This window comes from Primulina huaijiensis, chromosome 11, assembly GCF_012295235.1.
Source record: "Primulina huaijiensis isolate GDHJ02 chromosome 11, ASM1229523v2, whole genome shotgun sequence".
NCBI classification, from domain to species: Eukaryota; Viridiplantae; Streptophyta; class Magnoliopsida; order Lamiales; family Gesneriaceae; genus Primulina; species Primulina huaijiensis.
The window spans coordinates 14794320-14866408 of record NC_133316.1 but is presented as its reverse complement, the minus strand read 5'-3'; the positions used below and the strand labels follow the sequence as shown (position 1 = coordinate 14866408).

Below are 72089 nucleotides of genomic sequence, written 5' to 3'. Positions count from 1 at the left end.
TTATTATGACGCTTATATTGGCGTGTAAGAATATTCGGTGAATGTTGTTTGCTATTACGTGCCTTGAATGTTTATTCTGATGCATTCATGCGTAAATTATATTGACATAACATATTGAGCCTTGACTCCTTTGACGGCGATTTATGTTGATTCAGTTGAGATATATTGAGTCATCAGAGGGACGAGTGGGTTAGGATTAGTCACATTCCCAGATGACAGCTAGGGACGAGCTACTTAGCTACTCGCCTTTCTGATGCTACGTGCATGGACGAGCGGCGATTTGATGCTGCATTCCTGGCACGGGTGGCCACTGTTACTGTTGATGGTGCTATTCGTTTGGACTCCATTTGGTATCCGTTATTCCATTGTTACCATTCATGCATCGCATATCATTGCATTTACTTGGTATTATTACATGTCTTTTATATACGTCGTGATTTTACTGGTTTGTCGTATTGGGGTCTGACCCCTGTTTTCTTTTTATGTTGTGGGTGTTTTTTATGCCATAGTAGGTCATTCCAGGGGATTTGACGCGTCTGGTGGAGCGTCAGCGAGTGGTACCCAGTAGTCAGTCGGTTTGTGTCAGAGTTCCCATATATTTATATATATTATGCTGGTTTGATACGTTTGCCAGGGAGATGCCCTGTGTAGCTGTATGGTGATATTTTTTATGTTGTTTGAGATTTTATTTGTGATATGTTGTGTCTAGTCCTGGCCAGTGCGGCTGTAGGATATGTGTTTGGTTGTTTGTGAACTTGATGTTATTTTCAAGCGTATAATGTTATTGTTGTGTTTTGAAATTTTTGAGATGTCCTACTTACGGGGAGGTCATGTCGAAATTTCTGTAGGCCCAAATGAACGTTTTAAACTCGTTTTCGCTGTTTACACCATTTAATCCTTGTTGTTTGGTAATTAAATATTAATTAAGAGCACGGGCCCTCACAATTTAATTGCAATTTTCTTAATTTAGATTCTTCATCTAGATTAATATTAAATGCTTTAATTGTCCAACATGCTTTATGTTCAAGTTCAACTGGTAAATGACAATGCTTATCAAAAACTAACATATATGGTGACATCCCTGGTAATGTTTTAAATGCAGTTCTATATGCACATAATGCATCAGTTAATCTTAAATACCAATCTTTTCGAGTTGGATTAACTGTTTTTTCTAAAATTTATTTTATTTATCTATTTGCAAGTTCAACTTGACTATTACTTTGAGGATTATATGAAGTAGAAACTTTATGTGTAATGTCATATTTTCTTAACAAAGAAGAAAATGATTTATTTATAAAATGACTTCTCCCATCACTAATTATTGCTATATGTATTCCAAATCGACGAAAAATATTTTCTTTTAAAAATTTTATAACAACTTTATGATCATTACTTCTACATGCAATTGCTTCAATCCATTTTGAAAAATAATCAATAGCGACTAAAATGTAGATAAATCCAAAAGATAATGAAAATGGACCCTTAAAATCTATCCCCCAACTATCAAATATTTCAATAATTATGATTAGATTTAAAGGCATCATGTTTCGTTTTGAAATTGATCTCATCTTCTGATAGTTTTCACAAGATTTGCAAAATAAATGAGTATCTGTGAATAAAGACGGTCAATAAAATCCACATTGTAAAATTTTTGTAGTTGTTTTATTGGATGAAAAATGACCTCCACATGGTTCAGAATGACAAAATTTAATAACATTACTTACTTCGTTGTCGGGTATGCATCATCGAAAAATTTGGTCAGGACAATATTTAAACAAGTAAGGATCATCCTAATAAAATTTTTTAACTTCTATCAAGAATGTATTCTTATCCTGTGAATTCCAATGAGAAGGCATTTTATTTGTAACAAGAAAATTTACAATGTTAGCAAACCATGGCATAATAGTAGCATAAAACAACTGATCATCTAAAAAATTTTCATTTATTGGTATTTCATTATGAGATGATTCAGTCATTATTCTAGATAAATGATCGGCTACGACATTTTTTTCCTTTTTTTTATCTTTAATCATAATATCAAATTCTTGTAACAATAAAATCCACCGTATTAATCTTGGCTTAGCATTTTGTTTATTTAATAAATATTTTACGGCAGAATGATCAGTGTAAACAATAATAGTAGAACCAATTATATAAGATCGAAACTTATCTAATGCAAATACTACTGAAAGTAATCCTTTTTCAGTAGTTGAATAATTTATTTGAGCATTATTTAATGTTCTACTAGCATAATAAATTGCATAAGGTTTTTCTTTTTTCTTTGTCCTAACACAGCTCCTATAGCATAATCACTTGCATCACACGTTAATTCAAATAGTAAAGACTAATCTGGAGGTTGTAAAATATGTGATGTAATTAAAAGATTAATTATTTTTTTAAAAGCATTTTCACATTTATGAGTCCATTCAAATTGTGTATCTTTTGTTAAAAGATTTGAAATTGGTTTAGATATTATACTGAAATTTTTTATAAACCTTCTATAAAATCCTGCGTGACCCAAGAATGATCGAACTTCTTTAACCGTTTTTGGAGATGTTAAATTAGCAATAACATCAACTTTGGCTTTATCAACTTCAATTTCTTTTTCAGAAATCACATGTCCTAAAACAATCTCAGATTTAACCATATAATGACATTTTTCTCAATTTAAAACAAGATTTTTATCTTCACATCGTTTTAATATTCTTCTAAGTTTTTAAGACAATTTTCAAATGAGTTTCCAAAAATAGTTATATCATCCATAAAAACTTCTACAAATTTTTTCAATCATATCACTGAAAATACTTAACATCCATATTTGAAAAGTAGCCGGAGTATTACATAAACCAAATGACATTCTTTTAAATGCAAAAGTTCCAAAAGGGCAAGTGAAAGTAGTTTTTTTCTGATCTTCCAATGATATAGGTATTTGATAATACTCCGAATACCTATCAAGAAAACAGTAATAAGAATTACCTGCTACTTTTTCTAGAATTTGATCTAAAAATGGTAGTGAGAAATGATCTTGTAACGATCATGGGCCATTAAGCTGAACCAACATGGACCTCGGTCCATACCCATGCACCACTACTGGTAATGGGTCGGTAGGATGGTCCAGGCCCATGCCCATGCACCGTTACTCATAGAATATCCCACTCTTGGAAAGTGGTTTCTTTCGTCTCCCCTAACACTTGAACCCAGGAGCTCCAAGCATAAGTACTTAGATTCTTCAAGAGTTGGTACCAGTTGAGCTACTACTGAGATTGATGCAGGTGATTACGATTATGGGGGTCTTCATGGTTGATCTGACTGGACTGAAGGTGCACATAACCCGAGGACCGACGCTAGTTTTCCGCACTAGTGTATGATTTATGATTTTAAGTTATGTTAAAGATATTTTATGACTTTTTAATTATGGTTATGAGAGGTTTTTGAGAGGTTATAGTATGTGTCATATTTTTCAAGTAATGTTTTTAGGTTGGATAAAACGTTTGACGATTTTTACGATTTGAACTATTTTCCCTCGATTTTTAAATATTAGTTGATTGTTTATTTTTAAAATGCTACAAGGTATTTTTAAAGTATTTATATATATGTATATTCCGAATTATGGAGTTTAAGGAGGGGAAAAAAATTCTAGCACGTTTTAAGAAAACGAATAGCAGACGTTTGAGTTGGTATCAAAGCAATGGTTCCTATAAAGGGTTGTGCCACCATCAGTGCCGAGAAGCTCAGTCGTCAAGCCTCAATCTGTAAGTTTACATGCTTTATATGATTTATATGTTGTTACCTGCATGACTACATGAATTATATGTTTACGTCACATGTTTAATAACTTTATAAGGATATATATTTTTTTAATATGCTTTAGAATTTCTATACGTGATACGATATGAAATAAGAAATTATTTGATTTCAACGCATTTTGGCTTTGTGGTGGAATTGGACTATGTTGATTTTTGGGTTTTAGTATTGACGTTCTACTTTTTGGGCCATAAGTTAATCGTGAATATTATGGATTTCTTTGGGACACGTAGATTTTTTAAGAAAATATTTATGATTCATGGTTACTAGTTGAATTAATTTTTGGGAATTACTCATAAGTAATAACGATTGAAGACTGCAATGATATTTGGAAGTAAGAAAATGTATAATTTGGGATGTTAGGTTTCGATGGTACCATATTGGGTATGGGAATTGATTTTGAGTAAATAAGTTTAAAATTTTCGAAATTATGTTATGGGAAACCCGTAGAAGAGAATTAAGAATGCCAAAAACTTATAGGTTAATAGTGAAAATTTTCGAAATTAAGGACCAAATGGATTATTTTGAGGAAATTAAGAATTTATTTTGCAATTATTTCGGAATTTTGGGACTAGTTTAACAATAAGTGAGAATTGAATGGTTTAAATGATAAGAATTTTTGATGATTTAAACTTTTAAGAATATTTAGAACGTGGAGATATCTTGGTTATAATGTTATAAGAACTGTTAATCAAGGGTTTTTAAGGATGAATCGATATCAGGCTTGAAAATCTAAGCGTTAGCGGATGGGTTTGGGATTTTAATGTCGAAATATGATAAGTTGATGAATATTTTGGATATAAAATAAAGAAATTAACATACGATAAGTATGGTCATCCATCTTTTAATATTGGGAATGGTAAGAAAAGTTGAAATTCGAGGTTATAATGATATATCATTAAGTCATCATGGGTCTTTTAAAGTTGCGAATCGCAAAATAAAGATTTAGAAGGTAAATTTAATGGGATCAAGGAGACGTAAGGACATTCTAGAACTTAATTTTTATCAGAATGGCGCAGCGGAAGCGTGAATTTTTGGAATATTAGAACTAAGGTTAAACTTTAGATTATCGAGGATTAGCGAATTTCGAGGACGAAATTCAATTTAAGGGGGAAAGATTGTAACGCCCCGAAAATTTGAAAGTCCACGCGAACCACATGCATATAAATTATTAAATTCCTTGTGTATTTCAACTAATTATTTTAATTGCATAAATTAATTATATTGTGCATATTGACATGTTTAAAATATATTTTTCTACATGGTTGCATTAAAATATATTTTTAAAAATTATTCGAGTTGCGATCGAGGAACGGAGGCCGAGGGCTGAAAAATAGAAAATATTTTTATTAAATAATTGTTTTTAATTATTTAAAATATGATTGTTGCTTTTTCTTATTTTTGAAAATATGAGGTTTTGAGGTGATTTTATACGCCGGGACGTAATTTTTATCGGTGTTGGTTTTTCAACAAAAATACGAACGTTTTTGCAACCCGGCTAATAGATTCACAAAATTTATTTAAAAAATAATTTTTATATTTTAATTAAGCACTAATGGGCCTACTTAACTTGTTAATGGGTCAAGGCTTTTGTTAGTGTGTTAATTAATATTTAAAGTGCAAAACCCCACAATTCACAACACAATTACACGTCTCACTTCTCCCAACAAATCAAACTCTTCCCTTCACACAAGCAAACTCACGGCACCCACACATAAAATCAAGGGAAAAAGCATCAAACTTCTTCAAGGTTTTTAAGGGTTCCTCGTGCCATCGTTCGTCAATTCGTCAACGTAAAATTGTGCGTTTAAAATGCAAAGGCACGCCATATTCTTTCCTTCAAACATCTATCTCACCATAGTATTTGTGCTAACATGTTTTGCATGAAAAACAAGGAACACTTGTTAGATTTTCGTATATGCATCTTTTATGATTTTTAAAACATGTATTTTGATCCAAAAATTATGTTTACTATGTGTTAAGGGGCTGCCATGGCTAGGGTATTGATCAAGGATGATTTACACAAGTTTTAGGGTCATAGAAATCACCACAACGTTGCACAACCTTAATAGAAAACAAGCTGAACCACTTTTCTGTCGGGGGTTTTGAGAGGGGCTCGGCTTTTTGGTTGGGACCAGGGCTTGGCTAGGGTCCGTGAGGGGTCAAGGGAAGAGTCCTAGCCACGCTAGGACTCGAGGCAAGAGGTTGGGAAGGAGTCCTAGCCAACCCGTGAGCATCAAGGAGAAAGCTGTGCAGGTACAGCAGCTTTTGCAGGGGAGAGATGGCTCGGCCTGTGGGCTTTGGACTTGGCTAGGTCATGTCATTAGGGTCCTAGGAGGGTGCCTGAGGAGCTGGTTCAAGGGCTTGGTCGTTGGGTAAGTGGTTAAGCTAGGAAACAAGAGCCCATGCCAAGTAGGAGTTCTCGGCCAGTTTAAGTTGCTGGGATGTATGGCTTCGGTTTTCAACTAGGGCTTGAGTCCTATGGGTTCCAAGGGTCCAGGAGGGTTCCTAGGTAGGCTGGTCATGAGTTGGTGCAGGTTGGCTCAACGTGGCTCGAGCCAAGCACAGAAAACGTGAAGGAGGCACTTTGGAGGCAGCAGGTCGCAGGTTGTGCTTCTGATTTCAAGTGGCTCGCTGCTGCGTCCAGGGGTTTGGGATGGTATGTGCTAGGTTTAGGTGTGGTCCAGGGTTGGTTATGGTCAGGTTGGGTCGATGGTTAACCAGCTGGAAGGGTCCTAGTTGGGTTAGGAATCCTAGAAGTGCATGGTGACACACACACACACATATGCAAAAACGTGGTTCAAGTTTCAGGAGGTTTTGAGCGGGCCAAGGCTGGTTCTTTGGGCTGGGCTTAGTCAGTAGGGTCCCTAGGTGGGTTGGATGGGGTTTGGCTCAAGGTGGCTCGGGCGTGGCTCGAGTATTTTGGGAATTGGCTCGGGGTGTTCGATAAAGTGTCAAAAACAAAAATTTAAGGAAGAAATTTCGAACCATGGATCCACGGGGATGGCTCATGATTTGGAAGGGTAGAATAAATAATAAAAATGTTATTTTTAAAATTTGGAATCAAAATAACGAGTTTTGGATTTATCCGAAATTTAATCGCCGCACGAAACGTTAATTAAAGAATTATTTGAAAAGCCTAGATTTAAGCTTTATAAAATTATGAAAAATTATATTTAAGCTCAAATAATTATTAAAAGTCTAAGTTTTTAATTTGGGAATTTTATATTAAGGTTTGGTTTAATTCGAGATTAAAACGCATTAATATGTTATATTTAAAAAATAATTGAAAAGTCATCGATTTAAACTAAATAAAAATATGAGAAAATTCATGTAAGCTTAAATAATTAGGACATATTAGAGTCAATGAAAGTAAGGAAAAGTCAAAAACGTGAAATTTTACGTCTAGGTGTAAAACGGTAATTTTACACTCGAAAATTAGTAAACGTCATGGCAGTGCCCTGGATGCTGTTTTATGTGCTAATATAATTATTTTCAATGGTTATGGATGGTTATGGAATTTTATATGTTTAGATATTTTTATGTCAAATGTTTATTTTAAATGTTTATGATTTAAAATGTCAAAATGTTATTTTAAATATTTATGATGTTGAAATGTTGTTTTAAAATGTTTATGGATTTTAATATGTTAAAATGTTTATTTTAAACGATTATGGATTTTATGATTTAATATGTTATGATTTATTATTTTAAATGTTTATGGGTTTTTTGATTAAACGAAAACGTTAAAAGACATGTTGCATGCTTGGTTTAAAAGAAAAACGTTATACGCATGTTTAAATTTTATAAAGTAATGAGAATATGAAATGTTGAAGGAAGTGAAGTAATTGTGACTAATACGATGATATGTTGGAGTTATCGTGAGGGTGACTGTCCCAGTGGGAGCCCGACGATCGTATTTCCGTGGATACAAATATGTATATGATGATATGTTAATACGTAAAGCCAGTTGACTGGTGAGAGTGTTGCTGATGTCCTTGCCGCCCAGTACTGTGGTTACATGTAGATGGATCCATCGCCCAACACGTAGACGTAGATGAACACGAAAGTCACAATTAACGATCTGAATTCAACGAAAAGGAAAAAGAAATGCGTATATGTTGATGATAATATGTATATGAATATGTTGATGATGATATGAAAATGAATACGAATATGTTTATGATGGATATGAATATGTTTGTGATGATATGAAAATGTTTACGAAAAAGATTATGAAAAGCTGATGGAAATGTTTATGTTTAAAGTTTATGCATCATGAAAATGTTTATGAAAAATGGTTATGTTTAAATTTTATGCATCTTCATGAAAACGATATTTTAAGTACAAGTATTTTTACGGTGCATGTGTTCTGTATATGTAGTACTTGTTATCAAGATTATGGTGTGTTGAGTCTTTAGACTCACTAGGTGTGATTGATGCAGGTGATTATGATTATGGGGGTCTTGATGGTTGATCTGACTGGACTGAAGGTGCACATAACCCGAAGACCGACGCCAGTTTTCCGCACTAGTTTATGATTTATGATTTTAAGTTATGTTAAAAATATTTTATGACTTTTTAATTATGGTTATGAGAGGTTTTTGAGAGGTTATAGTATGGGCTATACTTTTCAAGTAATATTTTTAGGTTGGGTAAAACGTTTGACGATTTTTACGATTTGAACTATTTTCCCTCGATTNCTAACACGTTTTAAGAAAACGAATAGCAGACGTTTAAGATCTTTTTTAGTTGCATTATTTAATTTTCTATAATCAATGCACATACGCCAAATAGATGGAATCCTAGCTTGTAATAACTCTCCCTTTTTATTTTTTATAACAGTGATGCCTGACTTTTTAGGTACTACTTGTGTTGGACTTACCCATTTATTATATGAGATTGGATATATAATTCCAGCATCTAATAATTTTAATACTTCATTCTTAACAACTTCCTTCATATATGGATTTAACATTCTTTGTGGTTGTTGATATGTTTTAGCATTTTATTCCAAGTGAATTCTATGTCTGCAAATTAAAGGATTTATACCTTTTATATCTTTCAAAGTCCATCCAATTGCATTTTATATTTTTTAAGTAATTTAATTAATTCTTCTTCTTGATTTGGTAGAAGAGTGGAAGAAAGTACAACAGGGAATGTTTTATTTTCACCAAGAAATACATATTTCAATTCTAATGGTAAAACTTTTAATTCAAGTTTTTTATTATCATCTTCTTTAAAATTATTTTCAGACTCAAAACTTTCAATTGAAAAAACTTCAGATTATTGATTTTCTTCTTGTATATTTTCTTCCACAATTGTTTCTATTTCATTATCATATTCATTTTCATTAATACTTGGTTGTTTACATAAATTGAACACATTAAGTTCTAGAGTCATATTTCCAAAAGATAATTTCATTATTCCATTTCGACAATTAATTAAAGCATTTGAAGTTGCTAGAAATGGTCATCCCAATATTGCTGGAATTTTATAATGTATTTTTATTGGTTGTGTATCCAAAACAATAAAATCTACAGGATATATGGATTTATCAACTTGAACCAACACATCTTCTACAATACCTCGAGGTATTTTGATTGACCTATCCGTCAGTAATAGAGTAACAGAAGTGGGTTTTAATTCTGCTAAATTAAGTTTTTCATAAACTGAATAAGGAAGTAAATTCACACTTGCTCCCAAATCTAACAATGCTTTTTTTATTTTATTTTCTCCAATAATACATGAAATTGTTGGACAACCAGGATCTTTATATTTTAAACTGGAATTATTTTGTAGAATAGAATTTACTTGTTCAGCCAAGAATGCTTTCTTCTTCACATGCAATTTTCTCTTCACAGTACATAAGTCTTTTAAAAATTTTGCATATGAAGGTACTTGTTTAATAGCATCTAATAATGGAATATTTATCTTTACTTGTTTAAAAATTTCATAGATATCAGAATCACTTTTTTGTTTTTTATGATTTGTTAATGCATGAGGAAACGGGGGAGGTTTATTTGACTCATTTACTATTTCAGATGATTTATCATTCACCATCTTATTTCTAGAATTTAAGGTATCATCATTTTCAGAAGTATCAGGATTAACATCCTTACTCTTTGAATTTAAATTATCCTTGTTTTCATTCCTATATGGATCATTAACTATTTTACCACTTCTAAGAGTAATAACATATTTTATTTGATCAGATTTATTATTATTTAATTCTTGATTTTGATTTTTAGGATTAGGTTGTGCTTGAGATGGAAATTTTCTTTTTTCATGAATATTAAGTGCATATGCAAATTTTGCAAGAGTTTCTTTCAAATCACTCATAGATTGACTGTTTTGAATATTGATAGATTCTTGCTTTTGGATAAATGCATGAATTACGTCTTCAAAGTTTTTTCTTGGAGGTGTAACATAAAAAATATAACCTTGATGATTTTGGTTATTTTAAAAATATTGTTGTGAAGGTTGTGCATTATTATCATTCCTCAAACTAAAATTATGATGATTTTTCCATCCAAGATTATATGATTGTGAAAAAAGATCTAACATTGGTTTTTTATAATTGTTAACATAATTTGCTTGTTCATGGAAACATTCTTTACATGAAGGTAATGTTTGACAATCTTTTGTAGAATGGTCATGTGTATCACATATATGACAAACAATTACTTGAATACTTTTTAATTGACCACTCTTTTTCATTTCAAATTACTCAATTTTTCTTGCTAAAGATGCAAGTTTAGCTTGAATATCTATATCATCTTTAAGATTATAGATACCACCCTCATTTGTTGAATTATTGATTTTAGTCGTTGGTGGTTCTATTGTGCCTATATTATCCCAATTTTGAGCATTTTCTGTAAATGAATCCAAATATTCCATAGCTTCGTTTGAGTTTTTATCATCAAAAGTTCCATTACACATAAATTCTATCATTTTCCTATATTTAGGTATTAGACCTTCATAAAAGTGAGAAACTATTTTCCATGTTTCAAAACCATGATGTGGGCATGTATTAAGTAATTCTTTATATCTATCACAATATTGATAAAATGTTTCTCTTTGTTTTTGAGAAAAAATTGTAATTTGTCTTTTAAAAGAGTTTGTTCTATGGGAAGGGAAAAACTTTTTGAGAAATTGTTGTTGCATTTCTTCCTATTATCTTATTGATCTTGATCTCAAATTTTGTAGCCATGTTTTAGCTTTATCTTTTAAAGAAAAAGAGAAAAGCTTTAATCGAACTATATCCATGCTATAATTTTGATCATTATAAGTGTTATAAACTTCCTCAAATTCTCTTAGATGTAAATATTGATTTTCATAATCTAAGCCATGAAAATTTAGTAAAAGTTGAATAATTTGAGGTTTAAATTTAAAATTAGATGCATCAGGAGGAAAAACTAAACAAGATGGAGCACTAGTTCTAGTAGAGTTCATATGGTGCCTAAGTGTTCTTAATTGATCATGTTCTTGATTATTATTATTATTATTATTATTATTATTATTATTATTATTATTATTATTATTATTATTATTATTATCATTATCTTGATTATTAGAATTATTATCCATGTTTAAATTATTTTCAGATACTCGAATAAGTCTACCATTTTTTTTACGACTCCAAACACTCATACAAGTAAAAATAACACAATACTTATAAATAAAACATAAATGACAAATGTAAACTTAATTTATACTTCCCCGGAAACGGCGCCAAAAACTTGCTACTACTTAAATTTTAATTCACCCAAGTGTAGGTTGTCAGCAAGTAATATGTTTCATAAGTACGAGATCGATCCACAGAGAGGTTATTTTAAGTTTAAATTTATTAATTTATAAATTATCAAATGTAAGAATGAAGTTTACAAATTATAAATTTGTCAAGGCTCAAAGATTTATTCTTGGTTTATGTAATATTGTTTAACCAAAAACAAAAGAAACCACCATAAATAATGGTTTCAAGAAAATTAAATATTTAAACACACACATAATATAATATAGTTTCCACTATAGAAAATACCGAATTCACCGATATTTTATGTATGGTACCTATGATTATATATATAACTATATAAATATATAATTGCATAAAGTAAATGTTAAATTAAATCATTATATTTTATTTAGAACAACCGGCAGAGCCACGCTATTGCCTAAATGAAATATATGATTTAATAAATTAGTTGCGGTAAAGTAAAAGTTAGTTGCAGTAAATTAAAAGTTAGATGCGAAAAATAAAAGTTAGTTGCGGGAAAGTAAAAGTTAATTGCGGGAAAGTAAAAGTTAGATGCGAAAAATAAAAGTTAGTTGCGATAAAGTAAATGTTAGATGTTAGTATTAAATCATAATATTGCATTTAGAACAACCGGCAGAACCACCCTATCGTCTAAATGAAATATATGATATAATTATATNAAACAATCTTACTTCACCAAGAATTTATCCTCTTCACTTTGACATAATAGATTTAGCTTTCCATGAGCTTACTTTTGATCAACACTAAAATCATCACTCATAGTTGGGAAAATGAAAAATATATTGGAACTTAGAACTTTTATATACACACACTATATTTTACAATGGGATAGAATGATTCTCAAACTAGCACAAGGCCTCTATTTATAGGCCAAATGAGAGAAATTGTCAAAAATTTTATTAATGTCATGTAGTTATAATAGTAGTTTTTGTCTCCTCCAACTTCAATTTCATGTCCTTCTTTCAATGCTATGTTCCACGACTTTAATCTTCGAATTTGACTTTGCTCAAAACAGAAAACATGTAGGGCATTGTCTATAGATGAATTTGGCTATTTGGTTCACCTCATTTGATTAAATATTGAATTATTTATATTTTTTTTACTATAAGCTGGTCATAGTAAAAGTAAATCTGTCATCCTTTTGATATTTGCACAATTTGATCATCTTAATAAACTTTTTAGGCATTCATGTCTTCTGCAAAGTTGTAGATAATGGATTCCAAACATATTTGAATCACCTCCATTTGAATTTTGTAGCTTGAGTTATTATTATTTTACCAACACATAGAAAACCTGAAAATAAAATATATTTAGTAAGACATTTAAATATAAACAAACAATACTAAAATAACATAATTTTATAATTTTAATGAAACTTAAATTTTAAAATACAGGTTTTAACATATAATAAATTATTAATTTTAAGTTTCATCACGCTATTGACAGTGTTGTATTGATCTTGATGAATCACAAACGCACACAACTCGTCAACTTTATCAATAATTGCCCGCCGTCTGGGCTGTGGGGGTAGCGGTGGGCGGTTTGCTGCGGCTTCATCCTCGGCCAACTCTAGGAAGTCTAGCACGCGCTTACCCCGTTTTGTCTTCATCCATGAGTCGTCAATGGGCTTCATCGGATGCAACCATTCATCATCCACATTGACGACGACTGCGGCTCGCACACACAGCTCTGTAATGACAGTGGGGAAAAATAAGGCAATGCTGGAGCTGTGTATGGACTGCTGAATTTGAGAGAAGATGAGTCGGCCCACATTTATCGGAATACCCACCATCAGTGCATAGACCATTGTGGCTCGGTCTTTTTGAACGTCACTGGTGTGGGACACCGGCATCAACCTCTTGGAAAGAAAAGCATACCACATCGTGGGCCTAAGCAGCAAATATTTTTTGAGAAAACAACTCGAAGTCTTCCAAATAGCCACCGGGTAACAGATTGTTCGCATAATTAACTCAAAATCCGGGTTGGCTATTAAATCCTCTAAATCCGATTCATCAACCACATGATTACCCAACAATTCATTCAAGGTGGCAGAGTCAAAAGATATTAACTTACCCCGAACCATAGCCATTCCATCAGTCCGCTCGACGACGTTGGCATAAAATTCACGCACGATTGGAATCACCGCAGCCTTGGGTGTAGCACAAAAAGATTCTCATCCTCGTTCCTCAATATCGTGTAGCAGATGTAACGATCTAGCGGAGAATCAAACCCACCGCTTGGGAATGGGGGCCTATGCACTTTGGCGTGTTCTTACCAATTTCGTGCCTCGTCATTCACAAATTTACCTCTATTATCGGACGAAGAGGATGAAGAGGCATGTGTTACCTTAGATTTATTGGGAGCCCTGGAGGAATGTGGATGTGGGAGAGATGGACTAGTCACCACAGGTGTCTTACAGATGTTGAAAGGGGAGCGGACTCACCAACGTGCTTGAGTGTTGCGGGAACGTAGGAAATCGAGTACCTGCAAATCGAGAGGGAGAGATGGAAAGTGAGGGGCGATTTTTGCAAAAAATTTCGAAGGCCGAGGGGAAGGTTTGTGCGCAGAGTGAGAGAAAGAAAGGAAAGGGATGCTTTGTATAACGCGGCGCGCTGGGGCGGTCAAGAAATACCGCCCTAGCGCGACGCCTTCTGTTTTACAATATCTGTGTAACGCGCTGGGGCGGTTCAATAATACCGCCCCAGCTCAAAGCTCTCTGTCCCCAAAGTGCCCGTGAGGTGCGCTGGGGCGATCCAATAATACCGCCCTAGCGCGAACTCCTCTGCTTTTGAGTTCTCAAATTTTTCATTTTTTTTAATTTTTTTTTTAAAAAATCAAGAAATACTAAATAAAAACAACCAAAATCTAATTTAAAACTCAACTAAATAAAAAGAAAAAACGAGTAGGAAGGGAAAGAAATTAGTTCTCAATTTATAATCTAGAGCTAGACTGTAGGTTCCTCGCAGCTCTGATTGTTTTGGAATCGAGCGACTCCAATTTGTGGGTCCACTGTGCCACCCAAATAGTGTTTCAGTCGTTGAGCATTGACTGTGAACGGCTCATTCTTCCCATCTCGCAAAGTTATTGCTCCCGAAGAGAACACCTTGGTTATCATGTATGGGCTCGTCCACCTTGACTTGAGCTTGCCAGGAAATAAGCGTAACTTAGAGTTGCACAGTAGCATCGCTTCGCCTTCTTTGAATTCCCTCGGCAATATGCGTTTGTCATGTGCTTGCTTTGAGGTCATAGGCTTGACATCTGAATTCGTCCAATTGGTCCAATTGCAGCAACCTGTGTTCACCTAAGTACACGTACCTTCGGTGTGGAGGCAACTGTTGGAGCTCAAGTGTCGGTGGTTCCCCAATGCTTGACTTCTGAGGAGTCAAGTCTCTTCGATCCCCCGAATCCTCCAATTTCATCCTTACTGGCTTCTTCCATGGATGGTCGCCATTGAGGTATGCCATGTTAGAGTAGATGCCCTGTAAGCCAACTGTTGGCTGGGGAATTTATTGACTCAAGTGTAATAAACAATCTTTATTTTAATATAATTTACTTTTTAATGGTTTCGTTATACTTTATCTGTATACACATGCAAGCAGCATAGATAAAGTCCTTGATTATGCTTTAATACAAATGAATCGTAATTCGATGTTGGAACTCATTTGTAAACACTGCATATTCTAAATTCGTTCCTAGTCGATTCAGCCGCCTAAAACATGGATAAAGGTCGCTTGAGCTCGAGACCAGCATCTGTGATGTTGTGTAATGCGTTTCTTGGTAAGGACATAGAGATGTCCAAACATACAGATGGGGAGTCATATGATGATTATACCGAACAACCCTCCCTCGGACTTCCAAGTGGTTATCATTCATCGAGAGGATAAGTCCGTGGTTATGATTGTACACCATTAGTCCTTACGACCAGGGACAACACTGAGGCTCTATAAGCTAGGGTTGTGCTTTGACTCGTTTACCGGCTCTAGGAGAGTCATCAGGTGACGAGGTTGGGTACAGTTGCGACACATATAGAAGCCAGTGCATTGTAGTCGGGGATTCACCGCTCACCTGCGGGTGTGGATATCCTATGTGATCTGATGAAATTATAGTGCGTGGAATCTCTGGCCAAAGTATGAGATGTACGTCAGAGAAGGAGTTCTTGGACGGTACATGCGATGTCACTATTTATATTTATCACATAGTTATCGAATTATTATGCAACCCTCGATGAACCAATGGTTGTAGATTCGATCGGGATATATGAGATGAAGGGACCGTACTGTACGATAATCATAATCGACTGGTTCTTGCAGGCACTATCAGTGATACCTAGGGGATCATGGGGCGATGCTACTAGACGCTCTTACCATGATCCGATGGGTGCAATCATAAATGAGTTCTGACATTCTTGATCAAGGTGTTGATGAAAAGAATGGGGCTAACTAGGGTAAGCCCGAATAAAAGATTATGTCCTGAATCACAAAGAGTTGTGAACCCACGGCTAGCTGTGTCCCTGAATCATTGAGGGTCACACAAGCACTGGATAGTTTGTTCCCGTTGAGAGAATAAATTCAAGAAGTTGAATTTATATTATGATATAGTAAATTCAAGGAGTTGAATTTATGATAATTAAATTTTGGGAGAATAAATTCAAGGAGTTGAATTTATAAAATTTGAGAATTTAATTTATTAAACTCAAAAGTTGAGTTTATTAAATATTAAATTTTGGAGGTGATAAAATTCAAGGAGTTGAATTTATAATTTAAATAATAAATTCAAATGTTGAATTTATAATCGATTTAATTTATTAAGCTCAAAAGTTGAGTTTATTAAATATTAATTTAAATGTAGTGGGAAGTATGTTTAATGGGCTTGTAGGAGTACAAGTCCAGCATACTAAATAATTAAAGTTTTAATGGAACTTGATTAATTGATTAAACTAGTTGGACTAGCCCAATTAATTAATAAAGCCCGTTAATGTTAATTAAAAGGCCCAAATATAATATTATGATAATTAGGTCATAGAGGCTTGGTTTAAGTAGGTGACAAAAACCCTAGCCTCCACAATATACTAATTTTCAATGTGAGTGATTTTCGAAAGTCACAACCATGATTCCTCCAAATATTTAGTTTACTTAATTAATTAGATTAATTAAGTAAATGATGATAAAAGAAATAATTAAGGATTTTTATTCTGAATTGTACAAGATTCATTCGAAAAATTCTTCTTGGAATTTTGCAAGAAATTTCGGCTCTCCCCAAATTGCTCTAAAATGGGTTTTTTGAACCATTTTGTATTTTTGATCTCAAACGTAAAACTTCTTCTAATTTTCTAGTGCAAATTAGAAGAGGAACAAATCATCTAGTCGTGGACCTGATTAGAGGGATTGAAGGAAACAAGTTTTTGAAGAAAGTTCGTAGGGATTACAACAAGAGCTATTACCGCTAACCCCGGAATAGTTGGAGCCAAGTGATTTAATTCACCAAAGGTATAATATTCTAGCTCCCTATGAATGTTTATGATAAAACCATACGAGCGTCCAAATCATATATATTTTGATTGTCAAAATAAAATAAAAATTTTAAAACTTCTGCTACGATTGGACGCGTAGAAAACCGGAGATCCAACATGCCACTATGTCAGATTCTTCTTCATATAGTTCATCCTCCTTAAATTCAGTGGTGAGAGTGGCCTTTAATGGATCCTTCATAGCCTCTTGCACAAAATTGCACACAAGTGAATCCAAAGAATCAACTTTAAAACAATCATTAGTGTGTAGTGTGTGCTTAAGAGTGTTAAAAACATTAAAATGATTTCCTCCTCTCTCACTCTCAATCTCAACTTCCCTTCTTGCACATCAATCACGGCCTTGCCAGTTGCAAGAAACAGTCTCCCTAAAATCAAAGGCATCTCCCTATCCTCCTCCATGTCAAGCACCACAAAATCTGTAGGAAAAATAAACTTTCCCACTTTCACTAATACATCCTCTATGACTCCTCGTGGATATTTGACATATCTATCTGCTAGCTGCAAAGACATCTTCGTTAGCTTAGGCTCTCCCAATCCAAGTTTCCTACATACAGACAAAGACATAAGGTTAATACTTGCACCAAGATCACACAAAGCTTTATGAAAAACAATATCACCAATCATGCAAGGAATAGAAAAACTCTCTGGATCCTTGAGTTTTGGTGGGATCTTGTTTTGCACCATTGCAGAGAAGTTTTCAGTTAAGTTTACTGTCATATGGTCTTTATACTTCCTCTTATTTGCTAAGATGTCCTTCAGAAATTTAGCATAACTTGGCATTTGCATCAAAGCATCAACAAAAAGAATATTAATGTGCAATTTCTTAAATACTTCAAGGAACTTACCGAATTGCGCATCAATTTTAGCTTTTTTCAATGCTGTCGAAAAAGGCAGAGGAATAACAATTCTAGATTGTGTAGTGGGTGCAGGTGGAGAGTTAGAGGACTTACCCTAGGGTGTGTCTATCTGTTCCTCTTGCGAGGGTCTTTTTGCGTCCTCCTCTGACTCTAAAGTCTTCCCTTTCCTTAGCTCAATGGCGTTCACTTGTTCTTTAGGATTAGTCTCGGTGTTGTTTGGCAAGGTGCCCTGATTTCTGCTCAAAATTATCTTGGCCAGGTGTCCTATCTAAGTTTCCAAGCCTTTGAGAGCTGCATCTTGATTTTGTAGTCTAGTTTCCGTTGCAGACATAATTTGAGTCATCATCTCCTCCAAATTAGATTTCTCCTCTCGAGGCTCAAATCTATACATTGGTTGCTTCCCATACTGTTGGCCTCCTTGTGGCCGACCCTGACTGTTTTGACCACCCCATGAGAAATTTGGGTGTTGCCTCCATCCAGCATTAAATTTGTTGGAATATGGGTCATTCCTAGGACGGTTCTGAGTCCCCACATGGTTCACTGATGCCTGATTTTGCACATAATTAGGATTCCTAGTCTGGCAATCCTTCGTGAAGTGCTCACTTCCACAACCATCACAGAAGATCTCTTGCAGTCTCATGACCGTACCACCAACATTCATATTATCTATTTTCCTACTCAAAGTCTAATTGTGCAACAACCGTAGAAAAATCACTTACCTGGTGAACTCCTGCACTTCTTCTCTGATTGTTCCTCTCAGATTGAGGATGATAACTGCTGGCAACCATCTCTTCCAACAATTCATATCCTTCTTCGGTGGTTTTTCTCAACAAATTCCTACAGGCAGCAGCATCTATCATAGTACGATTGGCAGTGATCAAGCCATAATAAAAAGTTTGAACTACTAACCCAAGAGGCAATTCGTGATGTGGGCATCTCTGCAGTAAATCTTTGTAGCACTCACATGCCTCATATAAGGACTCTTGCTCGAATTGGACGAAAGTAGTGATGTCTGCTCGCAACTTCATGGTCTTAGAGGGAGGGAAATATTTGATGAGAAAGGTTCTAGCCATTTTCTCCCAAGTAGTGATGGAACATACATGCAAACAATTTAACCATCCTTTAGCTTTGTCACATAAAGAGAAAGGAAACAAACGCAATCTAGCAGCATCATCAGACACTCCATTGAATTTAAAAGTATCACAAATTTCAAAAAAGTCTGCGATGTGAGTGTTTGGGTCATCTAGCACAGTTCTCCCAAATTGGACAGTATTCTGAATTATCTGAATAATGGCTGGCTTGATCTCAAACTGGTTTGTCTTGATGGTTGGTTGCACTATGCTCAGACATGCTCCATCAAGAGAAGGTTGTGTGTATTCCAGCATGGGTATGCCTTTGCTTCTCGACACGTAGGTCTTCATGATGCTCTACCTCATGCTCGTTCATGTTCATCATGTCTTTAAGCCTCTGTTGTTGTCTTCTCCTGCGGAGGATTCTTTCAATCTCGGGATCGAATACCTCAAGTTCAGATTCAAGAGACTTTGGCATGCACCGAAAGAGATATCAACAAAGAAATTGAAGGTGTCAACTCAAATAAATAAGAATGCTAAAGTAAATAACTGAAAATAAACTGTGGATTAACATTCCAACGGCACCAAAAACTTGATCGAGCAAAACTTGCACTGTAAAATCCTTGGTAAAAATTAATAATATTCCAGCTCGAAATAATCTCAAGTGCACGATGTCAAGTAATAATATAGTGTATAAGAGTATGAGTATCGATCCTCTAGAAACTGTATTTCGCAATTGTTATTCCCAGTTATTAAACCTTTAGCAACGATAATTCAGATGATTGTTTACTACTACGATGATTAAATAAAAGCTCAACGAAATGATTCACAAATTAAATGATGACATAAATAAGCTAAATGATTGATTAAATATTCAATGATAAATGAATTTGTTGGGAATCTCGGTTCACCTATCCCTCGTTCATTTACTTAATTCGTTCGACAATGATCTACGCTTTCGACGGGATTTCCTATCCAATTGAGCACGCCCTCAAGCTATGCTAAACTAATTCAACGCAGTGAAGTAATTAAATGTCTTTAATTATTTATCAAGGGTGAATTGCATGTCGTTATATGAAATCCCCTAGCTTTCGACCTACTGTACTATGACTATCGACGTGTATCCAACTTCATATTTCTATGTAAATTGTAAATTCACGGATTATACTACTCGTTCCTATCACGGGCTATTCTTTCGAACTCACTCGCAATATGAAACTGTTATTAAAGTTAGCTACACTTCAACAACGCAATGAAAGTAATAGCACAATCAAGAATAAATCAAAAGTCGATAGATAAATTAACTAAACACGGTTTCAGGGTAGGATCCCCTTAAATTCCAACAAATAATGAAATTTAGCTACTCAAATTCATGATCAAAATAAGTAAAACAAGATTTAAACAATAAGTTTTAAGCTAGAAATACTAGACGTGACGAAAACGCAAAGAACGTTGTCCGGAAATCTTGAAATCTTCAACTCCAAGCTTTCTCCAAGCCTTTTTCTCTTCTTCAAACTCTTTGGCTGCTAAAAAGTGTTTGTATTTTCGTCCCTGGGTTCCTTTGTGCAGCCTCCCACCTTCTAAGTTAGAAACAAGCCAATAATGAAAATTTCTTTGTTTACTCGCGCTGGGGCGATCAAGAATTACCGCCCGAGCGCGAGGTCTTCTGTAATTTCTTCTCATGCATCTCGCTCTGGGGAGGTAAAAAATTACCGCCCTAGCGCAAGGTCTCTTGCCCAAAATCGTATTTTTGTTGTGCTCGCGCTGGGGAAGTCAAGAATTACCGCCCTAGCGCGAGGTGCCATGTCCAAGCTTCATTTCCGATTGAATTATTTTCTTTTGCGTCGTTCTCCTGCACATTCGTACAAATCAGTGAGCGGTGATCATATGCAATAATTTAATGTAAAATAAACAAAATGCAGATTTCATGCAAACAAAATGATGCAAACTACGACTCACACGATGCACTAAAATACGTAAATACGACCTCTATCAAGTAGTCACTACTACTAGTAACATCATTTAATTAGTAAATTTAAAATTCGCTAAATAAATAATTGTGAACTCATTATAGCCCCAATCGATGATCCGATAGCGTCGTTGTCTCAAATATACAAGTCTTGTTTATATAATGAAAAGTGAAAATTTCGATCAAACTATAGTCGTCAAATTCAACTCCTTGAATTTTGACTTTCTCAATGAGGATACATAATCCGATACTTGTGTGACCCTCAATGATTCAGATATACAGCTAGCCGTGGATTAACATCTCCATGTGATTCATAATAACATTTATTCTATTCGGGTTTATCTTAATTAGCCTCATTCATTTCATCAACTCCTTGATCAAGAATGTCAAAATTCATTTCTGATTGCATCTATCGGATCATGGTAAAAGTATCTAGTAACATCGCCCCATGATCCCATAGATATCACTGATAGTATCTAGAAGAAACTTAAGTTATGGTTAGCGTACAGTACGATCTTTTCAACACATATATCTCGATCGAATCTGCAACCATTGGTATATCGAGAGTTGCATATGAACTCGATAACGATGTGATTTATCTTTGAGTACTAATAGTGGCATGGTATCTGCAACTAGAAAAATGTCTTTCCCTAAAGCACATTTCTTACTTTGGCCAGAGACTCCTTGCAGTATTAACTCATCAGATCACATAGGATATCTTCACCCGTAGGCAAACAGTGAATCTCAGACTACAATGTATTTGCTCCTACGTATTTTGAAACTACACCCAACCTCGCCACCTGATGACCCTCAATGGAGTCGGTAAACGGATCAAAGTGCGTGCTAGTACTCATAGCCCTTACATTGTCCTGGTTCAAAGGACTAATGGTTTACAACCATAGCTGCGGACTATTCCACTCGATAAATGAGAACCACTTAGATATTCCTATGGAGGGTTGTTCAGTGTATCATCATATAATCATCCATCTGTATGAATGGATATCTCCATGCTCTTGCTAATGAAACATGTCGTTTATATCACAGATGCTACTCTCGACCTCAAGCGACCTTTATCCTTATTTTGAGCAGCTGATTTGACTTGTAACATGTTTAGAATATATGGTACAGTTCCTGATGAGTTTTATGATCTTACGTTGTGATGCAGACCTCATAGTACTTATTGTATATTCAAGAACTTTATCTATGCAGTTTGCATGAGTATAAAGATAAAACATAATTCCACAATTGAATAAAATCGTAAAATATTATTAAAATAAAGATCGTTTTACATTAGAGTCAATAAAAGCTCAAACCACAAGTTGGCTTATTAGGCACGTACTCTAACAATTTGTCCTTATTTTATGCAGATGAATCGACTAGGAATATATTTAGAATATACAGTACACGCATGATAAATTTTACGATCAACCTTGCAAAATTTGACCTCATTGTACTAAAATAAATTCAAGTTCTTTATCTATATAGCTTGAATACGTATACAAATAAAGTAAATATCATAATTTGATAAAATCTTTAAAATATTATTAAAACAAAGATCTTTTTTACATTAGAATTAATAAAAGTCAAGTCACAAATTGACTTGCTGAACAACTAAAATTTAAAATATTATTAAAACAAAGATCTTTTTTACATTAGAATTAATAAAAGTCAAGTCACAAATTGACTTGATGAACAACTATTTTAACAAGATTTTGTGGCATTGGAGAGGCTGGTGACACATGTCTCATAATAATGAGTTTTCTGGCAAAGTTCTTGAATTGCCTTATGTAAGGCACTTAAGGAATCATCATTATCCGGGATTAGACAAATCTTTACCGTTCTTTTGCACGAGAATCATAGCCGCAGCCACCGTGCCCGCCATCACGACAGCTGCCCACAAGCCAATGATGGCTAATTTGCTTGAAATCTTCATGAAAATGTTTAGGGTTTTAATGGGTTTCCTTAGCAGAACCCTCAAAAGATCCTGATGTGGAAGAGAATGACAGGTTTTTAAGGACAGGGGGTGGGGTGGGGGTACAAAGACAGTGTAGAATCCGTTTGATGGTGAGCCTAAATATAGAGAACAGGTATGTCAGCAGCTCTTGGCACAAAGAGGGGTTGAAAAGTTAACTAACATCAACTAATATATGACCTTTAGTATCTTTAAAATAAAGCTAATATCTCTCATTAATTTCTTTTACTTTGATATGCAACTCTTCTTCCATAAACACACTTTTACATTCGTCTTCCCCTATGAGTTGGCGATTGCGGATGGAGGGGGACTATGCATCATGTTTTTTGTTTTCTATTATTTTTTCGATTTGATGGTACGTACGAAATTCTTCTCCTCTCCAAAATCAGTTGTTCAATGGTGATCATCCCCAGTGAACAACTCAAGACAAGAAAAGCAAAAAGACATGCTATAGGGCGCCGAAGTTGTTCATGGTCTAGTCCTTGCGATGTTCCAAGAGTATTTGGACATTGTCTAAAATATGATGTTTGTGAATGAAAAACAAATGATTTATTACATTTAGAGTAGACGTAGGTACAAACAGGACGATTAAAGTTGAATCAGAAGAAGAGTTGGCAACTCAAAATTAAACTTTTTCCCGTGTTTTGCAATTCTCGAGTCATAAAAATGGAAGGGGCTGAAATAGGAAGGGGGTAAATTTTACAGCTCCTCACACTCTAAACAATGCTGCATCTATACCGTTTATTTAATGCATGTAAACGCGTAGTTATTGTTACATCTTACAAGGGCAAGACAGGATTTCATTTATTTATTTTTCTTCTACATTATTAAATGTCCAAAACCACCCATCCCCCCCAAATAAAAACAGATTGAAACTTTGGATAATATACAAATTTTGTCAAAGCTTGGCTCTTCTAAGTTCTAATTTTGCAATAGTTCCCAAGTGGACTTCATCAGGACCATCGGCAATTCTCAAAGTTCTAGAAGTAGCCCAGAGATGAGCTAGAACTGTGTCTCCTGATAAACCAGCAGCACCATGAACTTGCATCGCCATGTCAAGAACCTTCAGTGCCATATTGGGAGCCGCAACCTGTTTAATGACATATATATAAAGTGAAAAGAAAAATTAAGAAAAATTGTTCAATCCTCAACTCCAAAAGTAGAATGACCAGAAATACCTTGGCCATGGCAATTGTGCCGCGAGCCTTTCTGTTTCCAAGACGATCGAGTTGGTCTGCAGCTTCCAAAACCAGTAACCTGGTTCTCTCTAAATCTATACGGCACTGCACATACATTAAATATTTAACAGGTCGGGGTTAAACTTCGACAACAGAGATGGAATACCAGGCCCATACTTGGGCACTATAGGTGCTGTTGGTTTGACTGGTCATATCACACCAACCTTGGCAATATCTGAAAGAAAAGATCCATGCTCAGCAATAAATTTTTCGAAAGCTTTTCTCTGAAGTGCCCTCTCAATCATCAACTGCATGCCTCGCTCAGCAGCACCAATCAACCTCATGCAATGGTGTAATCTTCCAGGCCCCAGCCTACCCTGTTATTGAAGAGTAAAAACAAAGCAAAGAACAGCTGATAAGCCATCTCCTACAATCTGATAAGTAACTCATATAGACCATTTTACCTGAGCAATTTCAAATCCACGCCCCTCTCCAAGTAGGATATTATTGGCTGGGACACATACATTTTCAAACGATATTTCTGCATGCCCATGAGGTGCGTCATCAAATCCAAACACCGTCAATGACCGCTTAATGTGCACACCAGGGGTATTAATGTCCACTAAGATCATAGACTGTTGTCTATGTTTCGGGGCATTGAAGTCAGTTTTCCCCTGTATTTCTAAAATTAGCCCCCACTAATCCAAACATCAACTTCAAACAACAAAGTGGATATGGATAATCATGACTGACCATGAGAATAAGGATTTTACACCTAGGATCCATGGCTCCACTGGTCCACCACTTTCTGCCATTGATAATGTACGAGTCTCCACGTCTGTTCAGGACATCGACAATTTTAGAACAATATTTTTTGTTGAAGTTAATCAAACAAAATCTTGTGGCACAGAGATATTCATTTGCTAAGATATTTGGGATCAAAAGGGGAACAAAGGCAAAAACAAAACACAGTTTTCGGACAATTTGAAATGCATCACTATCCAATGCGGAAAAAGGTCAAAATATTGGCCAATCAATTTGAACTTCAATGGTTCCCACAGTTCCAAAATAAGTTCAGTGGATTTGTGTATGATTTCAAATTCTCCATTTTACTATCCATCTGAATAAATGTTCATTTCTAAAGGATAAATATCTTTCATCAGCGCATATATTGGATCATATTTGAATTGAATAACCTGATATATGAGGCTATAGAGGATCATTATGCATTTTGCTATCCATCTGAATAAATATTCGGTTCTAAAGGAAAAATATCTATAATCAGCACATGTATTGGATCATATTTGAATTGAATCACCTGATTTATGAGCCTATAAGGATCATTATGCATTTTACTATCCATCTGAATAAACGTTGATTCCAAAGGATAAATATCTTTCAATTTTTTCCAACCAAATCAATGATGGCATTTAAGATAATTTTTCCAAGTTGCAGTCACTGTACCTTGCAATAGAACACTCTATATTTGTTGCATCAGATGATGCAACTTGCGGTTCGGTCATTGCAAATCCAGATCGGATAGTTCCTTCAAGCAAGGGTACAAGCCATTGTCGGAGTTGTTCAGCATTCCCATAGCGCATTAGCACCTAGAAGAAGAAGGGATGACATAATAGAAAGGAAATCAGGATAAGAGAGTATGATATCATTCTTTAACACATAATATATACCCAAGTGGGACATACTTGGATTTATTATAATTATTATAGCAGAAGAGAAAATCCTCAAGGCCAATAAAGTGCTCTCGGCTTGGACGTATATCAAGTTTATTGTACGTTCGTACTTAATTTGGGGCAAAGCATGATATCACAGGTAGTTTGGCAACAGTGCTGCAATTGGGATTTATTATCATACACGTAAATATGTGTGTGTGTGTGTGTGTGAATATGTAGTTGGCCGAACAGTGCTACAATTGGGATTTATTACCAAATATATAATTATAAATATAGTATATGTATACAATATACATATGTGTATGTAAATAATTTACAGAAAACCAAATCTTTAAGGCCAATAAAGTACTCTTGACTTGGGTGGATGTCAAATCTAAGTATAGTATTACTTTTGGTGAAAAGCATGGTATCACAGATAGGCAACATTGCTGCAATTGACCATAATTCATAGCTTGTCCTGACCTCCATATTTCCCGTGTCCGGTGCGCCACAATTAAAAATCTGAGGGGCCCAGACCGAACGGCCCATTATCTCACAAAGATATCCATACTCAAGGTTTGATAAACCAGCACCCAGTAATTCATCGAATGCCTTGTCGACAGGGGCATCCCTTTTTTGGCCAGAAATGATTTGCTTAACTCTTGCCGCACTATCAACCTGCAGAAAAAAATCAAATAATATTCGAAAAGAATTTAAAGAATACAGCCAATAATGTATGCTATAACTAATAAAATAGAGGTATATAAGATGTTTTGAAGTTGTCAAGTTAAATGAAATGATAAAACATAGTATATTACATACAGGTATCCACATGTTCCACAGCCCTTCCTTTCTTGCAAGCTTCTTTAACCTCTCCTCTTCGGGGTGAATAGACCATCGCATCTCAGATTGTGCAAGTTCATAAAACTTGTGTTCCATTGGGTATATATGATCCTCCATAAACCTAATCAATCTGTTCCTCAACTCTTGGACCTTTTGATTCGGAACAAACCCGCCTCCACTGGAACGGGGACCATCTTTTTTTCCTTTTCCAAGCTGTTGTGAAAGTTTTTGATCAACTGATTCTGTTTAAATGTACGTAAGACAACACTTCAGAAGGGTTTGAGAATGAAATAAATGAAATTTTTAAAAATTCTTTTCTGGCTATAACCACATATTCTTCAGATTTCACAACTTAACAAACCAGAATCGCTAACATCTAAAGACTGAAGAAATTTATGTGAAAAGTTATAATGTTTCACAAAAATCTAACAAGTTTTCAGAAGCACAGCAAGTAAACCTCTAACGTCACAAATCTTCCAAACAAAACCAATCAGTGTCACTAACGTCTACAGAGCGTGAAGAAAATTATGTGAAAAGATTTCACCATACTATAACAAGTTTTCTGAAGCACCGCAAGAAACCTCTGACGTCATAAATCTTTCAAACTAATTGTACTTTCGGCTAAGACACAGATGCAAGAATCAAACAAATAGACCTCTTAGCTAAAAATTTTTGAATATCGAAAAAATTCACGCTATATCATCAACTGTACTGGGCATAGAACTAGAGCTTTAAAGCTTGGGAAATCAAGATAGTGAAAAGGTTAATTTTGCTTACATATCAGACAGACCATCCAGAAAAAATTGTTCAAGTCTTTGCAGTTGAACTTTCTGTTGAACCTATACTAGATTGGGTTAGCCTATGCAATACCTAATCAAGTCTCTAGGATTGACAGAGCTTCATTGCATTGAGAATTTTCTTCCCGTTCTTAAACTATTCTTTGGTTTGAATTTGGAAATTCATGCCTCACATGATTAATAATATTACCTCACATTGGAAAAAGAAAAGGAAAAAAAAAGAACAGGAAAATCAGGTTAGCAGTTCATCCAACCTCTCTTCCACATAGTAAAAGAATCCAGAGATAAGAAGATGAATCTGATCACTTGATGCAGTGGAACAAAAGCGTCAGGGAGGAAAAAAGTAAATTGACAAAACATAATAGTCCTTATACCAAATTTCCAGACCAGGTAAACCTAAACATCAAAGAAAATATAACAGGAAATGAGTTCACCTGGTGGATGCTGGGGAATAACAGAATCTCTATCAATAAAGGCCCACGCAATTTCAACCATAGCATCACCCTTCTGCCCAGCGTGACGAGCACGCTCTCCTCCTGAAGCATTTCCCTAAAAGAAGATGGTTACAACAAGAATCGATCGACGCTATCCCACACAAAAAATCTTCGAAATTGAATCAGTTAAAAAACAGATCATGAACACTGGCTAGTCAAGTTTCGCAGTTGATACCAAGATCCATCTACAGTGTACTCCAGCATAGATAGAAGCCCCACGAAACAAAGAAAAGGCAATATAAAACTTCCATTGAGAGGCGGGCCATGGTTTTCCCTGCGATGAAGTCATCAATCAGGGAGTTCTCAAATCTTAATAAAAGTAGTAACCACTGATAGCAGCTAGTAAATTGTATAGCAGTCAACTTAAACTCTCCCATGTATTTCAGAAGCTGTGAAAGCTAAATGGTAGTGCAAATGACCGTAAATACCCTTCAATAATATATAGTACAATGCTTCATCAAAACCATATCATAATCTTATAATAGTTGTGTTCCATATGCACTTGAGATTCTTAATATTGAATTGTGAAAGATTTTTTCACTTTTTTTTATAAATAGAGACAATACTTTTAAAAATTAAAGATATGCTGATAGTGATGCATCAAAGTATCTAGAGCAAGATTTGAAACAAGTGCTAAAAATTAATAATCGTCAAGTAAGTCTTACAGCTGCAGCACAATAATATGCAAGATACTCGGCTAGTGAAGGTATTCCATCAGGTATCCCAGACGATTCAAGACCCTCATGCTCTTTTAATTTGTCCAAAGAAATATCTACAATGTAATGCTGTGATGAAATGGAGAAAAATAAGCATCATTAGAATGCTGATGTTTTTCAGGACTAAACATCATTGCAAGAGTCGCAGTGGGCTTGAGTACCAAACAGCTGTAAGCAAGATCACACATTTGATTGCCTAGAGTAGATAGCTCCCAATCTAGAATGCCAATGACTCGATCCTGCAGCAACAACATATTAAAAACTTTAATTGTTTCCATAAAAATCTTATAGTACAGTTTTGAATTTGTTTAGGTATAAAGGTAGTACAGTTTTGAATTTGTTTAGGTATAAAGGTATCGTGATTGTATGATTGTATGAGCAAGGGCACATACACAATGTATCATCAATCAAACCACTTACTTCAGTGGGATGGAATACAAGATTATCAATTCGAAAGTCGCCATGGACTAAACCTGCTGCTGTTCCTGAGACGTCGTCAAGAGGAATGTTCTGACGCAACCAGTCAATAAGGTTCAACATTCTTGGATTTCTGTAAGATTTACCCTCACCAGTAGAAACAAGATACTGTTTGGACCATCTCTCGACCTAAATAAAGTCAATATTTCATTAACTAGTTGTTGCATGTGCATCAACATGAACTAGGGAATTGCAACCATTAAGATTAAAAAAAACACCAAGCAAAAATGTGATTACCAACCTGCCTTTTACAATAGTTGTTTGGTTTGCCATAGCTGTGTAAACCACTGGCACCAACATCAACAGAATGTAGAGATGCCAAAACTTCAGCAGTTTCCTTATATAATGCTCTCCTTTGCTTTGGTTCTATACCCTAATCAATGAGATTAAAAAAAAATTAAAGCTTCCGTGCTCATGTGCCATTATAAAAAACACTAATCTTCCCTGAAATCTTTCCAAATGACTAGGCATGAGAAAGACTGAGATTCATACTGGGAGCTTGGGGTCTATATATATGCGTCCTTCCAGGTACTCCATAATATAAAATGGAGTCCCGATAATCCTCGAATCAGCACACAAACAGTAAACTTTAGGCACTGGTACCAGTGAATGAGTACCCAAAGCATGCAAAACCTGAATACCGAAAGTCATTAATAAAATTGGCCAACCAATACTAGAAAAATAATGACCACATTAAGCTAATACATAGGACATAAGCAGTTAAAAAAATATGTTTGCGAAAAATTAACAAAACAAAAATGGATTGAAAAGAACCTGAAATTCTCTCTCAACAGCATGAGCAGATTCAAGCAATTTTCCATGAGGTTTTTTTCTCATCACATACCGCTTCACAACAGATCCAGAATGGACTTCGATAAGAAACGTTGGATTTGACTGACCATGTCCAAACTGAATTTACAGAACAAAATGAAAATATACTAAAAAAATGAGGCTAGAGCTTCTTGAATTATACTTAGAAAAAAAAACTCAGCATCAACTTGAATGTCTGTCATTTATGAATTGATATGCTCGATAAGAAACATAATGCAGAAATGCCTGCAAAATGCGAATTCATAGTTGCCTTAAATGAGTGTAAATAATGCCTCTATTCAGTTGAGTTGCAGCTTTGAAATGGTACCAAAAATGTTTAGATCGTATCTCATCATGTGATTCATCAAAATTTCACCAATCATACACACAAATAAATTCAAACAACAAAAGTAACCCAGAAAGTAGAAACCATATTTTGCATTTTTTTCCTCTTCTTGTTCTTGGAACCATGTTAAGTTTTGAGAATTTACCCCAAAGCAAAAGTCTTTCAAATTATTACAACATCGTCACATATCAAATACAGACCTTCCATTCTAGCTTACTATCTTTTTCTTGCTCATCCACATAAACATATAAGTTCAATGAATTACGAAAGAAAAGGATGAAATATTGTTTCCTCTACAACCCAATTCCTACTTTGAGTCTCTCAGATACATCAACTCAATCAGACTCCTAAAAAGAAAACATGTTTACCAATTGTCAAACTTTCGCCTCTCTTCCTTTACCTTCATCTCATTTTACAGATTATTAGCAACACGCTTCTAACACACCCAACGCCAAGAACTGCTTTCAGTCCCCACATAAGCAAACTAAACACAAGCATCGAACTAAATTAAAAAAAAAACAAGAACAAAGCAAACGAAATGAAAACCTGAGAAACTTTAGACTCGGAAATAGGCTGAGGAAACCCATCAACATTAGCCATCGCATATCGAAGCAGAGCATCAGAGTCAAAGCTCTGTGCAGGGTCGATCTGCCCCACCATCTCGAATGTCCGCATCGCCATATTGACCAGGTTCAATCAGTGATGAATATCAGTTTATTCCGACAAAAAAAAATTGTGATTACAAAGAGAAGGCGGGCTCAACGGAACTTGTATCGGCCTTTACTATTTTCCTGTCTTCTTTGTTTGTCTTTGAGCTTATCGCCTTTTGAAATATCAATTACGTTCGGCTAATTTTTGAGAAAGACTATGCGGCAGTGTCGTGGCCGGCTGAGGTATATGCCGACGGTATACAATGTCATGCGACTTGATATTTATTAAAAAATTTAGTTTTGACGTTTAAAATGTTTTTTTTTCGTAGTCTGATTTAATATTTTTATAAGATATTTAGATTTGATTTATTTTTGTATATTTAATATTGATTCCAACTATTCTAGTTTTAAGCGGTAATAATTTTTCTTCTAAATCACTGCTAACAAATATTTCTCTTCTACGATCGTCAAATCAAGTTCACGATCACAAATTTTATTTCTCGTATAGATTGCAATAGAGATCTGAACATAATTTCAGAAATCCGACGGTGGCACGGTGGAAAGAAGTGGCCGAAAATATTTTCTCCAAAATATAGGGTCGTCGATTTTCTTGTGAGAAAAGATATGAGGAAATATTTGGTGGACAGAAATTTATGTGTAAAATTTATGTTATTTCATATAATCTTTAATAAAATATTTATAAGTTTCAATTTTTGAACAAATCAAAAATCCTACTTGAATTTTGTTCCGGCAAGTATTTTGTATGATAGGGACCCAAGGTTTGTTCCGATTTTGGAAATGTTTTCAGGAAGATATGGGTAACAAGATCACTCTCAGAATGGCTTGTCATTTCCAAACTGATGGCCAAACTAAGAAAAAAATACAGACTTTTACAAATATGCTTAGGACATGTGTCATTGACTCCAGAGAAAATTGGAGTAATCATCTCCCCTTGATTGAGTGTCGATAACAATAGTTATCTTGGAATTATTGAAATGACTCCTTACATGGCCATGTATAGAAAAAAGTTTAAGTCACCCCTATACTAGGATTAAATCGGAGAGAAATCTATCACGGTATCTGAAATGTTCAAATAATTGTTGATAAAGTAGTTATCATTTGGGATAAACTCAAGGAAGCACAAGATTAACAAAAAAGTTGGGCTGACTTGAAAAGAAGAACGTTGGAGTTCGAAGATGGTGAACAAGCCTATGTGATCTTACCTATGAAGGGAGTAGTCCGATTCAGCAAATCCGGAAATTTGAATCCAAGATTTGTCAGATCCTTTGAGATTCTCGGAAAATTCGGAACCTTATCTTGTTGACTGACCTTGCCACCAGACATTTCAAGAGTTTATAGTATATTCCACATTTCACAACTACAAAGATACATCTTAGACCCAATCCATATTCCTAAAGTCACACTATTGTTAATGGAAGGAAACCTTAACGAATAAATTAAATATGAAGAAGTCCAGATCTGTATAATGGATACCAGAGACCAAATGCTGAGATGCCAAACCATCTCATACGTCAAAATACAATTGTATAACCATACTAAAAGAGAAGAAACATGGGAGCTAGAAGAGAAGTTGCGTAACCTTTACCTTTTTTAAGATCAAGCAAACTCATGTTTTAAGGATGAAACTTCCAATAAAGAGAGTGGGATGTGAGTACTCAGATTTTCGAATAAAATCATGAAAGCGATAAAACTCTATTTGTAGCTCAAATTTACAAATTAAAAACTCAACTTTAGACATAAACTTTCAGCTCAAAAAGCTCAAGGAGCTAACTCAAAAGAAATCGATGCGATGCAAACCGCAAGGACCGAAGTGTTGCCGCTCGGAGAAGAAAACCCCTAGCTCATGAACTCGAAACTTTAGCTCAAAAAAACTCTATTCTCTTGTCCTAAATGAACCAAAAATATAGCCAAGGGAAGAACTAGGGGATTGGACATATTTATTGTGCAAGAAATAGCTTTTGAGTAAACCAAAATTGACATTTGATAATGAATGGAATTTGATCATAATTATGAAAATACTTGGGCTCCAGGTGGCCGAATGAAATGGTCAAAGGAACAACCACTTTAGCATCTATAAATAGGCCGCCATTTGATGAAGAAATGTTGTACAAAATCCTAGCACAACGGCACCAAATCTTGGACCTTTTCATGCAAGAAAAAGTCACCATTTTTGAGTGAATCCAAGATGTTTTTGAGCAGCTTCTAGCCAACAATGTAAGGCTTTACCCTACCCAAAGATTTTGTCCAGAACTTGTTCAAAGTACTGTCCAAAAACAATACCTCAAAACTAACTCGAGTTCGAACCAAGGAAACCAAGAAAATCGACCATCATCTTAGTGTTTCGACCATCCATTCAAGCAGATTTTTAGGGGCCATTTTACTGCCCTGATTCCAACTTTCCAGCAGCAAAAAAATGAGTGAATCACACCCAAATACTAGCTCGAGGGTCTATCTAAATCTCGCCAAAGCATCCCCCAAGTTCGGCCAAGGTTCTCCCAAAGTCCAAGCAAATTCGAACTGCACTAGTTTGATCGTGTAACTGCAATATTCGTGAGTTCCAACAAGGATTGTGCAACATACACTCAACATTCTAAGGTATTGTTCTATACAAAAATCACATTCAAGTGCCGCCCTAACGCTTGTCGAGTTCTATCAAGAATTTTCATAAGATCCATCAAAGTTTCGATCAAGTTTATACCACACGTTCAAAACAACGGTAAGTGGGCTTATGTACTTGTTTTAAAATTTGATATATGATATAAAATTTGATCGATTACTATACGTTTTCCTCGGTTCGTATTTCTATATGATATTCCTTTGCTTTGATAAGTTTTGATTTGATGTGTCTGTTTCGTATTTGAGTCAATCTATATGTTTCGTTCCGATTTGATCCGTCCATTTCGTTATGTTCTTTCGTTTTGATGTGATACATCAATTTGATATTATTTGAATAATTGTGCATCGGGAAAGCTTGTAAGGAAAAAGGCCCCAGAAGGAACCTGTCTATGGTAGAAGGCCAAAGATGGATTCTGGATGCGGGAAAAGTCCCATAGGGATCCCATTTACAGGAAAAGGTCCTAGAAGAAGCCCAAGATCAAGGATAGCCCATAATCATTATAATGTGATTTGTTTCGATAAGATCTGATAAGGTTATGTTCCGATACGTTCTGATTTGATAAGGATTTTGTTCTTATATGTTCTATGTCTGATATTATAAGTCTTAAATTCTTTTAATTCCGTTTTTTTTTAATTATGTTATGTATGATATATTATTCTGGTATTCGGTCAGCCCCCACTAACTGAAGAAATTCAGAGTTATGAAAATCAAGTCTATGATTTAAGTTTATAGTTTATTTGTATTAGCTTCCTCATTTCGCACTTTTCTTTGTAAGAACAACTTTCGCATTCTTCGCATTTCGTATGCATAAAGATAATGTTCTTTTATGAATTAGAATGATTTTGGCTATTCGCTATGAGACTTATTGTTTTCAATGAAATTGGTGAACAATGTCAAATTTCATCTACGCCTAGTCCTGGGGCGTGACAGAAAGGCTCATATTAAGGAATATTTAACTAATGTGACAAGATTACAGAGCCCATTTTATTACTTGATTCAGATATCTATCTCAAACATAGTAAAATGTATCTCAGGGGCAGGGATCTATTATCTTCATAATCTCATCCATATGCGGATGAAACGTTTGGTGATTTTTGATCTAGAAATTGTTCGGTCGAAGAAATCTCATTGAGGATTTCAGAGCTTTCCTTGAGAATGACTTTTCTTGCAGCATAATCCAAGATATCTTCTTTGAAGATTCTTTCTTCATGGCCAATTCCAAGAATATCTTCAATTGTTACACCTAATTGTTTGGCAAAATTACGAGCTGAAGATATGGATAACACTCCACAAATCTACTCTTTTTTTAGCACAGAATCAGAAACATCTTTTTCATTGATTTTGGAATCCTGAAAGAATGGTGGACATATTTTGATGATCATGCCTCCAACTTTTAGAATTCAATATCAGTACAACAATGAGGTCATGACTGAATAACTGCAAAAGCAGACAAGAAACATATGATCGTTCAATATACCCCAAAAAAATTGCATTATGTTAATTTTTAATGCTACCTTTATCGATGTTTCCAGGAACATGGAGAACCTAATAATTGCCTTTGTAGCGACTGGTAATCTCTATGGTTGCTTTATCGCTTTGAACCTCACAAAGAGATTGGAATTCTTCAATTTCTCCCCCCTGCATAAGATGTTGGAAATTTCAAGTAAATTTAAAGATTGAATAAAAATTATGTCTCTCATGAATGTGAGAATGTCCTTTAGCTCTCCACATTCTTAAGTTAATTGTGGCTCATGATTGTAGAAGTGTCTTTTGACTTTCTGCATTCTTGAGTTAATTGAAGAGTTTAGGCTCTTCATATTCTTGAGTTAATGGGAAGATTAATTGATTAATCTTGCATGACTCTTGGTGTGCGCTTTGGAGATTATAAATAGTGTGTTCATTTCCTCATTCCATATGCATAAAAATGGTTTTTACAAACACTCAAGATCTCTTTCAAGCATTCTCTTGCATTTCATCTTGTTTGCTTTCCATTTGGCCTCTGTTAAATTTCGGTGATAAAGTGAAGATATGTTTTCGGTTCTGTAGAGCCCAAAATCAGTACACGTAAACCCTTGTATTTATTAAATGGTTAAAATTATTTATTTAATTTTAAAATGATTTTTAACCATGTATGATTTGTGATTTACATTATTTTAAATTATTACATGTTTATTGTGATGCACGTTAAAATGTTTTATCGAGTTTTATGTTTCTGACGAATATTCGATGCAGGATCAGGAAAAGATACCAGTGACGATTTAGACGATTTATGAAAATGTGTTATTTTATTTCAAGTCAAGAAAATTAGTATTTTAAATTATTTATGAAATTTTAAGTGTTTTAAAGCCTAATTTAATTTATTAGGTGATTTTAAGGTTTAAAGCTTTTCAAATATCAATTTGAAAATTTGGAGATTTTAAACTTGAAACTGGTACTCAATTATTTTATTTAATATTTGAGTAGTATTGAATAATTAGAGTAGTATCATTTTTATTACCAATTATTTAATTAATCACTTTTAGCCCCTAATTAGTTAATGAATTAGTTAATTAAGCAATATTTTTACCTAATCATCTACACACTCACGCGCACACACAACACACACACCCTCGCGTTAGTTTTTGAGAGAAACCTAGGGTTCTTAGTTCTTTCAGCAGCAGCCATCCTTTCCCTTGCAATTTCTGAAGATTTACGTTGATTTTTCGAGCAAAAATCGTGCAGCATCGTCCCTCGGTCATCTCCCGTGTTCCACCGCGCCGGTATTCATCATCTTCGAGCATTTAAACGCAAAGGCATGTATATTCTTTTATTTCTGCATCGATCTTGTCGTAGTAAGTATTTTGATGCGTATTGTATGTGAAAATTCGTGTATGTTGTGCAAAAGTTTGAGCAAAAATGTTTTGAAACGATTTTGGATCAAAATTTTAGATCACAAAAATGAAGCTGCTGTCATTTCGAGTACTGTGAATTTTCGGTCGATTTTCTGGAAAAACTTTCAACGTATAAAATATAGTACTTTTTGATACCTTCGATTTGACAGTAAATTCGTAATTTTCTAATAGAAACGAGGGAGATATGATTTTTATCGTAAAATCGCACAAGCTGTGAAATTTCTGTGTCACACAACTCGTCATCCTCTGTCATTTCGAATCCTGCGAATTTTTGGTTGATATTCGGGAAAAACTTTCAACATGTAAAACTTAGTACTTTTTGATACATTCGATTTGACAGTAAATTCGTAATTTTTGGACAAGAAACGAGTGAGTTATGATCATTCTCGTGTGACTGCTCAAACTGTGTTGGTTTTCAAAAATAGTCGCGCAGGACGGCGCTCGGGCGCGAGATTTTACCGCCCGAATGCCAAGCATTCTGGATTTAAAAAAATAAAACAAAAAAATAAAAAAACAAAAAAAAAAATTTGTCTTGGGCTGGCATGCATAATGTATTAGTATGTTCGACGTGCAAAGAAAATGTTTTATGTTTTTGAGGTATGTTAATTGTCTTGTGACCAATTATGAATGGGTTTGGAAGTCGGAGAACGTGTCCGGGGACCTCTCCACCCCTGTAAACTATGATCGGATTTTGATCAGGATTGGAAAGCAGTAAAGTATGATCAGGAACCAATCCACCCGGTAAAGTATGACCGGGGATCTTATGTATGTGGTAGTGGACATCCCTGTCAGCCCAGTACTGTGGTTTAGTATGATCAGGCTCACTATGTTATGGGTCACTTGCTCTGAAACATATCTCTACGCAAAATGATGATGATTATGCATGTTTAAGTATGTACGATGCAAGCACGTTTATGAAAATGTTTATGAATTGATGACACGTCTATGTTTATGTAAGTATGTTCAAAGTTTAAGTATGTATGCGCTACTTTAAAATGCATGAGGATTTATTATGTATTATTTGTTATTCTCGGTTTATACATGTTGAGTCTTTAGACTCACTAGAATTGATCGATGCAGGTGAGGACGAGTATGAGGAGACGAGAGGCGGGGACCAGTGAGTTGGCTCGGACTGTATGGAGGCATAACCCGAGGACCGCCTTAGTTTCAAGAGTTTTATGCATGACAACAATTGTTTACTCTGATTTTTAATGAAACCACTTTATGATGTTGCTTAAACAAGTACTTTTGCAAGCTAGTTAGTGGTGAGTTGATGACACGAAAATAGTTTGAACTCTTTTATGTTTCAAATATTTAGACAAGCTTTTTATTTGTAATTCATTTTTGAGAGTTTATTTCTTATTTAAAAAAAATGTTATTTTTCCGCAAATTTTAAGTATGTTTAAAAATACGGTACGTTACAGGTTCGCTGGTGAAGTTACTTCGTGCTAAGTTGCTGCAAGGCTTTGCCGTTGTATCCTGGGAAACAGTTGTCCGTCAAGATCCTTGAAGCACCGTCGGAGGGGACAAATCTGTTTTAAGGAAACTGTACTTCGTACAGGACTCAGTTTGATTTACTGTTTTATTGTTATTATTTTATACATGATATTCATACTTTCAATAGTATGCTCATTTTCGTATACTGTTTTTGATTGTCGACTATCAAGTCCTCAACAAGGCCTGCCCAAAGGATGAATTCCCGCTGCCGAATATGGATATACTTACTCATCGACAGTGGTTCGAAAACTTTTCATTTATAGATTGCTATATTGAGTATAATTAGATAAAGATGGCTCCTAAAAATGCCGCTCTGTCTGTATCTTTACGAGATTGCTTTCGTTCCCTACCTCTATATTTTTGTTATTAGCAATTTGGCTAACAATCTTAAAACAGAATTTGTTATACTCATTATGTGATTTGATGACGACATGGCTACTGATTCGAATGACTCGAATGTGCCAAAAGTTAGTCCCTGATTATGAAAGTCATTGTTGTCGATGTGTCAGCCATGCTAATACACCGAAGAAATTCGACGGCTCAAATTTCAAAAAGAAGCAACAGAAGATGTTATTCTATCTTACCGTCTTGAATCTAGCAAGGTTTCTCACTGAGGATGCTCCCAAACCACCCGCGGTTGACGGAGATGTGTAGAGAGCTAGTGTTATTGATGCATATCACCACTCATATTTTTTGTGTAGAATATGAATGGTTTGGCTGATTCGCTATAAAATGTGTATAGTGAAAAGAAGACGACTCGGAAATTTTGGGAGTCTCTGGATCGGAGATACAAAACCGAGGATGTCGAGGCCAAGAAATTTATTGTTAGTCGATTCTTGGACTACAAGATGGTTGACTCCAAAATGGTGATCAGTCAAGTTCAAGAAATCCAAGTGATTGTTCACAAGATTCACGCCGAAGGGATGACTTTGAACGAATCTTTCCAAGTGGCTGCTATTGTTGAGAAGCTACCACCGGCTTGGAAGGATTTCGAAATCTATTTGAAATACAAATGAAAGGAGATGAATGTGGAAGAACTCATTGTTCGACTTCTTATTGAGGAAGACAACAAGAGTTCTGAAAGATGATTGTTTTCTCAAGTTGCTGCTAAGGCAAATGTTGTCGAGCATGGTCAAAGCTCGAAAAGGAGAAACTTTCTCCTTCCAACAAAAGAAATAATGAACCACTTCAATTCATGGTGATATATGTGATTTAAAAGGTGTGCAAATACGTGGTGGAAATAAATACTCCATTACTTTTGTTGACGATGACACAAAGTTTTGTTATGTATATCTTCTTAAAAGTAAGGATGAAGCAATCGAAAAATTTGTCCACTACAAAAGTGAAGTTGAAAACCAACTTAGTAAGAAAATTAAGGTGCTATGAAGTGATCGGGTAGGTGAATATGAATCATCATTTACTGAGTTTTGTGTTCAACACGGTATCAAACACGAAAGAACTGTACCTTATTCTCCTCAGCAAAATGGCATTGCAGAAAGAAATAATCGCATTTTGAAAGAAATGATGAATGCATTGTTATTAAGTTCTGGTTTACCTCAGAACATGTGGGGGGAAGCTATTCTAACAGCAAATTACCTTTTAAAAATGTGCCCCGAAAGAAGCAAGATAAAAGTCCATACGAGTTATGGAAAGGTAGAAGTCCTTCCTACCAATACTTGCGAGTGTGAGGGTGTCTTGCCAAGGTAGGTGTACCCACTCCAAAGAAAGTAAAAATATGACCAAAAACTGTTGATTGCATTTTCATTGGATATGCTCAAAACAGTAGCGCATATCGTTTTCTTGTACATGAATATCAAATACTTGATATTCACAAGAATATGATAATGGAACCAAGAAATGCTTCGTTCTTTGAACACATGTTTCTATACAAATCTAAAGAAGAATCAAGTTCATCCAAAAGATTATATGAGACGATTGAAAAAGAACAGGAGCTTAACCAAGAGATTGAACCTAGACGTAGCAAAAGAGCTAGGACTGAGAAATCATTTGGTCCTGATTTCATCACTTTCATGATGGAAAGTGAACCTCAAAGCTTCAAGGAAGCAGTGAGTTCATATGAGGGACATCTATGGAAAGAGGCTATCAATTCCGAAATGTAATCCATTTTACAAAACCATACATGAGAATTAGTGAATCTTCCTTCGGGAAGCAAACCACTAGGCTGTAAATGGATTTTCAAACCAAAAATGAAATCAGATGGAACCATAGATAAGTATAAAGTCAGATTGGTAATTAAAGGTTACCATCAACGTGAAGGGCTTTATTACTTCGACACATATTCTCCTGTATCGAAAATAACCTCTATTCGTGTGATACTTGCTATTGTCGCCTTGCGAAATCTTGAAGTACACCAAATGGACGTAAAGGCAGCTTTTCTAAATGGAGATTTAGAAGAGGAAATTTACATGGAACAACCTGAGAGATTTTCTACGACTGTGCAAGAAAATAAGGTTTGTAAACTGATGAAGTCTCTGTATGGCTTAAAACAAAGCACCACAGCAATTACACGAAAAATTTGATAAAACCATGATAGAAAGTGGATTTAAATTCAGTGAATGTGACAAATTTGTATACATAAAGAATACTGAAAATGGATATGTTATTTTATGTCTTTACGTAGATGACATACTCATCATTTGTAGTAATGATAAAATGATTAAATCCACTAATAAGTTATTAAACTTAAGATTTGAAATGAAAGATTTGGGCTTAGTCGATGTGATTCTTGGAATTAAAATTCAAAGAACATCTGAAGGCCTAGTTCTAAGTCAGTCACATTATGTGGACAAAATACTTGAGAAATTCAATAAAGATGACTCTGCATTAGTTAGAACCCCGATAGATACCAGTCAGCATCTATCAAAGAATCGAGGTGAGAGTATATCTCAATTAAAATACTATCGAGTCATTGGAAGTCTGATGTACTTAATAAGTTGTACAAGACCAGACTTTTCTTATGCAGTAAGCAAATTGAGTAGATTCACGAGTAACTCAGGGTTGAACACTAGAAAGCAATTATCAGGTTGCTAAGGTACTTAAGGTACATTCGTGACCTTGGACTGCACTATACAAGATATCTCGCTGTTATTGAAGGATATAGTGATGCTAACTAGATATCTGACATGAAAAACTCAAAATCTACAAGTTGATTTATATTCACTTTAATAGGTACAGCAATTGCTTGGAAATCTTCTAAACAGAGTGTAATAGCTAGATCCACAATGGAATCTGAGTTTATAGCTCTCGACAAATGTGCTGAAGAGGCTGAATGGCTCCATCAATTCTTAGAAGATGTTCCATGATAGGAAAAACCTGTGACGGCTATATGCATACATTGTGATAGCCAATCTGCTATTGGAAGGACACAAAATAATATGTATAATGGTAAGTCTAGGTATATACGTCGTAGACACAATACCATTAGACAACTACTCTCAACTGGAGTTATCTCTGTTGACTATGTAAAGTCAAAGGATAATATAACGGATCCGCTAAACAACGGATTAAACAGAGAGTTAGTTACGAAATCGTCAAAGGGGAATGGGGCTCAAGCCTATAGAATAAATTGGTGCGAAGGAAAACCCAACCTACGCTGAATGGAGATCCCAAGAACCAGGTTCAATGGGACAACCTAATCGCACTGATTTGGTATATCACTGTGGGGTTATCCCTAGTCCATTCCTATTATGAAACAGTGAATATTGAGGATAAGCTTACGGATTTTAATGATTCTGATGAGAAGAATATAGAATCACCTATGTGAGAGAGAAGTGGGACCGCTTCGAAGGAATTGTTAGGCTCAATTCTAGATCCTCTCGTAGAACCAGACGTGTGTTCATGGCCAAAACGAACACGATCATGAGAACTGAATAGTATCAGGGAGAGCCTTGTGTGAAGTATATTTTAATTTACATAAATGGCAGAACAGTTCAAGGACATCATGTCTACTGGTCAGCTAGTAAAGCAAATATATTTTATAAGGGAAGGTTCAAAGGGTAACACCTACCTATCCTATGCAGGATTCAACTGTAGAACTTTGTCATCAAGATTTGTATCAATTTTCATTCATGTGGGGGATTGTTGGAAATTTCAAGTAAATTTAAAGATTGAATAAAAATTATGTCTCATGAATGTGGAGGTGTCTTTTGACTCTCCACATTCTTGAGTTAATTGTGGCTCATGATTGTGGAAGTGGCTTTTGACTTTCCAATTCTTGAGTTAATTGAAGACTTTTGGCTCTTTATATTCTTGAGTTAATGGGAAGATTAATTGATTAATCTTGCATGACTCTTGGTGTGCACTTTGGGGATTATAAATAGTGTGTTCATTTTCTCATTCCATATGCATAAAAATGGTTTTTACAAACACTCAAGATCTCTTTCAAGCATTTTCTTGCATTGCATCTTGTTTGCTTTCCATTTGGCCTCCGTTAAATTTCGGTGATAAAGTGAAGATATGTTTTCGGTTCACTGGTGAAGTTACTTCGTGCTAAGTTGCTGCAAGATTTTGCCGTTGTATCCTGGGAAACAGTTGTCCGTCGAGATCCTCGAAACACCGTCGGAGGGGATAAATTTGTTTTAAGGAAACTGTACTTCGTACAAGACTCGGTTTGATTTACTATTTTATTGTTGTTATTTTATACACGATATTCATACTTTCAATAGTATGCTCATTTTCGTATACTGTTTTTGATTGTCGACTATCGAGACATCAACAAGGCCTGTCCAAAGGATGAATTCCCTATGTCGAACATGGATATACTTACTCATCGACAGTGGTTCGAAAACTTTTCATTTATAGATTGCTATATTGAGTATAATTAGATAAAGATGGCTCCTGAAAATGCCGCTCTATCTGTATCTTTACGATATTGCTTTCGTTCCCTACCTCTATATTTTTGTTATTAGCAATTTCGCTAATATAAGATATCATGAATATCTCATATATGTGCACCAAGTTTAGAATCAAGCATAAAATATAACACCGAGGACTTTAATGATCTATAATAGGAAAGGGCATGACATAAACAAAATGTTACTGCCACAGTCAGATGCAGCTCTAGGAAGAGTAGCAGGGGAAAGACTCGGAAGATTTAATTGAGGAGAACTATAATCTTCATAAATTTACAAGTAAAATTTTAAATTTTTTAATCCGCTCCAAATTTTGATGATATTAAACAATTGATATAAATCTGACCAGAAAGTACTCGTATAGCTCACACAAGCTATGCTCAACACTGATAGGACAAAATCATATGGTGCACTTCGACAGATTATTGACAATTTGAATGATTAAAGCTACTGAATAAATTTCTTATATGGATGGAACATTACTATAGTGAAATAATTCACAGCTGATACAGAATTTAGCATGTTCTTCTCAGATGATTTGAAATTAAACACATACTTGAACTGATTGGATCAACAACGAGAACACAAGGAATTTACGAGTAAATTTAGAAATGAGTAACTGACAACACCATAGTTTTAGTTTCAACTCCCTACAAAGCCAAGTTTACATTTTTTCCCTTTTATTATTTACATAATATATAATTTTCTCCACCCAAATAATCATATCTTCTCCATCTACCAAATTCATCGGATGTTTTCTCAGAAAAATAAAAATCCATCAGACTTCCCCCAAGAAAATTCATCCGCTGATCTATGGCCTCTCTTTCTGGTTTCAAAGAAGGCAATTCAAGGTCAAGCTTAGCAGTGTAAGTCGATTGTCATCCTTGTATTTTAGTAATTTCGAATATGAGATTTTGATTTAGATTTATAAAGGTGTATGAGATTCTGATTTTTGTGGTTAATGAATATGAGATTTTGATTTTGTTTCCATCTATAAAGGTGTATGAAATTAAATTCATAAAAAATTGTGATTGTGATTTTTTACATTTATCGTATTTTTATTTGTGGTTAATGAATGAAATTCTGATTTTCTTTTACAATTATTATACAACAGACGCACTTAGAAGGCTCGAGAGTGAAATAATAATATTGTCAAAAATTCATGCTATAGTTAAAATAGAAGATAATAGGATGATTTTGCAGATGAAATTGTCAAAATCTGGTGTGTTCACGTGTCATGCCTTTTACATATTTGATTATTTGTTTTAGTTGTCACAAGCCAATCAATCTATCTGTTTTTTCTTTAATATGAGGTTGTTTCTAACTTGAGTTAATTCGAATGATCTTATATCCAAGAGTGGACTTATACTAAGAGAAAAGGTGGGCATTTTCCCAGTAATTTTTTTTTTCCCAAAAATGACTTTTACACTCCCTGTTTACTGATTTCATATTTCAGCTTTTAATCTTTTATTCACTGTTAAAAAATCATGACCATATTTCTTAGATGAACATGCAAAGAACCAATGTCATAATTGATTTGAGTCACACGGTAAGCCCACTTTGATGAATGCTTATTTAATTTCGGTAGATTTTGTGGGACGCTCCAAAATTACTTTTTATTTTTAAAAATGCCCACATTTCACTTTTTTTTACCTTTAATATATGAATTGTCGAAGTGTTCTCTACGGTTTATCTCATTGGGATTAAGGATCGAATAATTTACAATATTAAGTTGTTTTATGATATAGTAATAAATCATTTTTTTCTCGAGAACACGCCGAACGTATTTGTTTAGACTTTTTTAACTACTGATTTATTTACTGGGCAGAAGTACCAAAGTTCTATCGCTCAACCATTTAATTGGCTACAAAAAGGAACAATTTGCTTAGTATGGTAGATCGTTCATGCTTTTATCTTCGATACAGATTCAAACAACAATGCAGCAAAAAATCTCTGCACATGTTTTTTCATAGGGATGATTATCATGCACCTCTATATGTTGATTCTTGTTTCTCTCACTCTGAAACAATCAACCAAAACCAACAAAACATTCAAACATGTATCACTCACTCAGTCACATGTAGATTTTTAATGATTCGTCTAACATAGTAAAGATATGTATTCTTTTTTATAGTTTACCGGGCGGCACATAGTCTTCTCAAGTACTCCATTTGTGAAGGTAAAGCCCCTTGAATTCTCGCAAGTCTACAAGACTGTTCGGTGAATAACTGATACATTGATGCTCTGTTCCATGGAATGATCCCGAATTCGTCGTTGAACTCTTCCATCCCTTCAACCAGGAACTGCCAGACTAAAGATCCTGCACCGGACTGGTTTAATTTGGCAGATTTGTATATGATATCAAGAATGACTTTGAAGAATCTCTCTCTTTGGGAATGGTCAAAATCCTTGTTCTCGTTGGATAAGCCGAATTCTGTGAACAGTACTGGCTTTTTCAGCTCTTTGTCACCATCTTCGATGTGAGATAGCATCCACTTGGCAGCAAATTTTAATCTAGACTCAAATCCCGTATCATGCGACCTTCAAACAGGAAGGGGCGAATCCAGACTTTCAAGTCAAGAAGTAAAAATATCGAATAGCTGATAAAAATAAAATCGTGGAACATATTATGTGCAGATAAATAGCTCAGCTCACCAATGATCAGGGTAAATATGTACAGATGCAAAATCAACGGTTGAAATCTTCGAGTTACGAACAAAATCAGTTCCTACATCAGATGCCCACAATTCTGGATTGACAGTTAACCGTTTAGGACTTTTCGGTCCGTAAAATCCTTCAAGACCAACAGTCAGCAGATGTTTCCCGTCAATTGACTTCACAAAAGTTGACATTTCTTCTATCCAATCCTGCAGTTACACAAGATGTCATTTACATCCAGACAAACCTTAATAAAGATACTATGATTGGATCGAGGATGGAACATACACAAAAACAAAGAGATCTGGAGGGGGTTTTGTGCCAAGAACCCGTGTTTCTATTGGATAAGAAGCATACAACATTTATTTAATCTCAAGTCATAGGTTGCTCAAAATTTCCTTTCACATTCGGATCGGATCGGCGTATCACTATAAGATGGAGAAGATATTATTCAACTATTTGTAAGACGAGAACTATGACACGAGATTGACATGAATATAATGTTTTAAATACTAGTCAAGAGAGGTAGCTCACAATTTTTGGCATTGGAAAGTGACACTTGAGCATGCTTGGAACAACATAACAAGATTAGTTTCCAATCTGACTGCAATCTAATAAGAGATAGTACACTCTCCAAACCCCCCATTAGCCATTCAACATCTGTATAACGAGAATCCCGTCTCACAATAGACATTGCTCGTCATGTCAAACACATAAGAGCAGATCAAAATAATTTTACTAAAGAAAAGACAATGTCTTGACTTGACACGCAGAAGATCATAGCCAAAACTGAGTTAAAGGAAGCTCAAAACTGATCATCCTTAGTACACTGCATGTTTCGAATAAAAATACTTAGAGCTTTCCTACTAAGATAACTACTTGCAGACCAGTTATCTAAATGGCGGTCAAAGCGGCCGTCCAGGTGGTAGGCGACCCTCGACCGCCTTTGTCCATGGCGGTCTCTATAAGCGGTCTGAGGGTATCCGGCGGACGAGCAAGTGAGGGAGACAGTGGAGGCGGCGGGAAGCGGTCAATGATTTAAAAATCCTAATCAACTGTCAACCTAAAATAATTTTAAAATTCAGTCAAATTCAATCAATTTAAAAACCCTAAATATAATAAAAACACATATCACTCTCTTTTGATTTTACTTTTGGTTTCAAATGTTCTCCACCATCAGTCACCACATGCCTCAAACCACCTCCAACTGCAGCCGCCACCACCGTCATTAACCACAACCTTAATTATCTTGTTAGTTTGCATTTATATATTATTTGTAATTACATTACATTATTATATATAATTACCTATAAAAAAATTGCTAAAAAAACAACCGCCTAGGCGCCAAGGAGGTAGGCGGTCGCTGACCGCCCCGCCACCGCCTCCCGTCATTTACAACATTGTACTTGCCTGAAGTGTATCACCAGATTTATCAGTCATACAGCGGGGTTCATTGATCAACTCCCAAGCAAAAATTGTTGGATCGTCCCTGTACTCAATCCCTGTGATGGTGTTCTTCCTTGTTAGAACAGTCTGCCAGAGAGGAAATCAGAAAAATACAATTAAATGGCCGAGCTAAATATTCTTCAGTTTCCTTGTTTGCATATATAAAAGAAAGAAAAATAAAGCAAAAAAATGATATTTTTGGTTAAGTTTCAGCTCTTTTAAAAAGAAGGAAAGGTACGCATATGCGAAAAGTGGTGGCTAAGTTTTTTTCACTATTTGTTCTTGGTCATTCTCGACAGGTTTGTCACTACATGTGTGTGTGTGTGTGTGTGTGTGTGTGTTTGTGTATATATATATATACATACCATCTTCAGTGTAGCACTGCAATACTTCGAAAAAGAATTACTGAAATTATAGAACATCTCTAGGCTGAATATTAAGACGTCAAAATTAAGATAACTTACAAATTTAAGAGACAAATACTCCGTAAAAGAATTACTGAAATTATAGAACATCTCTAGGCTGAATATTAAGACGTCAAAATTAAGATAACTTACAAATTTAAGAGACAGCACTTTGAGTTTCAGATTCAAGTGTAAGTTAATAGAAATCAGTAGTATGCGTTTGGCTTTATTAATTCTGGAAAAACAACAAGTTTCACTATTCTTCCCAGAGACGGGAGGTTAAAGATAGTCAAACATAACATATTTTTCATACTCTGAATGCATAAAAGATATACAGGAAGGAACTACTTGATAAGAATAGGATGATGATCAATAGTTAAAGAGAGGTATAAAGGATAGCAGAAATTAATTTCGGATAAAATGTGACTCTAATATTTTGGGCCGGAGAAAATATGATAGTTGGATGAGAGAAATCCAGAGGTCAAATTGTTTCATCTTCTTATTTGAAAATGAATAAACTCCTCAGGTTTTACCATCGGTGTTTTTTTGGAATGAGCTCTTTACTTTACATTAGGTTTTCGTTATCAGGCAATTCAGTTTATTACAAAATGACTTGAGGCATCACGAGTTAACACTTTCGAGAGTTTTCGTTTTTGGCACCATCTAAAGATAGCATTTGTAGTTCATCACTACTGAAGGTAAAGACTAAAGATTATAAATGCATTTACGTGTGACGATAAATATCATAAGAGCAGAATGGAACTTGATGGGCCATGCTTCAATGTGAGGTTTCAAATTCTATGAAGGAAAGGAAATGAGAAAAGTAGACAATACAACGTTTTCCAAGCTCAAATTATTTTTGTTTTTGACCAAAATTTAAGGAGCTTTGAGTTCAGGTAAAGAGTTGATATGTTAGAATCATAAGAGATAATCAGAATTTGCAGGCTCCATGATGTGAGCACAATTTATAACATTCTAAATTTGGAAAGAAAAGCCAAATCATACACGTCATGTTCACTAGTTTGCAGCCTCCAGGTAAGCAAACCAAACTATCGATTTTTTTTGTTTTTTAAAGAACATTTGAAGCGGCATCTAACAAGTTACAATTTAAAGATTTAGAGAGAACAGATGATCAATAATTAAGTTACCTTAATATAATTCTTGAAATAGTGTCGGATAGTCGGATCATAAAAGAACGAGTCATTAGAAGAACTTAAGCCAACGTCTTCTTCCCATGCCCACTTAACATATTGAGTCTTTCCACCATATGCTTGCAAGTTATTAACCAAGCATAGGATTAGCCGTATCCCGTACTTTCTAGCTTCAGCAATAACATGATCCAAGGCCTGAAATTGCATATGGAATTCGTTAAGATCATTCAAATAAGATAACATTATTAAACTACCATATCCGAGAATTTGTGGGCCATCGTCACTAAAAAGACATCTGATAAACAGAGGAAAGGGAAACAAACACATACAAGTTATGTTTCAAGATGGTGCATGTAATGGTAGTCTAGCCCTTCAGTATTGTAATTCTAATTTATGAACAGGTTACACATTAAGAGATATGGAATGTGATTTACTTGCGGATTCATCAACTATTCTATATTTTGTATCAATTTTCCTCAACTTCAGCTAATAATATATCGGAGAAACAGTGATAACAAAGACAGTACATCCTCACAGAAACAGACAAAATGAAGTCCACATTAGATAGACTATTTACCTCGATCACAGAAAATGCAGCTATTATCACTGAAATCACATTAAACAAACTCCCTACTAAAATAAACATAAACTAGGGACAAAATCTTGGAAAAAACATTAGACCGTCATCAAATTCAGAAACTAAAGGTCAGACTCTATGCAACTGAAGAGCTTCATTATACTCTAATAAAACAGATCAACACAAAAATTTATTCTTACTCTGAAAACATTTTCATTGAACCGGCCAGGGGAGATTTGTAGAGCATTGTAATCACCGTCATTGAAAGCCCAAGTTCTACACACAGTGAGTCCCATTTTAGCACCAGCTTGCAATACTGCTCTGATCCTAGGTTTCCTTGATACATCAACAGCATGATCCATCATCCAGTAAGAGTTCCATCCATTAAAATAGAAAGGCCTACCATCCACGATGAACTGGCTGCCATTTCTTTCCACAAAACTCAGTTTTGTGTCACTACGAATATCGATCCACAAGTCCCCAAAAGACAAGTAAATAAAAGCCACGCATGAAGCAAAACCAACGATTGGGTAGAAAACCCCATTCCCCCCAACAACGCCACTTTTAACCATCAAAATGGCTCAACCAGTATCACTCTGAAAGCAAGACAAAACGTGGGTGTAATGCACAATCTTAGGCCAGAAATCAATAAGCTTCTGAAGATAACGGTATCTCCAACTATCCAGATGACACCATCGAGCCGAGAACTCAGAAATTGCAATAAAACATAGAAATTCCAAATAGGTCTTTTCTTGACACGTTTCAGATCTATTTAGTTTCCTCCAAGAAAATCTTCGGGTTCAAGATAATGACAAAAACATTGAAAGCCAACCCAGATCCCTTTCTGCCAAAGGGTATACAAGATATTAGCTAAAACCGACAGCCAAAGTCCAAGAACAGTAAAAAAGACTACAAATTCTGCTACCCACTAAACCAAAAACCTGCATCAAAAAGCTTTATTGCTTATGTTAGATTGAGAAGAGGGAATGAATGAATACCGGGTGTCAATTGTTTGTTTTCTGTACTTTAACAATGGGAGTTTAATAAATTTTATTTTATAAATATATATATATAGATACGAAGTAATGAGAACCAATGGGCAGTTGATGGTGGCGCTGAAAGAGGGTGGGACAAAGACCACATACGAAAGAGAAAGCACAACAAAAAAATTTAACATATACCAACAATAGCAGGAATCAAGGGTACTGTACAGCCCAACAAAATTTGAGAAATTTACTAATGAATATGGAGATGAAACAGTGATGGATATCAAACTGCTATATGCAAATGTTATTAGATCTGAAAGTTGTTGAATTCAGTTTTTCTTGCAATCAATCATTATGAATAATTTTTATATTATGGGTCATTTCCGGGGTAGGCAATTAGGCATTATATGGGAAAATGAGGAAATCCGGAGGTGGTGCGAAATGTATTTTACTTTTTTATCATTTATTTAAATTTATTTAAAACTTAATTTTGTCAAATATTAGTGTACTTAAATTTAAATTTTATGTATAATAAAACTTAAATTTTAATTAAATTAAAAAACCTAAAATACTTAACAAAACCTACCTCTCACAGTAGCCACTCTTCTCAATCTTCCACACAACTTAAATCTCACTACACTCTTCCCAATCTTCCAAATTTCTGGTCGCATCACTATTTTTGTCAAATTTGTTTGCCTTCTCACTCAACGTTGTAACAATGAATCTACAATATATTGGTTTAGAAAAAATCCAAAGAGATAATCACGTTTTGGTAAGAACTCATGTAACGTCCTAAAAACCAAACATACGTAAATCACATGTATGCAAATTATTTGAATTACTTAATTATTTTATTTAATTGATTTTAAATGCTTACTTGATGCATATTATATGATTAAAGGTATGATTGCATGATTAAATGATTATATGACATGTGTTGGAACTTTTCAAGTTCGCAATCTTGATTTTGATGCTAACAAAACTTATTATTTTGTTTCTAATAATCTACCTTAGTGAGCAGGCAGCTAAAACTGAATTAATCAGTTTACGAAACCAACTGAAGCCATCGGAGATGCCAACTGATTGAACAAACTGATTGCCGAGACTAAATCAGTCTAACTGATTCTTCAAACAAGCAGTTCAGTTGATTGTCCAAACTGATAGGTGATTCAGCAGGAAGATCTCAAAAGCCTGGCCAGCCTATGATGTGTCCAACTGACGAAGAACCCAGCTAAACAGTTCAACTGAAGGAGTGAAATCAGTTCAACTGACGAGTCAACTGATTTCACTAGCCCAACTGAAGACCAGTCCAGCTGACCAGTTCAAAGCATCAGTCAGAATCTTTCAGTTGCAGATCAAGACAAGCTTACAGTAAATGGATTCCAGCTGTGCGAGAAGGTACAAAGCCTTTGTCCAGTCAAAGGACAATAATGGACGTTGCATCAGAGTATTAAAGACAAAACGCTCCAGAAGGGCAGTCAAAAAGTCGAAGCACAAAGTCCAAGGAGCCGATTCAAATGCAACGGATACAATAATTGAGTCTCATTGTACGATCAGCTTTTCCCGTCTATATAAAGAGAAGATCAGTGAAGACTCAAAGAAGAGATATATACGAGAGAGTTGAGAAGAAAAACAGTAAAGGGCACGCTCAGTTGCATATCAGCTTTTAGAAGCACTTAAAGCCCAGAGAGAATTCTTCATCGTTGTATCAGCTTAGTTTAGAAGTCATTTTCCCTCAGTGTGAGAACATTCTTGTTTAGTTCTCACACACACACTCACTCTCAAATCCACTGAAATACCATCTTGCACAAAGACGTAAAACTTGTGTATGTAGTCTTTGACACATAGACGTTAAAGAAGTGTTGGCTGGAAGGTGCTGCCTTCAGTCGTAGCTAGGAGTTCAGTTTAGCCAATAGTGTAAGTCCTAGCTGAGTGGGTTTGTACAAAGTGTTGTATAAATCAAAGTCTTCTAGTGGAATCTACCCGTGGTGGTAGACGGGGTGACGTAGAAGCAGTTGAAGTCTCCGAACATCCATAAACATATCTTGTGTATTTAACTGATTAACTGTTGTTTTCAAACTGTTTCGATCAGTTAGCGCATTCGTCAGTTCAATTGTCACCATAACTTAACAAAAGAATGCAAAAACTAATCTGTCTTTTTTCGGTTATTCAGTTTACATAAGTTAAACTGTTTTCTAATAACAGTCTTCTTCACGAAGGATTACTTCGAGTTTCTTCCGCTTGGTTTTAACCAAACTCGATTTAATTCATCGGTGTTAATATTCTTAGAACATGAGCTATTGCAGCTCATTGGAGAATATAGTGTTCGAAATGCATTCGAGGCACTAGCACACTCATTCCTTCAACAGGATTTCATGAAATTGAAGGATTTTACCTGAATATTCGATAATAGGCAGGGGAAAGGAGACCAGAGACGACCCAGACAAGAATAAATATTTTTCATTTAATATTTTCAAGGCTTCTTAATATGATTAAAAATGATTTAATTTTACTAAAAATAGTAGAGTTCAAATTATTTTACGAGTCGAGCTCGATTTTACCCGGGAAGCCGGTTTTGGACAAACGAAGAGTTTTTAAAAGATCAAAATTATTATTTTTGGAAACTAAATTTTATACACTTTTATGTTTCAATTAAATAAGAGTTATTGGGCCCAATTTAACTAAATTGAGTAGGTCCAATTGCTCATATACTTGGAAGCCCAAAACCTAAGCCCATTATCTTGCAAAATTAAATCTATAAAAATGCAATCCTAGGTCTTTTGAGAGAAAAAACCAGCCGATTTTTACACCTACATCACACAAAAATTTCGAAAATTCTTTAAGGAGAAAAACTAGGATTCTTCGTCGCCCGTTCGTTCTTTCTTGCCGACGATCACGTATTCGAGCGTTCTAAACGCAAAAGCACGTTTTTTAAACCCTTTGACGTATCATTCAAACCATATTATGCATGTTTTAATTGTTTATGCATGAAAAATATAGGTGTTTGATTATTTTTACGGTAGAACGATTATTTTCAAAAATATTACGATTATTTTCAAAGTTTTCAACGTTTTTATGTATTTATGATAGTATTATGATTTTCAACGAGTACACTGCCAACGTAGGATGAAATATGGTTGGAACATGAATAATTTAAAGGAAAACAAAGGCTGGAACCATAGGTGACAAGGGGATAACTCACATGGGGTTTTGTTGGGTTTTGGCCGCATACTCGAATCAAGGGCGCGGATGGTGTGCATGGTGGCTCGCGGTTCGGCTAGGGCTTGGGTCGGGGCCTGTGCTGGACGTAGGTTAGAGCTATGAAGAGTCCTAGCAAGGCTAGGACTCGTGGGAAGCGGCTGGTGAAGAGTCCACATGGGGTAGGACTCTTCCCATGCGTGTCTAGGTGTGCGGCCGAGAGCTGCGGCATCGGAGGGGCTAAGGGCTTGGCTAGGTGGTCTAGGATAGGGGCTCGGGGTAGTCCAGAGAGGGTCAGAAAGTCTAGAGCTTGGTGGTGGCTGGTGCAAGGAACCCCACGCGAAGTGGGACTCTTGCGCATAGGAGGGATGCGCAGCTTATTTCTGATTACAAGGCTTGCGGCATTGGTTCAGGGGCTCGGGGTTGGTTAGGCTGGGTTTGAGCATGGTCCGAGGAAGGTGAGGGTCAGAGGGGATCATGGGTTAAGGGGGCACGTGAGTCCTAAACCGAGTAGGAGTCCTAGTATGTCAAAGAAGCAAACACGCAGCATCGGGTCTAGGTTCGGGGAGATTTGCGTGAGTTAGGGGCTGGGTCCTTGGGTCAGTGAGGTTCAATAGGGTCCCTAGGTGGCTAGGGCCTGGCTCGAGGTGGCTCGGCTGTGGCTCGATGGAATTAAGATTTGGCTCGATTGGTCTTTGCATGGGTCGAAATTGAGAATTAATGAACAAAAAATTCGAACCATGGTTCCACGTGGGTGGTTGATGGCTTACAAGGGTAGTTAGATAATTAAAAGTCTATGTTTAAAATATAGGAAGAAAATATTAAGTTTTGAATTTATTCGAAAATTAAACGCCTCACAAATTAGTAAATATAGATTTAAATCGAAAGCATCGAATTAAGCTGAATAAAATTATAAAAAATTAGATTTAAGCTTAAATAATTATTTGAGATAAGCCCATGTAATTAAAAGTAAGAAAAAGTCAAAATCGAGAAATATTACGTCTAGGAGCAAACAGTCATTTTATATTTAGGTAATACATAAAAGGTTGGCAGCGTCCCTAAGGGTCATAACGCATGTTAAATGATTTAAAATGATTATTTTGATGAAAAAAAATGAATTTTTATGATTTCTGGTAAAGCTGTGCAATTTTTACTGTTAAAATGCTATTTTTGGAAAGTTACGATATTATAGCTTTTAAAAGAAAAAGAAAAATATTTTGAGGGATGTGAATTGACTTTGACAAAGGATAGATGATATGTGGGGGATCCGTTTTAAGAAGGAATGGTGAACTTACAATTTTTGTGGGAATGTCGTGAGTGAAAAGGCCCCAGAGGGAGCCCGTTTACAGGAAAAGGCCCTAGAGGGATCCCGACGATCGTATTTCCATGGCGGTGCCTAGTGCCCGTCTCCATGGGCCATGTGGAGCTGAAGACTGATCGGTAGACCAGAGGATAAATGCTAGTCACTTTCAAGTATCAAACTTCACCCAAAATGATAAAGGATTGAAAGCTTTACGATTAAATTATTTTACGATTTGTGATTTATTTATGCTTAAAAGCTATTTTAAATGAAAGTATGCTTTTTAATGCATGTGATTGTATATGTATTATTTGCTACTCATGTTTAGAACGTAATTAGTCATTAGACTCACTAGGTTTGAATGTTGTAGGATTTGATGATATGCGGAGGCGCTGACGCTTGAGTGGATCGAGTGCGACAGTACATTCCCGAGAGACATTTAATTTCTGCACTAGATTGATAGATAAAAGATTTGAAGGATTTATGTTAATGGTTTAATTATGGATTTTTATGCTTTATTTTATTGTTAATTGATCTTTTTAAAGGTCGACCTATGATTTTTGGTTAGTTGACGATTTAGGGATTTTTATGCACTTGAGATATCAATTGTTAAATTAGTTTGATTTATGGTAATGTTAAGTTATTTTAATAAATAATTTTCGAGTTTATGATTTAAAAAAAAAAGTAGTGGACGTTTCAACTCAACTTATTATTTTGATTTTTACCACTAAATTTTTGATTGGGTCGAGCTCGACTTACAAATTCGGTTAGCATCTTCTTCGAGTATAGATCGATTTCTTAGTTTCTTGGTTCGACCTATTCTCCATCGTAAATCTATCGATTTCGACACACCACACACACTGCGACCCAAAATTCGACAATTCGACACCGCGACCTAAATCGAATTTTGGGTCGAAGCGTAACACCTAGGTCGAGCACAACCCAGATGTAAATAACTCAACCCACATGATGGGTCGAGGCGTGATATTTGGGTAGAGTAGCCTAGTCGACCCAAATCTCAGTTACTTGACCCACTTTTTTACTATAGCACGACTCAATTTTAATTTTTGTCAATTAATAACAATTTTTTTCGCATATTTACTTCCTCATGAAGCTTGGATGGGATCAATTTTTAAATTGTATGATAATTTTAGGATCAAAATATGTTGAGACTTCTAAAAAACGGTACTATTTTTTAATAATAAAGAAATGGAATATTTGATCCATCATACACAATTTGATAATTTAATTATATGTTCTAAAGATTATAACAGTTTCAATCAATTGTTATGATTTTTGATGAGTAGAGAGAGTTATGATAGTAGATTTGATGAATATTTGATGGTATATTGTTGGAACATTTCATGTTCGCAATCCTGATTTTGATGTTAACAAAACCTGTTATTTTGTTTCTAATCAGTTTACCTAAGTGCGTAGGTAGCTGAGATAAGTTAACGAGCTAAAACCGAAGCTATCGTATCACCAACTGAACGCGCCAATTGATCGTTCAAACTGAACAGTCCAACAGAAGTATCATAGACCAGTTCAACTGATTGTCCAGCTGATAGGTGGTTCAGCTGAAGACCTTCAGAAGCCCAGCTGACCAGTTCAACTGATGAAAAACCCAGCTGACCAGTTCAACTGAAACAGTGAAATCAGTTCAACGGACGAGCCAACTGATTTCACCAGCCCAACTGAAGACCAGTTGCTGAGCAGTTTGGAAACCCAATTGAAGATCAGTTCAGAGCATCAGTTGCAGTCGATCAGTTTTCTGTACAAGACAGCTTATCCAAATGGAATCCAGCTTCGCACAAGGATACAAATCGAAGTATCCAATCAAAGGACAATAAATGTTGCAGCAGAGCTTAAAGTCAATATGTTCCAGAATGGATGTCAGAAAGTACAAGGCACACATTTCAAGGAACGGATTCAAAACTGAAACGGACATATTTGATGAGTCTTGATGCACAAATTCATTGCAGTATAAATACAAGATCAAGACCATCAACAAACTATGAAGTGTGGAAAAAGAAGGGCACGCTGAAGAGATTTATCAGCTTACAAGAAGCAATCAGCCTAGTTTTGAGGTAACACTAAACGTGTTATCAGCTTAGTTTAGAAGCACAATTCTCTCAATGTGTGAGAACACTTTCGTGTTGTATTTATAAATCAGTTCTCACACACGCACACACAATCACTCACATATACAGAGAGTTGAGCTTAATAGATTAGTTGAGTGAGTCTTTAAACAAAGACGTAAAAGATTGTGTTTGTAAATCTTGCACAAAGACGTTAAATTTGTGTATGTAGTCTTTGCATGTGAGACATTAAACAATGTGCTAACTGAGAGGTGCAGACTTCAGTTATTAGTGGAACCTACCCGATGTGGTAGAAGGAGTGACATAAGAGCAGTTGAAGTATCCGAATATCCTTAAATATATCTTGTGTTATTTACTGCTTAACTAGTTTTAAAACTTTTTTGACCAGTTCCAAATAATATCAGTTTAGTTCTGTCCATAACTGAACTGATAGAAGTTCAAAATGATCCCTCTTATTTTCAGTTAATCAGTTGCACAAGTTAAAAACTTAACTGATCATTTTTCTCAACGAAGGATTATTTCGAGTATTTCCGCTTGGTTTTTAAACCAAACTCGATCTAATTCATCGGTGAATTCAGTCTTAGAACACGAGCCATTGCAGCTCACCATCAAGATTTCGATCCTATCATATAACGCAAACGATCCTTAAGGTTTTCTTTGTTAGACCCAGTGATACATGATGATGATGAATTTAGGCTGAGACATTTTGATGGAAGAGACAGTATATGTTTGGGGGATTTGATAGTTATAATGGATGAGTATGAGAATGAATTAGGTGAAGAGATATATGCGGAGAAATTGAAATTTGCCAATCTTTTTTTCGTGTCAAGTTTATTGGGTCTACAATTAGAAAATAAACATGATACACTGGATCAAGAGTGGATTAGATTAATTAATAACTTCGATAGTTTTATTAACTATACATGGGGTAGAATAGCTTTCGAGAAAGTACTTTATAGATTAAGAAAAGATCTCGAAGCTAGAATCTATGAAAATTTGGTCGCAGGTCGTGAGAATGATCCAAACTTCAGTGGGTACGGTAGCTTCCACATAAGTGGATTTATTTATCATTGTAAGTAACTAAATATTGTTCATTTTATAAAATATTGTTGTTATTTTATATCATACTAATAAATGTGTTTAACTTTTTGTGCTAGATTTTGACGTATGAATATTTTACAGCAATGGCTGAAGTGTTTGCTAGATGCAGGGAAGATCCCAATGTAGCAATGCCTTTGATGTGTCATTGATTGACTAGGAAATGGAGTAAGAATCATTCTCCTTTTACTCATGACGTGAATAAAGCATTTAAAAGTGTACATACCAAGGTAAATACAAAAAATTCATTTTATTTACTTTTATATTATCTAATATATTTTTGGTTAACTATTTTTCATTATATTATCTGATGTTAATAGTTAATATATAATATTTTGGGGATGCTTATTCCCACCACGGAGGAGCTGTCATCTATGCACTATATGAATGACGATTTTGTTGATTGTAATCCTAAGGAGATGATTAGCAGCGTATCAAAGTAGTGTGCAGTCAAGATCCATTGGCGGCCCAGAGGATGGAGTAGGTATACAGACTGAGGATCGACAGTTTTCTGAGTCATTCACACACACACACACACACACACACACACACATATATATATTACAGGTCATCTCGAGATAAAGTCCAAAAATCTCCTCGGCCATCCAGAGATAGTGGTCCTTCACATAGGAACCAATCGTCTCCTCCATTGGCAGACAAGGGGTATACATCTATACATAGAGATCATACATCTCTTGCCGATATTTATGAAGTTCGTTTGACAAGTTTGGAGGATAAACTTACGACGATGCAAAAGGACCAAGCCGATGGATTTTCTCATATCATGGATCTATTGAAACGTATGCAGACGGATATCTCGAGCTTGAAACATATGTTTGGGAGATTTCCTTCTGTGACTGCCGATGTTGGTAAGTTTTATCAATATTTATATTATTTTTAACTATTTTGTTAGCTTAAAAATGATAATATTATTCTCTCAGATTATGGCAAGACATCAAGGAGAACACCTGAAGAGACGCCATCTATGAGAAGAGGGGAGGTGGATCCAAATATAGGTGCATACTCAACTGTACTTGAACTTAGGCCACTTGAGAGATAGATGCCTTTGCATTCTTTTCAAAAAGCTTCTGGCTATAAGTTAAAATTGGTCACTGTTGACGAAGAGGATATGACAGATAAGGCACTGCATGAACTTGTTATGAATGATATGATATCTCTGTCTTTTGAGAAGAGAATGAGAAAGTTCGCCAGTAGATCGTGGGCTCGAGTAAGTGCTGTGATTAATTCTTGCACGAAAAATACGAGGATATCTGAGTTGAACTAATCTTACGATAGAAAGTAGTTTCTTTAATTGGAAACACCTAGTTCTTGGTTGAATGACTTCGTAAGTTTTTTCTTTTTTTTGTTTATTATATTAAGTTAGTAATTAACGTATTTTACTTTATCATTTGTCAGCATATTCAAGAATGTTCTGGATGATTAATTGAATTGCAAAAGACGTACACACATTTCATGTCACATGATGTGTCATTGATGGACGTAGATTTTCATCAGGTGGTTTCAAGTGCTTTCAATGAGGGCGAACAGAATAATATAGAGTGTTTGATGTCCTATATGAGAGTAGAATTTGGTGTGTGACCAGCTGTTCCGTGGGATAAAACCAAACTGATTTTGATATCCTTTCATCTCCATAGGCATTGAGTGTTGTTAAAATGTTTGCCTAAAATTTAGAAGATCAGTGTAATAGATTCAGACCGCAGCTCAGATAGGTCCGACAAGATATTATTTAACATTATTAAGCCTTTAGAGCTTATGATTCAACACATCCTAATTGCTCTGAGTGTTTGTCAAGATTTTGAGAGATGAACATAGTTAGGCCAAAGGATTTTCCAACTCAAAAACTCTGATTCAATTTTTTTATTTTAAAAATTATTACAAGAATTTCAATGCGATTTGATGTATTTCAACGTAAATTTTATTCGAATTATATGTTTTTTTATTGCAGTGGTGAATGTGAAGTTTACACTCTAGCGGCCGTAGCTTTTACAATGTTTAGAGAAAATACCTCTCATTGAACGATGAGAAGATTGAGGAATTTAAGCATTTTTATTGTTGTATTTGGGATAAATTGTGATCATTGGATTAAATATATTAGAATTTATATTTATTTTGAGTCAAGTTTTTGCGATCCATTTAACAAGTTTCGAGTAGAGTTTTATAGTTCCAGTACACCTCAATTTATTCCGAACAATAAAAAATTCATTGGGTTGAGCGAGTAGCCTTTGGGTCGAGCCAGGATCGAGGCCAAAAAAAAAAAAAACGACCCAAGCTCGACCCATTTAACATTAGGCTCGACCCACGCTCATTGCTCGACTAAACAACATGGAGGCTCGACCCATTGAGATACATTAAATATAAGATGTTCAACTCATATTAAACATGGTTCGAGGGAACATGGGTCGACTAAACATTATGCTCGACGAAACATGGGTCGAGTGAGTGGCCTTTGCAGTACATTCTTAACATTAGACTCGACAAAATGATACATTTTTAACATTAGGCTCGACTAAACAATTTAACATTTGGTAGCATTTCTCATGATGTTTTAACATTATCATTTTTATGAAACTTACTTAACTTATAATATAAAACTTATATTAAAATGTTTACATAATTATAAATTATTTACATACTTGAGATACATTCTAATTATATTTCGCATCATCATCATAAGATATCAATTAGATATTATAACATTATCAATTTTTATGTTCAACTCAATTAGTATCTTTTGATTATCAATTTTTATCGTTTAATTATCTCATATTAACATGTTTAACATAAATATAAATTATTTATGTGTTAACATGTTTAAAAATTAGACTCAATCTCGACTCAAATTATTTACTCGACTTAAAATCGACCCAATCTCGACCCAAACCCTAAACTCTAAAACCTAACCTCAAACCCCAAACTCCACCCACCCGACCCAAACCTCGAAATCGACCCACTCCACCCACTCGACCCAAACTTAAAAATCTACCACAAAACATTACTATCTTCGTCAAGAAAAACACAAAACTCAACACATTAATAAAATTAATTATCTTTAAATTTAAACAAATTACATATCATTCAGCAGGATCTTCTATCAAATTCTTCAATAGAATGAAATATGTTTTGTTTTTTCTTCAACATCTACTCTTGATCACAGGGGGGCAATACTAACATATCATTATGTGGCCATTCATTCTGATCCAGAACAGGATAAATTGGCTCAGATTAGGCTAATGGTCATATTATAATAGAATAATATTCTGAACACAATGAATAAAAAAAATAACATCACACAAGTAACTCGTTACAATTGCATGAGAACATGGAATCTTCTCAATATCAAATTCTTTACAAGTACATCTCTTCGATTCCAAATCCACAATGACACTAGTTGTAGCACTTCGAACTTCAAAATCTAGACGTCCCACTTCATAAAATTGATATCCCCAACCATTATTAAACATTTCACGAAGAATTGACTCAATAGTTGGAGTGAAATTTGTTGTTGATGCCACATATGCATTTTGATACTTTGAGAACCAAGATGTATTCAATGTCTATGAAGAATCTAGTAGTGCAATGATTGGAAGTTGTCTTTCTTCACTTAGTCTTACATTTATAGATTCAACACCATTCGTTGTCATAATGTTATAACAAGATCTTGGGCTATATGCTCGAGTCCATCGATCCATTGAATTACTTCATCCAAAAACTTTGTAGCATCGAGATATATTTTCTTAAACGTTTCGTACTCCACGTCAAAGTCGGTTCGCTTATAAATTTTTGCTAAACGCGTAAACATTTCAGCACAGCCTTTATTTTTGCAACAAATTTTCATATCTTTAGACAAATGCCACAATGACCATGGTGTGCATTTTTGTAATGTTTGAGTTGACACAAATTATTTTTATCTTCCAATACATCATTGTTGGTACAATAGTTATTTGAGACAAAAGTTCCTTCAAAATAGTTATATATTTTTTTGGTCATTTGAGACAAAAGTTCCCTTAAAATATTTATCATACATATTTTTTCATAATAGATGTATTCATTATTGACACAATCATCATTCAAATCAGTCACATTTAAATCCGCGGACATGATACAGTTAGTTTCAACAATATCAAGAGAAACAATATTGACTTCAAATTCGACATGAATACATGTATTTCTTTTGCACATAAAAAATATAAGTATGCTCTCAAATTATTATCATACTCAATATAAAATGAACGAATATTACAATGTTTCACATCAAGAAGATAAAATAATCTCAATTTTTCTATGCCAACTAGATTCATAATTCTGTATATCTCACTTTCTATATATTCTATTAAACAAATTTCAGAATCAAAAGGAATCGCTGCCCACTTACCACTAGACTATAAACGTCATTTCAATAAATTATCTTTCTTAATTTCTCATTTCTCGTTATACTCGAAGACAAAAATAGTTGGCATAACCTTCAAAAATAGATAACACATGTTATTAGATAATCAATCCAATATTATATTAGACCCAACATCACCCAACACTCGACCCACATTTGAAATATGCAGACCCACGAAAATTGAACTCTACCCACACCATTTGAAATATGCAACAAACACACTCGACCGATTTGAAATATGCAACAAGACTAGACCCATCCTTCTCTACACACTACACCTATGGCTCGACCTACTCAACCTTGCTCGACTCATCACACTTCTACCCAATAAACGACCCACAATCTCGAAAGAAACCAATTTCTATAAAAACAAACCTAGTTGTTACAACATTATCACTATACAAATTTTATAATACTTATTTCTCTTACAATTCTTCAAATGATATTTGATTATATTTTGTTTTGTTTCCTTTGATCGAACACAAAATTAGCGAGAATGAAAAGAGAGAAGCAACTGAACCTGAGGACGAGATCAATAAAAAAATATTTTTTAAAAATTCAAAAGTTATACTTAACTAATTAATGAAGTTAAACATACCTAACAAAGTCAACTCTTTTTTCTCGATTTAAAAAAAATCAAACTCATTTCTATTTAATTAAATTTTAAATGAGTTATATATTTTTTATTGACCCGACATTATATTCTCATCACAATAGCATTTATTTCTTTTAATTCTTTGTTTAGAAATAAATTTTTCTTTTCTTTTCCGTCAATGTGATTTCTATTTCTACAAAGTAAAGGTCTTGTGAGTTGTTGACTTTTTGGATCTTGATGGAATACGGTTTGGTGCAGTCACGCGAAAATATTAGACGTATTGATATATGAGTATTCTGTATAATTTGATGGTATAATTACACGTTTATTAGCATCTAGATACACATATTGCATGTTTCTACGGCTGGTTTTTTTTTTTTTAAAAAAAATTCCAGAGCAAGGATTAAAATAATTTTCACATAAAATTACTAATAATTATATATAAATTATTTGTAATTATTTTATTATTGTTTGTAATTATTTTTGTTATATTGTATTTTTTTTTAAAAAAAAATTCCAGAGCAAGGATTAAAATAATTTTCACATAAAATTACTAATAATTATATATAAATTATTTGTAATTATTTTATTATTGTTTGTAATTATTTTTCGTATAATGTATTATTTTTTAAAAAAATAATGAAATTATATTACATATATTTTTACTTTATACAGATAATAGGTGAAGTTTTTATTTTTTGAATAAATAATTTAACATTTATATATGTAATTTTTTTTTGTGGAATATGGTACTTTGAGAATTAATTTTCTTAGAGTGAGAGTGAAAGTGATACTATTGTCATTTGAATAATAGTTATACCAAGAAACCAAAATGGTTAATATTTTGGGCAGGATTTATACGATGACAAAAACTTGTGTGAGACGGTCTCACGGGTCGTATTTGTGAGACAGATCTCTTATTTGGGTCATCCATGAAAAAGTATTACTTTTTATGCTAAGAGTATTACTTTTTATTGTGAATATGGACAGGGTTGACCCGTCTCACAGATTAAGATCCGTGAGACGGTCTCACATGAGACCCACTCTTATACGATGTATTAAGAATAAAGAATTAAGGAATATCTAAATCTAAAATAAGTTTAATAAAACATAAAATAGGTATGTACAAAACAAACAACATATAGATATACAAATGCGCGTGCACGCACCAGCCACCTAACACTCACTCACACACATAAAAAAAATTTAAAAATTAAAATCGAACACAAACATCAAATTTTTAGCAAGATACGTTGAATGAACGCATACTATAAAGTTTATTGAGTGTAATATTTTCCTACATATCCTCTATATATTTAAATTTAGTAAATAATTTACATTAAAAAATTACTCAATCCTGCTTATATTTATGAATCACCTGCAAAAGTTATATGATGAACAAACACGTCCACTAAAGCACGTTATTGTAAAAGGAGTTATGACATCACTCTTACAAGAAGAGACATTGGACCATAAACATAGCGTGAGGATGATTGGGCTCATTGAGAAATTAGTGTGCTCGAACCTTGTTTGCTTCCACTACAAGAAGTTTAGACATTAGAAGCATAATTGCAAGAAATATCTTGTCCGCAGGGGTTCTGGCAGCAGTATGTTTTATATAGAAATAAATGTCTCAATTAATCCAACTTCTTGAGGATTACATACTGGATGTTGATCTCATCTATGCAAAAATTTGCAGGTGATGACAAGAAGTAGAAAGCTAAAGGAAGGTGAGATCGTCCCGAGGATGGGTAATGGAGCAAGAGTTGCTGCAAAGGTCATAGGAGATGTTATTTGATATTAAACAATAACTTTAAGTTGTTTTTTATAGATATTTTATATGTTCCAGATCTGATTAAAAACATTATTTATATTTCTATGCTTGATAGATATAGATTTTCTTGTTTATTTGCTAAAAGTGTTTGCAATATTTATAGGAATGAATGTTTAATTGGAACAAACAAAAATACAAAACGATCTTTATAACTTAAAAATAAAAAATATTCCGAACAATCATGTCCAAGTAAACACGATATCAACAACAACAAACAAAAGAAAACAAGATAGTTTAAATCAAGCACACTTATCACACGCTATGCTAAGAGATATTTTCAAAAAAAGAATGCACAAACTAGTGGGTGAGAGCATGTTTGACTCGTCAGACATAAACTCTGTAGAGTCCAAAATCAGTACAAGTAAAACCCATGTATTTATTTAAATGGTTAAATTATTTATTTAGTTTTAAGATGATTTTTAGCGATGCATGATTGATTAGTTTGCCTTATTTTAAATTATTACATGTTTATTTGATGCACGTTAAAATATTTTCTTTAGTTTTATGCTTCAGGCAAATATTCGATGCGGGATCGGGAATTTCCCTGTAATTATTCACTCATTCAAACTAATGTAACTAATAGATAACATATGTTATATATTTTGAAGACATGTTTATTTATATTTTTTGGTTATAAATTAAGATATTAAGGCAGTATTTGGTTCGTTTGATTAGGTGGGTTTATTTTTTTTTAACCCACCTAATCTTTCGTTTGGTACGTTTTTTATTTAACCAAATCAATCCATCTTATGAATGATTAGGTTATATTAGCCATTAGGTAGATTAAAATAATATCTGTCTCACCCCTAAGATTATTTATCCAACTCTTAATCCATACTATTTTTCCAATTTTAACATCTCCTAAATCCAAACACACCGCCACTTCCTTCTGCCGACCGCCCACCGGCCACCGCCGCCCACCTGCCGCCCACCGGCCGCCGCCGCCCGCCGATTATAAGTAACCCTAACACAACAAAACTCCCCATGGATCGCGTATGCTGACATAGAGGTCCTCGTGTCCTATGGCTTGTCCAGCATATAAATATAACGATGTAAAGTTCATATGCAAAACAGCCATGATTCTTCACTGCGCTCCTATCACAAACACTTCCTGGCTTCGAACTCCACTCCCTGTATTCTCCATTCTCTTCCGCAATTTTACCCCACCGACTCATTATTTTGCTTCACTTTCTCCCTCCAAGGTAGACAATGAGTGCAATGATTTTATACCTTGGCTGGAACGCAAGGCTGGGAGCGAGATTTCGTCGCTACTCGCCATTGGAACATCCTCGTTTGGAAGGTCTCAGAAACACCAAATTTGAATTTTGTTTTGTTCTTGTTTGAGTCCTTGAACTCCAGTTTCATATTGCAGATCACTGTATGCATCTGACTATATAAGAGCGGGGGACTGCATTCTGAAGGTTCCATACAGTGTGGTATGTTTGCAGTAGACTCCGCTCAACAATTCGATGATGTAGTTGTTGTTTTAAATCAGGGTAACTTAATTTATGTATTTTGACTCTGCAGCAAATGGCCCCAGATAATCTCCCTCCAGAAATCAGTTGCTTACTGGGAGATAAAGTTGGTAATGTTGCCAAAGTTGCTTTGCTGATTTTGCTCGAGCAGATGTTGGCACGGGTGATTAAGCTACTGTACTTGAATGGTGTTCCTGAGTGGTCATTTACTAACGATTGGATATGCACTTTTAAAAAAAAAGAATGATTTGATATGTTGCGTCCTTTGGTATGGCAGAATTCTGAATGGGAACCTTATATTAGTCGCCTACCTAAAGCGGAGAAGATGCACAGCACGGTGATTGCATTTATCTATTTGTGTGCTTTTAGGATTTTAGGATTATTTTAGAAGTTGACCTGGTTTGTGTCTGCCATCTCGAAATAGATTTAAATACAAGTTTTTATCATGTTGTAGTCCCAGCCGTTTAATTTATCTGGTTTTTTTCTATGACCGTCAGTCAAAGCAAACTGAATGAGGAACTGCAGGAGGAAGAGAACTTTACTTCTCCCTAATTCTTGAGTTCAGTTCCCCCCTTCTTCCTTTCTGTTCATGGTTCTTTTTTCTACTATTAACAAGACTGTTGCAACAACAATTAAAGAACTAAATGTATATTGCAAATGGAATTGAAATGATATCCCAGAGATAAACTCTGTAAACAAATCCCTAGCCAACTGCCAGTAAGTTCCCTAGTCTAAGCTAGTGAAAAAAAACACTCAAGGAAATAACCGAATGAATGTCCTCTCTCTTGCCTCAAATTTTATTTACTTCTCCCCTACGTCTAGTTTCTTCCTATTACTTCAAAATCTTGGCCCTAAATCTAATGCCATCGAGCCCTTGTTATTTTGGCCAAATACATTTAGGTCCGAAACAATACCGTCATCTTGTAAAGCAGCCTTGTCCTCAAGGCTGAGTTTTAGAACTTGATTTTCTATGTATTCAGCACCTATTTTTCCCTAACTTGCTGATAATGACTTTATTCAACATCCAATTCTAGTTCATCATAGTCTGCGTCTTCACTTTCTGGACCATCTAGTAAAGCATTCTCTGTTTCTGTGTGGTAGATAACGACACCAGATAAAATTCTCTTCCATTTTGATACTCATACTTCAACTCTCTCTCTCAGTGCATGTCATTTTCCATTTCAGCTGCAACCACGTTCTTCTTTATATTTTCTACCACCTTCGTGACCTCAAAATATGATCGAACCAGAGCTTGAGTTGCAATAGCAAAGTCCAATTCTTTCTTATGCTCTTTTGACATGGTCAAGCTTTCAACCGTACAAATCGATGCCCTAACTGGTGATGGGTCAATTTTCCAGCCTTGATGGCAGTCCCTGATTATCATGCACCCGAGGTAGTAACTTGAATTCAAATAAGTAATCATAAAACACAAATCATTGTTCAATCTCTGTTTGAGCAACAAGTATGCACGTATACACAAGCGCTCATGCATAATAGTTGTCTCAATCTCATAACCTAGAAAAACCATACCTTCATTACAATCCTCAATTTCATTATAACAACCTGACACTCCTTTTATAGTTCCCTTTGTAATCTTGATAAACTTCTTGTACCTTTTAAGCCTTGCAGAAATTTTACTTCTTGCTGGAAAACCATTCAGATATATACCCCACACAGATGAGTACAACTCTGTACTTTTGTGTATGAGATTAAAACTGATAAGCTTTGTGATGTCTTCTGAGATATACTTCCCTGCACTCCCAGAAGCAATATTTACATCCATCAAAGACGCATGCTCCCCACTATAACCAAGTAAACCCTCTCCATTAGGACTGAGTATCCTGACTAAGATTCGAGCTAACATGACCAAGGTTAGAAAGATGCATCTGTAAAAGAAATCGATGCAAGGAGGTGGTGTCATTTTTTTATGACTAGAAGACATCGGCGGCAGAATTGGTCTATCAGAAAAACTCGTAAAGGAGTCACTGTCACCAACAAGAAGTAAATGAGATCTAGCATAACTGTTGTCAAGAAACTTCAAAACAAAAATCTGTTTGGGGAAGTTTGCTATGGATTTTTTTGCTCTATTACACAATTGAAGAAGGATACCATGACATTCTTGATGAGAGGACCCAACAGCAAAACACAAAACACAGTCACGAAAATCATGCTGCATAAGAGTCCCATCTTCTTTGCCACTCCCCACCTCATCAGGATTTCCCTTTTCCACAGCACCTTGTCTAACCCTCCTTGTGAGAACTTGAAAACGCGCTAATGAGTTGATTCCACCGTCCTCCAATTCTCTCTCCCATAGACGTGACAAATTGAATAGGTGCACTTCTATGAATAAATTCCAAAACCATAAAAATTGTAATTGGTTCCAGACCTAATTTTCTTGTCCAAATCTCATCTATGGGCTTATTAATGACATAGCCCACATATCCCTCGTCATCCACAGACCACATCTGATCTGCCCAGGTCTCCATTCTCACGAGGAACACCTCTACATTATGCTGGTTTTGCAACAATGTAGCGATACACAGAGAGACAACTTTGTGTCTTTATATTGCACAGCTCTCATAATCCATCTAATCAGTTATCTCCCATCGAACCCTAGTGAATTTTCTCTCCTGAATGCCCGTTGTTCCTCATCTTATCTGCGGAAATTCCCTTCCATGCTGTTTTCGCCTTCCTTTGTCGTCATCCTACTATTTGACACAAGGTGCTCTACCCATTTAATTTACGAGCCTTTATCATTTCTTTGGGCCCAATTTTGTCCATGGCAACTAGCCCATAGACATGCCCATGAACGTGTCGTCTTATCTGGTGGTTTCTTTTCCTTCCACATGAATCCTTGGATCTTAAGCACTATCTGACGAACGCAAATAATTTGATGATGACTCGCAAACAGATCCCCATACGAGTAGTAGCTTCCATAAACGCGTGGATCGTTCTGGGCTTACTTTTGTTGAAACAAGTTTGTTTATGTTCGAGTGGATGTTTCGTGCTACAAGGATTCATCATCACGTTGCAATTGCTCTTCGATCAGCAAGTTTTCCTCTTTGACAGTTTGCCAATTTGATTTCTCTTCCTCTTCACACTCATAGGCATTTCTGTCAGATTTACCTGCAATTTGGTTCTTAAATTCTTAAACTCCTTCTCTTCCTTCTTAATTGCACACGTACCCAATATTTCCAAGGATGACTCCTCCAAATCCACGAGACCTGGAAATTTTTGCATCGCCTTGGTCATTGATATTACAGTCTCATGTAATTTCAACGTCATCGTTCCTTATCCTCTGCCATCTTCAACATCTTATCTTCTAATGCATCAATTCTCATGTCCAGCTCTGTGGTTGCCATCTCTTCTTCCCTTCGATTGACATCCGACAGGTCGGACCAATTGTTGCAACCACAATTAAAGAACTAAAATTATATTGCAAATGTAATTGCAATGATTTACCAGAGATAAAGTCTGTTAACAAATCCCTAGCCAACTGCCAGTAAGTTCCCTAGCCTAAGCTAGAGAAAAAAAAGAAATAACTGAATGAATGTCCCCCCCACTTGCCTCACATTTTATTTACTTTTCCCTATGTCTAGATTTGTAGTCCCCTTACCCGAGCCACTAAACAGACTAATAAGCATGCATAATTAAACTTGATAACCACAGTTAAACAGCGAAAACCAAATAACTTAATCATCTTACAACCTAAACGAAAACATAACAATAATCTCAATCTTAATCATTAATACAACAAAAAATCAAAATCATAATCGTGCACGATAATACGAGAAACCCAATAAAACCTCCACGACGGATTACCACTGAAAACCCAATTGGTCTAGCCACTGTCCTGGCCGTCCGAATCGTCCAACCTAAGACCTATCCCGTGGAATGAGGTGTCCAAGATGAAAACAAGGACGTGAGCGACAATCGCCTGATATGAGAATGTGCGAGTATACAAACTGATACGATGCATGTGAAATGCAATACACTCAGATCTCGAGGTTCAAGTCAAGAATCTCATGTTCAATAGAGACACCTGAGTGTGTAGTCTTTGATCTTCCCTAGACATGTTTTGGCTCCCACACTCTTCATCAAGACGTGGACCTACAATGTCCAGGGTCATCACAGCTCGCGGGTCCTGTCGGACACTGTAGCTCTCGATACCCGACTGTCCACAATACATAACAGGGCTGAACGATCCCAACAAAATTGGTATATCTCAAAAGATATCAGATCCAACGTGATGTGTCATGAATAATATGTCAAAGCAGTAAAACATGTATCGTGCAACAGATAAATATGCAACATATAAGTATCTATGCTACGCTTAGATATCTCAATGAGTACATCACGTACTTCTTTAAAATAATCTGATAGAAGTTTACAATTCTGAACCTAGACAATGTCTAACATATTGAAATCACTATCATGCCAGATCAAGAATCACTAAACATGCTTCAAAGTTATTCCTAATGATCCTTAAATCACTATTTAAGCCTTTAGGATATGCACGCATGTCGTCAGCCTGTTGATGACGTCTCGATCTGTGTGTCCCTGTTTACCGACCCCTACTCAAGTCAACACTAGCTCCAAAGTTTCCCGATAATAAACTGCCCTAGAAACTTGCTAGAAAACCTAAGGTAATTGGCTAGAACTTGAGAGAGAGTAGCTAAAGAAAAGCGATGTAGGAAACAAATGAAATTAGTTTCCATTTATTGGCTGCATCCGGTCCAGTTCAGAAGATCCGAATTCAATCTTATCTGCCACGTTATAATCTCATTCGTCTAGTTGGATTTCTTGGGATAATGTAATCTGATATAGAGTGAGTGATCCATTTTAAATTCAGTGGATCTCAACATGTTGATCTTCAATTAATGAATTCTTTAATAATTCTTAATTAACAACTCTTTAATCATGTCTTAATTATTAATTTAATCAAATAAGGATTCAGGTCATTACAAGATTTCCTATTAATTGAAACTCTTGAGCCTAAATCTAATACATTAGGGCCCATATTATTTTGCCTCTATACACTTAGATCTGTAACAAAAACCCAGTAAACAATACGATCGGAGTATTATGGCAATGAATCTGGAGAATATAAAGTTTTTCTATGGTGGTCTCAGGCTCTCAGCTATGGCTGTGATCTTAAGTTGCATTAATTATTTTTTGGCTTATTTTGGTCTCATTGTGGTGGTGTATTTTGAGGATATTTCCTTCCCGTATGGTTTAACGGATGACAAAAATGCAGTTCTTCTCATTGGAGTTTTCAATTGGTATGCACAAGGTTCTGAAATGGAATAAAGAGGTCTTTGGTGATATAAATGACAGAATTTCGGAGCTCAGAAATAAAATTAATCGGTTAGATGCGCGAGAGGCGGAGGGAACGTGGTCGGAGTGCCTAAAGGAGAAGCGGAGAGAGGTAAGATGTGAGTTGGAGACTATGATCATTCGAAAATTATAGATGGACAATCAAAAGACAAAAGCAATATGGTTGAAAGACGGGGACCAAAACTCTAAATTCTTCCATTCACTTTTGAAGAACAGGAGAAACAGAGCGATTATAGAAAGCTAGAGTTGGAGGATGGGTCATTGATTTCAGATGAGTTACAGATTGAGAATGCAATCATTGGGTACAATCACCAGTTATACAGAAAATCTGAAGGGGATGGATCGGGTCTAGATGGGGTGGAATGGATGCCAATTAACATGATGGAGGCCGAACAGTTGGAACAGCCTTTCTCGGAGGAGGAGATCAGAGGAGCAGTGTTTGATTGCGACGGTGCAAAAGCTCCGGGGCCGGATGGGTTCACTTTAGCGTTTTATCAAAAAAGTTGGGATACGATTAAAAATGACCTTTTGAAAGTGTTCGCTGATTTTTTCGAAGATGATATTGTTAATGGAAAAACGAACGAAACATACATCTGCTTGATCCCAAAGAAAAATGATGCAACGAAGGTTAAAGACTTTAGACCAATCAGCCTAATTACGAGCTTGTAC

General features: G+C 35.2%; 3 protein-coding genes and 1 non-coding gene across 10 annotated transcripts in view; 2 read left to right on the top strand and 2 right to left on the bottom strand.

Annotated features, from left to right (window-relative positions):
• The first annotated feature begins 18883 nt into the window (after window positions 1-18883).
• On the top strand, window positions 18884-18989 carry LOC140989073 (small nucleolar RNA R71). The gene has a single exon (XR_012177420.1). It is a non-coding gene; the product is annotated as a small nucleolar RNA R71 (small nucleolar RNA).
• A 4700-nt stretch (window positions 18990-23689) lies between these two features.
• Window positions 23690-31224, bottom strand: LOC140987841 (probable acyl-CoA dehydrogenase IBR3). Its single transcript, XM_073456529.1, has 17 exons — window positions 30854-31224; window positions 29926-30060; window positions 29644-29784; window positions 29393-29524; window positions 29095-29280; window positions 28836-28913; window positions 28624-28743; window positions 28134-28232; window positions 27899-28013; window positions 26647-26909; window positions 26308-26502; window positions 25619-25761; window positions 24908-24992; window positions 24619-24828; window positions 24379-24531; window positions 24155-24259; window positions 23690-24066 (listed from the first exon to the last, which is right to left on the bottom strand). The coding sequence occupies exons 1-17, from the start codon at window positions 30986-30988 to the stop codon at window positions 23875-23877; spliced, it is 2487 nt and encodes an 828-aa protein (XP_073312630.1). The 5' UTR covers window positions 30989-31224; the 3' UTR covers window positions 23690-23874.
• A 13556-nt stretch (window positions 31225-44780) lies between these two features.
• On the bottom strand, window positions 44781-50290 carry LOC140987865 (mannan endo-1,4-beta-mannosidase 2-like). Of its 4 annotated transcripts, none has more exons than XM_073456579.1 (6): window positions 50272-50290; window positions 49291-49934; window positions 48511-48708; window positions 46923-47045; window positions 45510-45721; window positions 44781-45395 (listed from the first exon to the last, which is right to left on the bottom strand). In XM_073456579.1, exons 2-6 carry the CDS (start codon window positions 49660-49662, stop codon window positions 44990-44992), a joined length of 1311 nt encoding a protein of 436 aa, XP_073312680.1. In that variant the 5' UTR covers window positions 49663-49934; window positions 50272-50290; the 3' UTR covers window positions 44781-44989. The 4 variants fall into 4 exon arrangements, with proteins under 4 accessions (XP_073312680.1, XP_073312677.1, XP_073312678.1 ...); XM_073456576.1 differs by lacking the exon at window positions 50272-50290 and adding an exon at window positions 50089-50238; XM_073456577.1 differs by lacking the exon at window positions 50272-50290 and adding an exon at window positions 50032-50180.
• A 15279-nt stretch (window positions 50291-65569) lies between these two features.
• Window positions 65570-72089, top strand: part of LOC140989056 (ribulose-1,5 bisphosphate carboxylase/oxygenase large subunit N-methyltransferase, chloroplastic) — a 21318-nt gene continuing 14798 nt past the window's right edge. For 3 of the 4 annotated variants that reach the window (XM_073458228.1, XM_073458232.1, XM_073458230.1), the window contains exons 1-4: window positions 65571-65908; window positions 65981-66044; window positions 66136-66246; window positions 66361-66420. In XM_073458228.1, coding sequence (XP_073314329.1) covers window positions 65631-65908; window positions 65981-66044; window positions 66136-66246; window positions 66361-66420 — 513 coding nt within the window. In that variant the 5' untranslated portion in view covers window positions 65571-65630. Of the gene's footprint in view, window positions 65909-65980; window positions 66045-66135; window positions 66247-66360; window positions 66421-72089 lie in introns of all 4 variants that reach the window. The other variant, XM_073458231.1, reaches the window with a different exon arrangement.

Excerpts from the sequence above, each read along its gene's own strand:
- LOC140987841 (XM_073456529.1), bottom strand. The coding sequence starts at position 30,988 with ATGGCGATGCGGACATTCGAGATGGTGGGGCAGATCGACCCTGCACAG. Across the intron at positions 29,785-29,925 it reads CTGTTGAGAGAGAATTTCAG|GTTTTGCATGCTTTGGGTAC; the intron begins GTTCTTTTCAAT and ends TTCGGTATTCAG. Across the intron at positions 28,233-28,623 it reads CATATTATTGTGCTGCAGCT|GGAAAACCATGGCCCGCCTC; the intron begins GTAAGACTTACT and ends ACTTCATCGCAG.
- LOC140987865 (XM_073456579.1), bottom strand. The coding sequence starts at position 49,662 with ATGGTTAAAAGTGGCGTTGTTGGGGGGAATGGGGTTTTCTACCCAATC. Across the intron at positions 48,709-49,290 it reads TCAATGAAAATGTTTTCAGA|GCCTTGGATCATGTTATTGC; the intron begins GTAAGAATAAAT and ends ATGCAATTTCAG. Across the intron at positions 45,396-45,509 it reads CATATTTACCCTGATCATTG|GTCGCATGATACGGGATTTG; the intron begins GTGAGCTGAGCT and ends TCCTGTTTGAAG.